The sequence below is a fragment of the Eptatretus burgeri genome, chromosome 16, assembly GCF_056783735.1.
Source record: "Eptatretus burgeri isolate ZD-2024b chromosome 16, Ebu_testis_v1, whole genome shotgun sequence".
In the NCBI taxonomy this organism is placed as follows: domain Eukaryota; kingdom Metazoa; phylum Chordata; class Myxini; order Myxiniformes; family Myxinidae; genus Eptatretus; species Eptatretus burgeri.
Genome location: NC_140976.1, coordinates 31133777 through 31203487, shown reverse-complemented (window position 1 = coordinate 31203487; position 69711 = coordinate 31133777). Strand labels below are relative to the sequence as shown.

General features: G+C 44.2%; 1 protein-coding gene across 1 annotated transcript; it reads right to left on the bottom strand.

The window, feature by feature from the left end:
- Nucleotides 1-9054: 9054 nt before the first annotated feature.
- Nucleotides 9055-51356, bottom strand: LOC147010812 (protein FAM200C-like). The gene is made up of 2 exons (XM_085859252.1): nucleotides 51257-51356; nucleotides 9055-11829 (listed from the first exon to the last, which is right to left on the bottom strand). Exons 1-2 carry the CDS (start codon nucleotides 51351-51353, stop codon nucleotides 10004-10006), a joined length of 1923 nt encoding a protein of 640 aa, XP_085715378.1. The 5' UTR covers nucleotides 51354-51356; the 3' UTR covers nucleotides 9055-10003.
- Between the last annotated feature and the right edge of the window lie 18355 nt (nucleotides 51357-69711).

Sequence of the window (69711 nt, the reverse complement as noted above, 5' to 3'; positions counted from 1 at the left end):
GTGCATACATATATTAATTCAGTGTCCCAACAGGGCTTGAACTCAGGACCTTTTGGGTCCTAAGCCACTGCCCTTAACACTGCGCCAACACCAGGGATCATGACAATAAGGTCCTGAGTTCAAGCCCTGTTGGGACATTGAATTAATATAAGTATATATATATATATATATATATATATATATATATATATATATATATATATATATATATATATATATATATATATATATATATATATATATATATATATATATATATACTGAACAAAAATATAAACGCACCAACCTAAATATCTAAGTCAAGATTGCCATTATGGGAAAATGGTCAAACCGATATGTTTGAGCAATGGTTCCTTTGTTTTGCTCAAGACAGATGTTCCCATTGAAATTGACCACTCTGAGTGTGTGGACTCACACGTTGAGTAATTCTTCCCATGAGCACCATGGGGCTTGACAGAGTGATGGTCAGTGAGCGTGACCAGGACACAAACACTCCCTATAGCTTGCCCTATAAAAGGCCTCCCCAAAATGTGGACTGGTGCCAAATGTCAACATGCCACAGATGTCACAAATCTTGAGGGAGCGCGCCATTGGCATGCTGAATGCTGGGACGTCAGTACGGGCCGTTGCAGCACACTTCAATGTCCACCACTCCACCATTAGCCGCCTGAGAACGCGCCTCAGAGAGACTGGAAGCACCGTGAACCGCCCACATGCCCGGCGACCACGTGTGACCACCGCCGGTCAGGATCGTCACATGAGGCTGCAACATCTCCGGGATCGACTCCGACCGGCCACGAGGACTGCCAATGAGACTGTCGGGCTGCATAACAGGCGCATTTCAGCCCAGATGGTGCGTAACCGCTTGAGGGAGGCCAACCTCCGAGCCCGCCGACCACACCGGGGACTCGACCTCACTGCAGTCCGGCGTCAGACCCGACTGAACTGGGCCAATGTTCACTTGCGCTGGACCCTCGCACGATGGAGGAGAGTGCTGTTCACCGATGAGTCGTGGTTCCAGCTGTATTGGGCTGATGGCGGACTCCGCGTCTGGCGTCGGGCTGGGGAGCGCTACACTGACGCCAATGTCCTTCGTCGGGTGTCACACGGTGGTGCCAGTGTTATGGTGTGGGCAGGCATATGCCATGGAGAGCGCACTCGGCTTCATTTCATTGAAGGCAACTTGAACGGGCAGCGGTACAGGGACGAGATAGTCAGACCCATCGTCGTGCCGTTTGTGTGCCTTCACCATGTGACGTTTCAGCACGACAATGCTCGCCCCCATGTTGCCAGGATCTGCATGGACTTCCTCGGCAAGGAGGACATTGATGTCCTCGACTGGCCTCCATATTCTCCCGACATGTCGCCCTTCGAGCACCTTTGGGACGTTCTTGATCGACGCGTACGACAACATTACACAGTCCCAGAGAACGTCCGCCAGCTCCGTGTGGCTCTCCAGGAGGAATGGGAAAACATCCCTCAGGCCACCATCGATAATCTGGTGATGTCCATGCGCCGGAGATGCACCGCTCTGCGCGACGCCAACGGTGGACACACCCGCTACTGACTGTGTGAACTCCGACATTGACACCTCGGTTGTGTCGGCTGTTGTAGCGCAAAGACTGTCGCCAGAATTCTCAAGGAACTCTTTGAAATTTAATGCTCAATTGTCATGGATTCTATAACCAAATTTTTGTGAAGATTTAGTATTAATGAGATCGAGGTAAAATAGTAACAATCGCTTGGTGCGTTTATATTTTTGTTCAGTATATATATATATATATATATATATATATATATATATATATATATATATATATATGTATATATGTATATATGTATATATAAACCAAGTCGAAAACACCAGGGGGTTGACTCAGCCTGCCATCCTTCCGAGGTCGGCGAAATGAGCACCAGTTGTACTGGGCCCGGTGTATGCCCCGGTTAGAATAGGTGTACCATATCCCTGTGTGTCGTAAGAGGCGACCAGGGTTGCGTCAGGAAGGGCATCCGGCGTAAAAACCTATGCCAAATCATTATGCGGACAACAAAACGAATTTCCATACCGGATCGGTCGAGGCCCGGGTTACCAATGACCGCCACCGGTACCGGTGGTCAGCAGGGTACCAGTGGAAATTGTGCTACTGCTGGGCAAAGGAGGAGAAGGAGACGGGGAAGGCGAGTCCGGAGGCAGTGGGATAGGGGGAAGGGTAGAAGTGTGGAGGTGAGAGTTGGAACTCTGAATGTTGGGACGATGACTGGCAAAGGTCGAGAGTTGGCTGATATGATGGAGAGAAGAAAGGTGGACATACTGTGTGTACAAGAGACCAAGTGGATGGGGAGTAAGGCGAGGAGCATTGGAGGTGGTTTCAAACTGTTCTACCATGGTGTGGATGGGAGGAGAAATGGTGTCGGGGTAATCCTGAAGGAAGATTATGTCAAGAGGGTATTGGAGGTCAGGAGAGTGTCTGACCGAGTGATGAGTGTGAAGTTGGAAATTGAAGGGGTAATGATGAATGTCATCAGTGCATATGCCCCACATATGGGATGTGAGATGGAGTATAAAGAAGATTTCTGGAGTGAGTTAGATGAAGTGGTGGAGAGTGTATCCAAGGATGAAAGAGTGGTGATTGGAGCAGATTTCAATGGACATGTTGGGGAAGGGAATAAAGAGGATGAGGAGGTGATGGGGAGGTACGGTCTCAACAAGAGAAATGTGGAAGGGCAAATGGTGGTAGAGTTTGCAAAAAGAATGGAAATGGCAGTGGTAAATACGTATTTCAAGAAGAAGGAGGAACACAGGGTGACATACAAGAGTGGAGGAAAGTGCACACAGGTGGATTACATCTTAAGTAGGAGATGCAACCTGAAAGAGATTAGTGACTGTAAGGTTGTGGCAGGGGAGAGTGTAGCTCGACAGCATCGATTGGTGGTCTGTAGGATGACTTTAGAGGTGAGGTTGAGGAAGAGAGTGAGGGCTGAACCAAGGACCAGATGGTGGAAGCTGAAGGAGGAAGGCTGTTGCGTGAAATTTAGGGAGGAGGTGAGACAGGCGTTGGATGGTGGTAAAGATGGGTGGGATGATTGGGCAACGACAGCAGAAGTTGTGAGGGAGATACCGAGGAAGGTACTTGGTGTGACATCTGGACAGAGGAAGGAAGATAAGGAGACTTGGTGGTGGAATGAGGAAGTACAGGAAAGTATAAGGAAGAAGGGGTTGGCGAAAAAGAAGTCAGAGAGATGAAGAAAGTAGGCAGGAGTACAAGGAGTGGCGTCGAAAGGCAAAAAGAGAGGTGGCAAAGGCCAAGGAAAAGGCATATGACGAGCTGTATGAGAAGTTGGATACAAAAGAAGGGGAAAAGGATTTATACCGATTGGCAAGACAGAGGGACCGAGCTGGGAAGGATGTGCTGCAGGTTCGGATGATAAAGGACGCAAATGGGAATGTGCTGACGAGCAAGGAGAGTGTATTGAGAAGGTGGATGGAGTACTTTGAGGAGCTGATGAATGAAGAAAATGAGAGAGAGAGAAGGTTGGAAGAGGTGGAGATAGTGAATCTGGAAGTGGGATGGATCAGTAAGGATGAAGTGAGGACTGCTATGAAGAGGATGAAAAGTGGAAAGGTGGTTGGCCCAGATGGTATACCAGTGGAGGCATGGAAGTGCTGAGGAGAGATGGCAGTGGGGTTGTTAACCAGATTGTTTAATAAAGTCTTGGAAAGTGAGAGGATGCCGGAGGAGTGGAGATTAAGTGTACTGGTTTCGATTTTCAAGAATAAGGGTGATGTGCAGAGCTGTGGAAATTACAGAGGGATAAAGTTGTTAAGCCACACCATGAAGTTGTGGGAAAGAGTAGTGGAAGCTCGGTTGAGAGGAGAGGTGACAAATTGTGAGCAGCAATATGGGTTTATGCCAGGAAAGAGCACCACTGATGCGATGTTTGCTTTGAGAATGTTGATGGAGAAGTATAGGGAAGGCCAGAAGGAGTTACATTGTGTGTTTGTGGATTTAGAGAAAGCTTATGATAGGGTGCCAAGAGAGGAGTTGTGGTGTTGTATGAGGAAGTCGGGAGTGGTGGAGAAGTATGTGAGGATCGTGCAGGATATGTATGAGGACAGTGTGACAGCGGTGAGGTATGCGGTAGGAATGACGGACCGGTTTAAGGTTAAAGTGGGATTGCACCAAGGATCGACTCTGAGCCCTTTCCTGTTTGCAATGGTGATGGACAGGTTGACGGATGAGATCAGACTGGAGTCTCCATGGACTATGATGTTCGTGGATGACATCATGATCTGTAGGGAGAGTAGGGAGCAGGCTGAAGCGAGCCTTGAGAGGTGGAGGTACGCACTGGAGAGAAGGGGAATGATAGTCAGTCGGAGTAAGACGGAGTACATGTGGTAAATGAGAGGGAGGGTGGTGGTATGGTGCGGTTGCAAGGAGTTGAGGTGGGGAAGGTGGATTAGTTTAAATACTTGGGATCAACTGTCCAAAGTAACGGAGAGTGTGGGAGAGAAGTGAAAAAGAGAGTGCAGGCAGGATGGAGTGGGTGGAGAAGAGTTGCAGGAGTGATTTGTGACAGAAGGGTAGCTGCAAGAGTGAAGGGGAAAGTATATAAGACGGTAGTGAGACCAGCTATGTTGTATGGTTTGGAGGCGGTGGCACTAACAAAAAGACAGGAAGCGGAGCTGGAGGTGGCAGAGTTAAAGATGCTGCGATTCTCGTTGGGAGTGACGAGGATGGATAGGATAAGAAATGAGTATATTAGAGGGACAGCGCAGGTAGGACGGTTTGGAGACAAAGTGAGAGAGGCGAGATTGAGATGGTTTGGACATGTGCACAGGAGGGAAACGGAGTATACCGGGAGAAGGATGTTGAAGATGGAGCCGCCAGGCAGGAGGAGAAAAGGAAGGCCAAAGAAGAGGTTCATGGATGCGGTGAGGGCGGACATGCGGGTGGTTGGAGTGTCAATGGAAGATGTGGAGGATAGAGCGAAATTGAGATGGTTGATCTGCTGTGGCGACCCCTAACGGGAGCAAGCCGAAAGAGGAAGAAGATATTGTCGTGATCCCGCTGTTTAATATCTTCCAGCACGGAATACTGACGTCAATGTCCGAGCTTCAAGCAGTCCACGTGTGGACAAAGAGAACAACAAAACACACCACTGTGTTTCAAATCAGCCTCTTGGGTAGGCACGATATTTTATTGGCTCGATCTCAAAAATGGCTGAAAACAGAATTGAATACACAGCACAAAAAAAAAACCTGCCAGAACTCTTGGCAACAATAGAGTTCCAAAAACAGGTTGTACAACTCACAGCTCCGTTCAACGATATCCGGGAATAACGATCACACTCGTCCCGATTTAACTCAATCCTTTAGACGGAGCTATCAACGATCAGCGCGACTGTGCTGTCGAGATTCTTGAAAAATCACTTGGAATTGCATTCAAACATGCGATTCGGAGCGCTCTATATTTTTCCACCCACCACGTGCCGACTCGCCAACCAATCCTTGGGAGCCTGAAAAAGGTCACGTGACGTTGTGGGCCGGACACTAAACTTGGTAAGAACATGGTTTTTCTCACAGTCCTCCCCACCTAAAGTAAAACCCGTCGGATAGACGGCGTTTTGAAACCTGTTATTGTACTAGTTGCAAATCACAGGGCAATATGATGACGGTGATCGTTAACATTCTTGTACAATAAACAATGTTCATCGACAACACAATATTAAACACACTACACCACATTAATATCTACCCCACCATATTTACCCATCGCCCGTACCACAATTGAGAGACAAAGGGAACCAAACTGAAGTTGGGGAAGCGTTTACAGGAGGAAAACGGACCGAGGAGCAAGGCTCCTTCGGGAGGAACAAAGGGGCCCCAAACCGGTATCCCCTCTCCGCCTGTGGGCTTAACTTAACTTTGGTGCTCCTTGTCTACTAGATGACGACTAAGGAGGTCAGCTTGTCTGTTCTCCACTCCTTTCACGTGTTTGACTGTGAGGTCGTATTCTGAGAGAAATGCCCAGTGCAGAATACGCTGGTTGGAGGTTTTGGCTTGGCTGAGCCAACCGAGCGGGTGGTGTTCGCGGTAGATGGTGATGGGTCCATGGCCAATATAGACAGCTAGCACAATAGCGCTTGATGTCTCGCGATATGGCGGGCCATATGAACTGATCCTTGACCTTGGCTCAGGTCTTGGCCGCTCCGACATGACCCGAGGAAATATTGTCATGGACCAATTGCATTACTGACTGACGATGCCTCCCCGGTACGACAACTCGGGGTCGTACCTTCCACGTCTGGGTGGAGGACATGTTCTTGGGGGAATATTTATGCATCAGCACACCTGCACCATTCACATAGTAGCCTGTTCGTCCAGGCTCGGAGTCTTCTCCCATTTCCCAGAGGGTGGCAAAGGTGTGATTGATGTGCTGATCCTCCACTAGACTGGTTACCGCAGACAATGCGGGAGTGACCTCAGGCACAGAACTGGGGTTGCTAACCGCCTCAGAGAACTGATCCTCCTCACCGGATTCGCCGACCAAGTAGCTGGGGTCCCCATGTCACAGAAGGGAACAGTCCCTGAGGAGCCCGGCTCCAGAGGTTGGCCTGACTGAAAGCTCGGGTGGACTTCAGTCGAAGCAACGTCACCGTCGGAGGCTGGAGTCGAGGTGCAAGGCTCCTCGGGCCAAAGGGAAGATATGTCTAACTCCGCCACTCTCTCCGCCTGTTTGCTCTGGGATCTTGTGACCACCCCACAGGTCAGAGTCAATAAATCCTCCCTGGCCATTGCATCATTGCCAATCAGCAAGGATACCCCCAGTACCGGGTAGTAGGGTACCACCGCACAGGTCATCGGACCCGTAAAAATGTCACTCCGGACCTCGATGAGAGCAAGGGGATACCAGCCAGGAACCTGGTTAATGCCCCGAAGGACGATATACTCGCCGGTATAATGCATAAGAGAGGCCGGAACTACCCCTGCCCAGAGAACACACAGCGTCGCCCAGTATCCCGAAGGTATTGGGCCTTAAACTTCACCACCAAATCAGGACCACCCACAAAGGCTGTCCCTGAATAATCCTGATGCAGAGGATGAATGGTATTAGCCTCGGTGGCTGTGACCTCTGTCACCAATGCCACCGTCATGCACGAGGGCCCAGTTGGTGACCTCCACTGACCTCCCTCTGATGTAACAACCGGGTTGCCTCGATAGGCCGGACGAGCTGGGTTGGAGAAACAGCGGTCTCCACCGTGCCCACGTGTTTGCAGAAATCGCACCAGAGCTGTGCCCTGGCCTGCAGCTCGCGACCACCACCAGTGGAGGGCATCGGAGAACACTTCCCTTCGATCCAGCTGCCGGGCAGATGGGGGGTGGTCTTGACCGCAGAATCCTCCATCTTACGATGCGACTGTGTGGCTTGCAACATTTTGCACGCCAAAACATGTTTATCAATAAGCTTGATGCAGTCTGACAAGGAAACAGTGTCTTTATCGACAAGAAACAACGCTAAGTCCGGAGGAAACTGTTGATCTATACGGTAACGCAGCAGGAGTTCCGCAACCGCTGGACTTAGACTGGAATCAACTGGACTCAACTGGACTGGACTCAACGCTGCTCCCTTCAAACCATCTCTGCAGCTGTTCCAACAAGACCCGCAAATGTTCCTCATAGGTTTGACTGCACTGACGGGTCCAACTGAAAAAAAATTACGCCTATAAATACACGGAGACACAGCATAGGCATTCAAAATCTCGGCCTTCAACTTCCGGTATTCGTTTACGTCCTCGGTTGCCATCCTCGCATATACCTCCCTCGCCTTTTCAGATAGATGGCTAACAAGATGGCCGACCCACAAGCTCTCATCAATGCCACCGGAAGTCAACAACTTCTCCACCATTTCCAGATACGTTTCTGGCTTTGTGTCTCCCGTCCAGTCCGGCAAACGAACATGAACAATTTCCGGGACTTGTGCAGCAGACACATCTGCCCGCTGTCGTTCAGTCAACATTCGCCACTCATGCTCTCTGACATGTTCAGCCTCCTTCCTGAGTCACTCAGCCTCTGCCACGTCATTCTCCCTGAGTCGCTCAGCCTCTGCCGCATCATGCTCCCTGAGTCGCTCAGCCTCTGCCGCGTCATGCTCCCTGAATCGTTCAACCTCTGCCCTGTCATGCTTCCTGAGTCGCTCAGCCTCTGCCCTGTCATCCTCCCTGAGTCGCTCAGCCTCTGCCCTGTCATCCTCCCTGAGTCGCTCAGCCTCTGCCCTGTCATTCTCCCTGAGTCGCTCAGCCTCTGCCCTGTCATTCTCCCTGAGTCGCTCAGCCTCTGCCCTGTCATTCTCCCTGAGTCGCTCAGCCTCTGCCACGTCATTCTCCCTGAGTCGCTCAGCCTCTGCCCTGTCATTCTCCCACTTATACATGTCGAGTTGTTGAACCGGGGTCAGCCTGGACCAGAAGGTCGAACGCATGCATTTAGTCATGATGGAATCGCTCCCTAACATTTCAGGTTCAGTAACCGGGTCAAGGCTGATTGCGTCGCTCACATCGACACCCACGTGACTGTCAACATGATCAGGTTGATCTCTCACTTCTCCAGCCGACATGGTTTGGTTACGAGTTATCATACGACAAGGGCACAAAACACTAAGTCTAAAAGGAGGCTGGGTCGAAATATTTCAGTAATATCTTTCACCACATGGGACGGGGCAATTCACACAGGGGAGGCAAACAATATTGGGGTGATGCACGTAATTCGCACACAACGCTCTGTTGGGAAAATATGACATGAAATACCCAATATCACCACCACACATCAAATTGCCAAGGAGAAAAAGCAACATACAAATAACACGTTTTTTTCTTGTTTTTTTGTTGGCCGATGACTGGCGTAAACACAAGATAGCGTCCTATGGTGAGAAAATCCCTCCAAGATGGCGTCTGCTGGTGAGAAGGTTCCTCCAAGATGGCGTCTGCTGGTGAGAAGGTTCCTCCAAGATGGCGTCTGCTGGTGAGGGAACGATTATCAGATGAAGGAAGATGGCGGCCAACTGTGGAATTTCTGTCTCAGTTCGAATGTCTCTTACTTGAAGGATCCCGGACGAGGCCTCATTTGTCGTGATCCCCGCTGTTTAATATCTTCCAGCACGGAACACTGACGTTAATGTCTGAGCTTCAAGCAGTCCACGTGTGGACAAAGAGAACAACAAAACACACCACTGTGTTTCAAATCGGCCTCCAGGGGTAGGCACAATATTTTATTGGCTCGATCTCAAAAATGGCTGAAAACAGAATTGAATACACAGCACAAAAAACCTGCCAGAACTCTCGGCAACAATAGAGTTCCAAAAACAGGTTGTACAACTCACAGCTCCGCTCGACGATATCCGGGAATAACGATCACACTCGTCCGGATTTAACTCATTCCTTTAGACCAGTGGTTCCCAACCTTTTTTCTGTCATTTCCCCCTGCACCCAATTCAACCATCCAGATTTCCCCCTTCATGTGTATGAGAGAAAGAACAGTTAAAACACACTGAGACTATTTACTAATTTATTTTTCAAATGCACTAACACAGCTAACATTAAATTGTATTGAATAAGAACACAGCATTTTAGTGTGACTTCTTTTTTTTTTTTTTTTTTTTTTGTTGTATACCTTGGTCGAGGCTCGTATGAGAGCGAACACACAACTCACAGCAAGGAGGCATGAGACAAGAGGGGCGGGAGTGGAAGGGACAAAACAGTGGGGAACAGACACATTAGGTGAACTGTGGAAGGGAGAGGGATGGGGATGGGGCGGGGAACATGGCGAAGAGAAGATGGACATTTCAGGGACTTTCAGGAAGGAAAGCAGGAGAAATGAAGGAAGTGGGCTTGGGTGGATTATCGGGGGTAGAAAAGATGGAGGATTTGGATGGGGGAAGATAAAAGGTGGTGGTGAACAGCTGTTTTGAAAGCCTGGAGGGAAGAATGGGAAAGAATAGAGTGAGGAAGTTTATTCCAAAGGCGGGAAAAAAGAGGAATGAAAGAGTGAAGATGACTTCTGGCATTGTTTGCCGTTCACGAGTCCTTCAATGTCTGGGGGAGTTATGGAGAGCGCACAGCGAAGATCCGCCTCCACCTCCAACGTGTTGCGTGCCTTTGTTTTGAGGTGTACCAGTGCCGAAAATCCTGTCTCACACAGGTAGGTGGAAGAAAACTGGACCAATATCCGCAGAGCATTGGTCGCAAGAAGCGGGTAGGTTCCTCGGACTTGGGTCCAAAACTCTTCCAGTTCCATATTCTGGAAGGCATCCTTTGCTGTAGAGTCGTTTTTCAAGTCCAGGAACTCTTCCTGCCACGCTTCTGGCACATCATCAACGTTCCTCTGAAATGGGTCTCTGATAAGCTTGTTCTCATTGCTCTCGTTTGTGATCCCCGGGAAGTAATACTTGAATTCTTCCTCCAAGCCTTCGAGGTGTTGTTTGATATCCTCGGCTATTGGATCAGGCAGACCATCCTCCATATCCTCCACACATTCGTTCAGAGCGAGGAATGAGGTAAAACTTCCACTCCCCACTCTTTTCTTCCACAGTTCCAGTTTAGCCACAAAAGCTCTGATCTTGTCCGACTGAAAAAGAATGTTGGTCCCTTTGCCCTGCAGTTTCCTGTTGAGCTCGTTCAATGCAGTGAAAATATCGGACAAGTAGGACAGCCGCACACGGAAAAACTCACCCTTCAACGCCTCCAGAAGCACAACATTCTCTTGGGCCCGAAGGAAGGCCACCTCATCAAACAATTCCAGGACTCGCTGCAACATGTTTCCCTTTGAGAGCCACCTCACCTGAGTATGAAACAGCAACGATTCGTGGTCGGCTTCCATGCCTTCACAGAGCCAACGGAACAGCCGAGTGTTCAGAGCGGAACCCTTGATAAAGTTGACGACTTTGATGACAGTCTCGTGATGCTGCTTGAAGTTCTTGGGGAGAGTTCTCGAAGCAAGCGCCTCTTTGTGGATCAGACAGTGTGTCGATTCCACTGCCAGATTCTTTTGCTTGACGGGCGTGACGAAGCCCGATCGAGAGCCGAGCATGGCTGGGGCACCATCCGTGCACACCCCAACCAGAGACTCCCAGCTGATGTTGCTGTCTTCGAAAAAGTCATTGATAAGGTCCATCACATCCTGAGCTTTGGTCGTGGTCTGGAGAGGTTTGCAGAAGAGGAATTCTTCTGCAATTCCTTTTTCGGTGGTATAACTAACAAAGACCAACAGCTGGGACAGATTCGCAACATCTGTCGATTCGTCGAGTTGAATGGAAAAAAACTGTGACCCTCGAAACTTCTGAACAACTTGGTTCTTGATGCTCTCAGCCATATCATTGATCCGTGACCGAATGGTGTTGTTTGAAAGGGAAATCTGGGTCATCTTGTTGTGGGCAGCCTCACCAAGGACCAACTTCACGCACTGCAGCATACAGGGCTTCACCAATGTTTCACCAATTGTGTGTGGTTTCTTCTCCCTCGCAATCTTGTACGAGACTTCGTATGACGCTTTCACAATAGCGTCCGTTTGCTGACGAAACGTTCCAGTTGAGTCCAGTCTCATCTTCTTCAGATAATTTTGTTTCAGCTTGAAGTATTCACGATCCTTGTTCTGTAGTTCGGGATGGCATCCTTGAAGGTGTTGCTTCATCTGGAATGGCTTCATGCTACCATTCCCCAAGGTCTTTGTGCAGATGACACATTGTGGCAGATGTTCCCCGTTATTCACAACGAACGGAAAACCGAAGTCTAGATATGCTTCTGAATATATCCGTTTTTTCGACATGATCACTTGCGGACCTGAAAAGAACAAGAGAGATCATATTAAGACATGTAATAGAAAAGAACAAACTAAAAAAGAAGAAAGAAAATAAAACATAAAAATGAAAGCGGGTAAAGTTCAGGAAACGGGTACTCCTGAGAAGAGAAGAACAGAAGGCTATTACTGGAAATTATTTTCTAATTATTTTCTGATAATTTCCAGAATTTTAATTCCAGACTAGAATTTCTCCCTGAAACACCCAAATTTCCCCCCTGGGGGAAATTTCCCCCCCCCCGGTTGGGAACCCATGCTTTAGACGGAGCTATCAACGATCAGCGCGACGGTGCTGTCGAGAGTCTTTACAAATCACTTGAAATCGTATTCAAACATGTGATTTTGAGCGCTCGATATATTTTTCCACTCGCGATCTTGGAGCCACGACTGTCGCCAACAATGGCGCGCCGGCTCTGACGCTGTCCACCCACCACGTGCCGACCAGCCCACCAATCCCTGGGAGCCTGAAAAAGGTCACGTGACGTTGTGGGCGGGACACTAAACTTGGTGAGAACATGGTTTTTCTCACAATATATATATATATATATATATATATATATATTTCCTTTTGTTCATATATATATATATATATATATATATATATATATATATATATATAAATACTGTATATGAATTTGCATGTCATACCTAGTTAAATGATGTTTCCATGGGATTTGATCATGAATTTTACTCTCTCAGCGTTTGAGATTCCACAGTTGTACGTCAGCAGATTGGTTGTCAAGGTAGTAGCTCAGTTCTAGTGCATTAAGTTCGACTGGTTCTCATTATTGACCTGGCTGTAAACAGTCATCCTGATGGTTTGCAGGTATGGAATTGGTTGATGGAGTGCTGTGATGAGCATCGGGGAGTACTATCTTGGGGAATAGGCAATATTGGCTTTCGGTAATGAACAAAGGAATGCTTAGTCGTTTTAAAGTGGTTTGTGCATTTTTATTTTTGGAGTATTGGTCCAGTCTTTATCTACCTTTCGTTTTTACCTCCACCACCAAAGGATGCAGGTGCAGGTTATGTTTTCACCCCTGTTGGGCTGTCTCTGAGCAGGATATCCCAAAAAGTTATGGATGGATTCGGACGAAATTTGGTGGACTGGTTTGTGACAGGGACGAATTGATTCGATTTTGGTGAAAATCTGGATCCGGATTCGAGAATGTTTTTCAGTGATTCTTCATCATTGAGAGATCGGGCCAAAAACGATATATAGCACGATATGTCAAAAAGTTGTTGATGGGTTATGAAAAATCTAGGTGGATGAGTTGGGTAGGTGACAAGAACAAATTGATTCGATTTTGGTGAAGATCCGGGTGCAGATCCGTCCAATGAGTCGTATACAAAACCTAAACTGTTCAGCCTGGTGGAGGTATGCACTCCACTAAGTGTTGTTCTAGTTTTTCCATGAGGCTTACAGAAGCATTGAGAGTGAGAAATCTGTTGACTCGTAGAGAGAGTAGACTGAAAATCTGTAGAGAGAGTAGACTCGGTTTGACCCGGAATGACATTGTTGTGGATGGAGGTGGCCCTGGCCCCAGGATGGGTCAAGGTGTGATGAGGTCTATCCCATTGGCTCTTGCTAATCAACCCCGCCTTCCCTTTTGGTGAGTTCAGAATAAAAAGCGGAGTGTCGGGGAGCGGAGGGTGTACAGGAGCTGGGAGGCGTTATGGAGAGATGCTGCTGACAGTATGAGGAGCCAGAAGGCAGAGCTTGGAAGCTAGTCAGGCGGATATCTCATCACTCCAAGGGATCCATGTAAGTTATGAGCTGTGGAGGAAAGAGCCTTGATGTCCGAGGTCATGTTATGCTAAATCTGTGTGCACAGACCATCAGCTGTGATTGAGTTCACTTTTTGCCCAAACCATTGTTCCAATCCTGCTCTCAGCGCCGTCACAATGAACCTTTGTTTGTTCCACTCCGTCTGCCATTGTCCTGCCCAGAACAAAAGGAAAAACTTTCACTCTGGAGGAGAACAATTGAGGCCTAAATCGGTTTCAACACCCTTTTGTGTTTTCAACACATTTATCAAATGTTCGAGTGGAAAGCTTGATAGTTTGTTTTTCAAATTGCCTGTACATATTAATTATTCATAGCCTGACTCCTGTGTTGGATCACTTTAATTGGTTGGTTTTAAAATTGTGTTTAATTATCTGTGTGTAATTGTTTTTTTTATTCCTTCATCAATTGTCCTGTACAAAGTGAATTAAAATTGTGGAACAAATTTCAAGCTTATCTTTTGCATAACCAAATTGTCCAGTTTGTGTTTTGTGTTTTTATCTTGCTCTGCTTTGGTTCATTGTATTCAGGGGTAATTACTTGGGTTCCTTTAAACTTTCTGTTCAGTCTGGATCTGGATTTGACAATGAGGCACCAAAGTTTTGGTTAAGGTTCAACGATTATGTCATTAAAACGAAATTTATTATGATCTTACTTATAGCAGGCTCTCCAGCCAACACCATAAGAAGGAAAAGCAGATTCCATTAATGGCTGTCTACATATTAGGTACACAGGTTTTGAGAGGTGGGTGAGAAAATAAAATACATTTTGAGAAAAGGGAAGCAGTAAGGAGGGCCAGTGATCAAAAAAATGTGGAGGACATAAGGAGGAAGGGGGGGGGGGTAAGTATTGGAGAGCATTCTTTTTATTTTACGATATATCGAGGCTCATGGAAAGGCGAGGTGAAAGAGTGGTGGGAGAAAGATAACAAACTGTGCACAGTGGGGCATTAGATAAATATAGTGAGCAAGAGAATGAAGGAACAGGAAAAGAAGAGAACAAGGAGGAGAGGAAACACCACAACCTGCAAGTAAGAGGGTGGGATGAGCAGGGTCAATGAGGGTAAATAGGAAGAGAGGAAACACAGCAACCTTCAAGTATGAGGGTGGGATGAGCAGGGTCAATGAGGGTAAATAGGAAGAGAGGAAACACCGCAACCTGCAAGTATGAGGGTTGGGATGAGCAGGGTCATTGAGGGTAAATAGGAAGAGAGGAAACACTGCAACCTGCAAGTATGAGGGTTGGGATGAGCAGGGTCAATGAAGGTAAATAGGAAGAGAGTAAACACCGCAACCTACAAGTATGAGGGTGGGATGAGCAGGGTCAATGAGGGTAAATAGGAAGAGAGGAAACACTGCAACCTGCAAGTATGAGGGTTGGGATGAGCAGGGTCAATGAGGGTAAATAGGAAGAGAGGAAACACTGCAACCTGCAAGTATGAGGGTTGGGATGAGCAGGGTCAATGAGGGTAAATAGGAAGAGAGTAAACACCGCAACCTACAAGTATGAGGGTGGGATGAGCAGGGTCAATGAGGGTAAATAGGAAGAGAGGAAACACTGCAACCTGCAAGTATGAGGGTGGGATGAGCTGGGTCAATGAGGGTAAATAGGAAGAGAGGAAACACTGCAACCTGCAAGTATGAGGGTGGGATGAGCTGGGTCAATGAGGGTAAATAGGAAGAGAGGAAACACTGCAACCTGCAAGTATGAGGGTTGGGATGAGCAGGGTCAATGAGGGTAAATAGGAAGAGAGGAAACACCGCAACCTGCAAGTATGAGGGTTGGGATGAGCAGGGTAAATGAAGGTAAATAGGAAGAGAGGAAACACCGCAACCTACAAGTATGAGGGTTGGGATGAGCAGGGTCAATGAGGGTAAATGCAAAATTATAGGTAAAGATGGGGGAATGACATGAGATGGTGATGCACCACCTGCTTGAAAGCCTGGAGGGAATGGAGGGATAGAACAGTCTTATCAAGGTGGTGTCACAAAAGGCAAAAAAAGAGGAACATTCTGATCAACAAATCCACAATTTTATGGCTGCAATATACAAATGGGCCTTTATACCTCATTAAAAACAAAGGAATCATCATTTATTTAAAGAGAGATAGTTTTCCTCTTGGGTATTCTTGAATGTGAGTTTTCGGCCTCTCCTTTGATTGAAGGAACCCTGAGGCCGGTAAAATACATTTTCTGCGACTCCCCAACATTTGGGTCCATTTGTCTGTCTGTCTGTCTCTCTGCACAGAATGTGCTATCGTCGGCCACAAACGCCACCTGGTGGTAGCCAGTATTACACGTCTTTCTTCCAACCGAGTTACATCTATAAAGTATGTACAATTAGAATGTAAGTGAGTCTGTGCATAAAGTATGTACAATTAGAGTGCGAGTACATCCATAAAGTACATACTCTGACAATATGAGCACGTTAGTCCACGGTATGAACATCAACCTACGTCATCAATGCATTGTCTTACACAACCACCACACAAAAGTCCTGGCGAGGGTCCCAGTCTTCAATCTCTGATTTCTATTTCTAGTTTTTTAAAATTGCAATGACATTTCTTGTGCTAATTGAGCACGTTTGTGATTACATCTGTGCCAGCCTCAAATCTCCCGTTATTCCCATGAAAAGTTTCAGGCATTCTGGGATTCGATTTGAAAATCCCAGTTTGCTTTCCATACGCAAGGTTCTGCTTTATGACAAATAAAGTCACGATTAGTGAGCCCTCTACGGATCATCTCCTTTACGATCCAGGACAGGGTGGTCACACCATGTTGATGATGGCCAGTAGACAGAAACACGTTCACAGATTGCCCATTCTACTCCTCTCTTGCTTTGGCACTCATGTGACACTGACAAGGAGCCATTAAGACCCTTTCTTTGACGGCATGGGGAACTGGCCACAAGCGACCACAGTGATTACCTACTGGGTGACGGTCTGCACAAGCCTGACCACTGAATTGCATGATCTTCTTACCCAACTACATTCATCAAAACCCTTTGGTTGTTCTTGTGAACATGAACATGGTGTTTGCGTGCCAAGGCGACACTTGCTGATTTGGATTTGCGTGACAATGGTTGTGATGGGGCACAAATTTGGGGTCGGACTTTCATTTTCAAAAAAGCTTGCCCAAACATTTGCTTCCTTTCATGTGAACGTGTTAACGTGTTAACCCTTAAAGTTGCATTCATTCATACACTTGAGATTTTACATAAATTAATTTTATCATATCCAATATTGTTTGCCGAGTATTTGCAAGCGTGACAATGAGTGAAGTTGGACTCAAACTTAAACATAAACTTTGGGGGGCTTCAAAACCTTTTCAGTGTGTGTGTGTGTGTGTGTGTGTGTGTGTGTGTGTGTCCAGATCAGACCCCATTACTGGAGTGGGTACCAGGAAGCAAGTGCCACCCCAGCTATTGCTGCATGCATCCTGACCAAGAGGAAATAGCTGCCTCACAATAACCTGACTGTGGTACACAACAGAGTTCTGGCCAGCCTCAAATCCCAGCCAGGAGCAATTTAAATTTTAAAAGACTCTTCTGGATACAGAGTTGCACATGTTCTGTACTGGCATCAGTTAATGTGTAGCGTTCACTGAACACGTCATGTTAATCCCACCAGCAAGTTTCGTTTGATTGTCACGAACATGCAAAGGCACAGGAGGTTCTTGACTGCTCTCTTTAATACAACGGTAACTGCAGACACAAATACACGAACAGCTCATTTTGTGCTTGCAAAGTCACAAAGGCAATGGAACGTAAATAGATCAAAGGCTGAACAGTACAAATCATCATGGAACGAAATGGTTAAATCATGTGTTTTATAACCGTCACAAAAAAAGGCAATCATCAGCCATGAGAACATAATCAGACTCAGAGACAATAACTATTCACTTTACGATGAGTCCGTGGGGGGTGAAAGCAAGAAACAGTTGTTATATGTATTAGTATAACTCAGGAAAGATCAAAAGAGTGTCGAAGTTTGGCTGTATTCAATAGCTTCTCCAAAATGTCTCGTTTCTTGCTCACCTGAGTCAGGCAATTTCCACCTCAACCTCCTCCTCCGATGAAACTCCACCCACCTGGGTGGGATTGTACATCTTGTGTAGTTGTTGTTCCATCGTCATAGCTCTGTCTATATGTACACTTCAAACCACGAAGGCAATATGCACGAAACAACTTGACTCACAAAGTAAGGTTTAGATACGAGTCAGTGAAATCATTGTAATGATCATGACAGGCTCCACATATTAGGCATGAGCTTTGCAGAGGCATGAGCTTCGATCCTCCATGTATGGGGACAAAACATCTGATGTCAAATAGATGTTCGGATATTCCCTCTCGGCGGTGGACTTATCGATAAAATTGAGAATTAAAGTCTCTTCCTGGTACTGGCTAGAGTGCAATCCCACGGGAAAGTAGTGCTCTGCGGATCTAAGGTAAGCTCAAGCCTAATAGGTAAAGCCTATGTAAACTGTTGAGCCAGAAAGCCTTAAAATATATATATATATATATATATATATATATATATATATATATATATATATATATATATATATATATATATATATATATATATATATATAAATATATATATATATATATATATATATATATATATATATATATATATATATATATATATATATATAAATATAAATAAATATATATATATATATAAATAAATAAATATATATATATATATATATATATATAAATAAATATATATATATATATATATATATATATATATATATAAAATATAGATATATATATATATATATAAAATATAGATATATATATATATAAAATATAGATATATATATATATATATATATATATATATATATATATATATATATATATAAATAAATATAGATATTTATTTATATCTTCTTCTTTCGGCTGGTCCCGTTCGGGGTCGCCACAGCGGATCATCCGTATTATCCGCATAGTGATTTGGCTTAGTTTTTACGCCGGATGCCCTTCCTGACGCAACCCTGGTCGCCTCTTACGACACAGGGATATGGTACACCTATTTTAACCGGGGTATACACCAGCCCAGAACACTGGTACTCATTTCGCCAACCTCGGAAGGATGACAGGCTGAGTGAACCCCCTGGTGGATTAATTCAGTGGCTCAACGGGGATTGAACTCAGGACCTTTTGGATCCCAAGCCGCTGCCCTAACCACTGCGCCAACACCACGCTATAAATATATACTGTATTTATAGCTATATATACTGTATATATACAGGATATATATATATACAGGATATATATATATATATATATATATACTATAAATATATAAATATATATAAATATATACTGTATATAAACAGGCTATACATATATAAATATATAAATATATACTTAAATATATACATATATATATATATATATATATATATATATATATATATATATATATATATATATATATATATATATATTGTTGTGAATCTCCACCACGCCGGTGTGCGAGCGACCGCTTTTAGATAATCGCGGCCGTGCACCCACTGGACAGGCAATCCCAGTCGCAGCTTTCGGATCAACGCCAAAATCCAGCTCCGGGTGTGTTTTTAACCACACCGTAAATCAGCCAACTCTGTCCACGCGCGACAGGGTCCGATCGCCGAATTGTCGATTTACCTAAGTATGCGCGCAGACAGAAATGCCGGGGATTTACACCTCGACGGGACCTGTACGGATACGAGCCACGTAAAGCGGCTCTCGCCGTTTGCGATTGCCGAGTGGTTTATTTTCGCCAAGCCCCGTCGGACTTGATTATCTTATCAGCTATTAAAAGCCAGCTATGATTCCGAACGCAAGTATGGCAACTCAATGGAGGAAGGGGACACAACGAGCAGGTGAACATTCAAACGAGGACATTTATTTGTCACGTATACAGTCAATGAAGCAATGCAGATATACAAGCACATATGCAATGCAATGAATGCAACGAATGGGGGTAGGGACAAGACTCGAGCAAACAAAGGACCTCCAGCCGTATCTATTTGTTATGAACACAATCACTTAGCTACAATTCTACTTAGCGGACACGGCGCCACAACTTTCATACAAAGAAAATCCCAGGAAAGGAAAGGGGTGGAACAGGACCCGTAGGCCTTTAATCGTTGCTCGGAGCCGGGATGACCGCAAGGCTCTGAGAGGCCGTGCAGGTTACCTGCCACCCCCGTGGTGACTCGTGGGCGACCCTCGATGTTTCGTCACCACCCGACTGGACTCCACCAGCTCCTGACTCCACTCTCGACTCCACCGGCGCCTCCATCGACCAAGGAGAGAGAGAAAGAGAGAGTGAGAGAGAGAGGAGAGAGAGAGAGAGAGAGAGAGAGAGAGAGAGAGAGAGAGAGAGAAAGAGAGAGTGAGAGAGAGAGAGAGAGAGACTCTCTCACTCACTCGCTAACAGCCAGCTGCCAACTCCCTCCTCACTGCTTTCTCCGACTCCAGACTCAAGACTCCAGGACTCCAGACTCACCTGCTGGCGACTCCTCTCCTCCACTGCTGGTCGGCGTCTCCTCTGTCCAACTCAACCGCTCGTCGGCGTCTCAACGCTCCCTTTTTATCGCCACGGAGCTTCGCCCCTCCCTTCCTGGCGCGCAGGGGAAAATGCCAGCAGAGCTCGGCTTGGCTCTGTGGTTGTTGGTTCAACCGTCACTTCTGTTTACCAGTTCTGAGGGAAAATTCCAAAAAGTGTTGTTTTTCTTCGGTGAATCGGGTTCTTTTTTACCGTTGCTTTCGTTTTCTTTATTTGTTGAGAATTCATCACGTTGGTTGGTGGAGATGTTATTCGTTGGGGAGGCCGTTGTCTGTGTGGATGTTTGCGGTTGTGGAGAAGGTGGTTGTGGTTGTTGAAGTAGTGGTGTGGTTGGCGTTTTGGAGAAGGTGGTGAGGAGATGCTGTTGTGGAGAAGGTGGTTGTTCCAAAATAAAGATAGCAAAAGAATAATACCACCTCAAAGATCACAGCCCGGTTACACGAACAAATCCCTTTAGACATCGGTGTGGAAATCTAATCTGAACACACACACTTATCGACATAACTGATCTCTGGGAAACCTGAATAGTGTTCTGTGAATTTTCCACAACCGTAACAACCGTAACAACCGTAACAATTTTCCACAACCGTAACACTACCCCCTCCCCTTTTTACAGACTCGTCCTGAGTCAAATTTTTGTTTGCCTTCATGTGTAAGTTTCCCCTAGTACGATTTACTTTCGGATCCCTGAGTGCGACATTTGGTGTATCCGTGTCCCAAAAGTAAATAACCTACAGGCTGAGTAACTAAATAAACAAACTCACTTATACAGACGACTTAACTCAATTTGCCGGCGCTACGACAAACATGCAGGGGGAGCAACTCATCTACAATTTACCCTTAACTTAACCTTAACCTTATAAACTTACACTAACCATGGCCCAGGACTGATGGACTCTGTGGGAAAAAGGCACATAGCAATGTCAACGGTTTTTCAGGTGGGTGAGTGCTCAGCAGCTTGAAGGCAAGACGTCTTCAGGGCCGTGTTCAAAACGGCCCCCTTCTGGTACGTTCTTCCTTCTTTTTGTTTGTTTCTCCAGCTGCTGAAGGCAACTCACCCCAACCCGGCGGCTTTGCGCCATCCCACAGGCCATTTTTGAAGCAGGGAGCCAGGCTGCCCAAATGCAGTCTCTGGCTCATGAAACAAATGCAGGTATGAACAGGGAATGTGGCTGGCCTCCCCCTTGAAATGAGCACAGTGAACACAAAATGGTGCACGGGCTGCAACAATGCAGTCCCCGTGTGCGGCTGCCTGCAGGGCAGTCACTGCAGAACACTGGATGGGCACTGACGCAAGCACACACAAAAAAATGAATGGTGCACGGGCTGCATCAATGCAATCCCCATGTGCAGATGGATGGATGGATGCAAACACGGTGCTCGGGCTGCTCATTGCAGTCTCCGTGTGTGGATGGATGGATGGATGCAAACACGGTGCACGGGCTGCTCAATGCAGTCTCTGTGTGCTGCTGCCAACAGGGCAGTCCCTGCAGAACAGTGGATGGTACTGGCACACATGGTAATGGATGAAATGGGGCAAATGCAAATAAGGGCTAGCAGGCATGGGGTCAAGGCAGAGGCAGGCAGACAAGGCATGGTAAGGCATGGCAAGGCAAGGCCGGACCAGGCCGCTGTAGCAAAAACAGGCCGGCAGGTGAAGCTGGCTGGCCTCTGGCCTCGTTCTGGAGGGAGTGCAGTGGTGCTGGCCGGTCTGAAGGCAGGCTCGGACCTACCCTACTGTCTCCCTCCCAACCTATCGCCTTTGCCTGTCTCTGTCCATACCCACTTCCTTAATTCGCAAAAAATCAAATTTAGCCCCATCTTATTTATTTATCTTCCCTTTATAATTCGTCACCCTAACCCCCTTCATTGTGTCTGTCCAGCTAACCTATTCTGTCACCTAGCCTACTCCCAACCCCTACGTTGCCTTCCTGGAGGGGAATAAGGGAGAGCTCGCGTCCTGTCTTGAGGCCCAATCAAGCCTCAGAATGGCCTTCGCAGATCTCAGCGATCTAACCCAAAGTGGGTCCAGCGGCCTACAACGAGAGAAGGGATGGATGGTGCGGAGGGGTACACTTCCCTATCTACCCTAACATTCCTTCACTTTTAACTACCCCGGGGCTTTCCAAAAGCGCCTGTCGGAGAAACTATTGGTTCTACCAACCAAGATTCCTGTTGCCTGTGTTGGTGTCCTTTCTAATTTGGGCCTTGCCCTCCAATTTTCCTCCATGCCCTCGCACGGTTTCATGGCTGGGACGCGTGGCTCCCTTGGCAGGAACTAGCCTCTGCCGATTCTCCAACTACGGCACCCCCGGGCCCTGCGACTGTCTCCGAGCCTACCAGCTCCCTAAAATTTTGAAGAGTGCCCTCCCTGGCTACTCCCCCTCGACACTCACATGGCAGGCTGGCGCCACGGGCCCCTTTCCCCGGGTGCCCGTGCCCACGACACTGCCCACGTGGATATTGGCGCCACAGGCACCGCATCATGCGGGCCCACTCGAGTCCACTACGCTATCCCGGCCCCTCTTGGGCCCTTGGCCTACCGCGGCTGACTAGCCAGGTGCCCGGGGTACTCACGAAGTGATACTCACCATTTGCAACCACGCTCCCAGCCCATCAACAGTACTCCTGCACCCCTCCAAACGGGTTTCGAGCCTACATTCGCACCAAAAGCAAAACGACCTCCATTTTGTCAATTTGACTAACCCACTAACTAACATTACTCTGACCCTGGGGTCCCTTGGGTGGGAATCACTCCTCCCCCCAATCACTCATCGCACCATGCATACCACATTCACTCCATCACTCAGGCCCGCTGGCCCTCACTCACTCAGCATGTTTCCTTACAATTCCATCGCTCACATCGCTGAACACTGCCATTCTTCTCACTGGAATCCCTCATCTAACTCGTGCTCCCTCGTCATCCCGTAGCACGTTCCATTTAACAGTACGTAGCTAAGCTACGTCCCACTACACATTCATGGTCTGTCCTTGTCCTCAAATCCAAAAATCCCTTTTTCCACACTAAATCTATCCTAAAATCCCTCCAACTAATCCATTCCATGGGCCCCATGAGGAGCAACTCACGTCCCCATGAAGCCGGTCTAACGAACTAACCCTTCCCCCTAACTAGTGGTGTTCCTGTGCCCAAACAAGGGGGTCTTCCACCCCCTGCCAAGGGAATCCTGTTTCCCCGAAACGGCGAGGCTTGCTTTGCTCTCTTTTTTTTTTCTTGTGCACCAGCGCGGCAACTCGCAACCTGCGCTCCTTTCCCGTCACGTCATGGCAGCTGTTCGCACTTCGCGCACCTCGTCCCTTCTCGGATGGTAACATCCGGCAGGGATTTCCCTTCTGCCGGATTCCAACCATGCAGCTACGACGTCACCCTGCGCATCCCAAGCAAGCCTCGCGTTTCGAGGGGTTCCCCACGAGAGCACATGTGCTCTGCTCATGGAGCATTACATGCACGCTCACCTGGAGAACCCATCTGTTCCAAATTCACAATCCCAGCCTACCTTTTGTCCGTCCGCGGGATCGGCGGCTCATCCACCGCGTGCGTTTCCGGACCGGATTTCACTTGCGCAAGCGCGCACGCGGTGGCCTCGTGCGAAGCGTAGCACGGACCCCCCGCGCGCGCTGCCATGCAAATCCGGCACGGTCCTCAAAATAGCCACGGCCGCTACTCGGCCTTCATCCCTCGTCTGTCGCCATCTTTGTCGCCATTCAACACATGCACTTTCGCGTGCCATGACGCTCACACACCTTACCATGACACCCGGACATGCGGTTGCATGTTCTCGCATACCAACCGCCATCTCCCTTTCATACCGCGACCTCACACACGTGGTTCCTCTTACACACGGCCTTTCACTCACTCACGCCATTCCACTTACGCATTTTTCCACACTCACACCTGTAACCACACATGTAAGCACACACACCAGTACAACCACACTGGGAATTCGCACCACCACAAGGGGTCCCAGGGCCTCCATACCCCCCAAGCTCCGCGTGTACCCATCCACAGCACTCGCCCCCTCTAACTCGCAAAGCTCGACCGGACCCACCTGGTCGTGATCTGCTTCAAGGGGGCACATTCCCTCCCCTCGTTCCTGAAGAAGGCTATCCTGCTGCTCGCACCGGGTCACGGGACATTCCCCAAGCTCCCCTCATTGTCCCTCGCTGACTCCATGTGTGTGAGTTCGTCTTTAGTTTCTTTTAATTTAACCCCTGTCTCCTCTATCTCCCGTATCTCTGTTATTTCTTTTAATTCCTTCGTCTCCCTTTGTGTCTCTGCCAACTCCGTCACCTCATTCATCACCTCCGTATCTTCCCTTGTCATCCGTGTTTCTGTCACCATTAATTTTTCCGTCATTGTCACCTCCACGTGTCTCGTCCTACACGTCTCCCGAATTATTGTGACAGTGTCTCTCGTCATGACCTTCCCCGTCTCCATTGCGGGGCCGACACAATTCACACTCCCCCCCAGCTCATTCGCTCCAACACATGGCGCCGCCATTTTGTGCTCCGTTGTCCACGTTTCGTTGCACGCAATCGCCCTTATGCCCGCCTGCAGGCCTCGCCCCACTCACTGCGTTTCACCCCGCAGTGTTCGCATATCGCTCTTGAATGCCTGTATGTTCGCATCCATTTTGTCCATCATTTCGTGCGTGTTTGCATCCATTTTGTTTCCCATTTCTTCTTTTATTTCCTTTGCATTTTCTTATAAATTCACCTTCATTTTGTTGCTCGCTTCGCATGCATTTTCTTTCATATCGTTTTTCATCTCGTTTTTCATTTGCTGTGCATTTCCATTCATTTCCGCCAGTATTGCCAATATCTGGGCCATTCCACTTGAACTCAACGCAACCGGTCCACCCTCATCGGTCGCAGTTTCGCTGGGGACCGGGGAAGGATTTTGACGGGGGGGGGGTGTCAAAAGCCGCGGCCCCCGCCGCTGCGCCCATTTCGGACTCTGGGTTCGGTTGTGGGGGGTATTCAACCTGCATGGGAATGTCCTGCACGGTGATCTCGTCCTGAGCCATAGATTCTAACATTTCCAAATCTATATCTAATCCCTCCTGCCCCCGCTCGCCTTGAGCTGCCATTTGCATACCAGTTATAAAAAATTTCCACGCTCGGAATTTGATGGAACCGGAGGGTCGCCTCGCACACCCTTGATCCGGTTCCGTTAATTTGGTTTGGAGGAGGGAGAGTTTGTATCCCACTCCGTGACAAGTGTTGTGGATCTCCACCATGCCAGCGTGCGAGCAACCTCTTTTAGCTAATCGCGGCTGTGCGCCCACCGGATGGGCAATCCTAGTCGCAGCTTTCGGATCAACGCCAAAATACAGCTACGGGTGTGTTTTTAACCACACCGTAAATCAGCCAACTCTTCTGTCCACGCGAGACAGGGTCCGATCGCCGAATTGTCGATTTACCCAAGTATGAGCGCAGATAGAAATGCCGGGGATTTACACCTCGACGGGACCCGTACGGATACGAGCCGCTTTACATGGCTCGTGCCGTTTGCGATTGCCGAGCGGTTTATTACCGCCAAGCCCTGTCGGACTTGATTATCTTATCGTCTTTTAAAAGCCAGCTATTATTCCGAACGCAAGTATGGCAACTCAATGGAGGAAGGGGACGCAACGAGCAGGTGAACATTCAAACAAGGACATTTATTTGTCACGTATGCAGTCAATGAAGCAATGCAGATATACAAGCACGTTTGCAATGCCATGAATGCAACGAATGGGAGTTGGGACAAGACACGAGCAAACAAAGGACCTCCAGCGTATCTATTTATTATGTACACAATTACTTAGCCACAATTATACTTAGCGGACACGGCGCCACAACTTTCATACAAAGAAAACCCCAGGAAAGGAAAGGGCTGGAACAGGACCCGTCGGCCTTTAATGGTGCTCGGAGCCGGGATGACCGCAAGGCTCTGAGAGGCCGTGGTGCAGGTTACCTGCCACCCTCGTGGTGACTCACTGGGTGACCCTCGATGTGTAGTCACCACCGACTGGACTCCACCAGCTCCTGACTCAACTCTTCACTCCACCGGCGCCTCCGTCGACCAAGGAGAGAGAGAGCAAGGAGAGAGACTCTCTCACTCACTCGCTAACCGCCTGCTGCCAACTCCCTCCTCACTGCTTTCTCCAACTCCAGACTCCAGACTTAACTGCTGGCGACTCCTCTCCTCCACTGCTGGTCGGTGTCAACTCTCCCCAACTCAACCGCTCGTCGGCATCTCAACGCGCCCTTTTTATCGCCACGGAGCTTCGCCCTTCCCTTCCCCGCGCACGGGGGAAAATTCCAGCAGAGCTCGGCTTGGCTCTGTGGTTGTTGGTTCAACCGTCACTTCTGTTTACCAGTTCTGAGGGAAAATTCCAAGAAGTGTTGTTTTTCTTCGGTGAATCGGGTTCTTTATTTTACCATTGCTTTCGTTTTCTTTATTTGTTGAGAATTCATCGCGTTGGTTTGCGGAGATGTTATTCGTTAGGGAGGCCATTGTCTGTCGGGATGTTGGCGGTTGTGGAGAAGGTGGTTGTGGTTGTTGAGATGCGGGTGTGGTTGGCATTTTGGAGAAAGTGGTGAGGAGATGCGGTTGTGGTTGTTGAAGTAGTGGTGTGGTTGGCGTTTTGGAGAAGGTGGTGAGGAGATGCTGTTGTGGAGAAGGTGGTTGTTCCAAAATAAAGATAGCAAAAGAATAATACCACCTCAAAGATCATAGCCCGGTTACACGAATAATTTCCCTTTAGACATCGGTGGGGAAATCTAATCTGAACACACACTTATCGACATAACTGATCTCTGGGAAACCTGAATGGTGTTCTGTGAATTTCCACAACCGTAACAATATCTATGTCGGCACACAAAATTACCATGCTTCCCAATTGTCTTGGGTCACTCACCTGCATTTTTTTCATTTGTTTCTATTTTCATTTATGAATGTTGTCTGACGATTCTGTGAATTTTTTCTGGTATACCTGCTTCAATGTCTATCTTTAATATCAGTCAGCGAGTCACTGAGTGAGTGAGTGAGTGGTTCGAAAGATATATGTATATATTGTTACGAATTTCGGTCCGCCGGAGTGCGATCGGCCACGTAACTCGAATCGCGACCGCGTCGCCCACCGGAACGGACAATTCAGTCGTGACCCTCCGTGGAAATCTAATCTGAACACACACTTATCGACATAACTGATCTCTGGGAAACCTGAATGGTGTTCTGTGAATTTCCACAACCGTAACAATATCTATGTCGGCACACAAAATTACCATGCTTCCCAATTGTCTTGGGTCACTCACCTGCATTTTTTTCATTTGTTTCTATTTTCATTTATGAATGTTGTCTGACGATTCTGTGAATTTTTTCTGGTATACCTGCTTCAATGTCTATCTTTAATATCAGTCAGCGAGTCACTGAGTGAGTGAGTGAGTGGTTCGAAAGATATATGTATATATTGTTACGAATTTCGGTCCGCCGGAGTGCGATCGGCCACGTAACTCGAATCGCGACCGCGTCGCCCACCGGAACGGACAATTTAGTCGTGACCCTCCGTGGAACTACCGCCAGGAGCTAGTCACGGGTGGGGCTTTCGACCACACCACAATCGTGCCAATCGGCCACCCATGCAGGATAGGGTTTTCGCCAAACTCGACCTACCTAAGTACCTGCACGGGTAGTTAACTGGGCGGTCGTACCTCGCTGCTGACCGGCCTAGGACACGAACCGCTTAAGCGGTCCATTCCATGCTTCAGTGATAACCGAGCGGTGTTATCGCCGGCCCCGACGGACGTGATTATTTACCAGTTGCTTACACCCTTCTACCAATTCCTTCCGTGATGCAAGATGGAACTTTCAAACAAAGGAAAGGATGCAATGAAATGGGGAACAGTTCGACAAGCACATTAATTGCACACTCAGACAAGGCAAGCACGTATTCATAGCCATACAGTAAGAATGCAATTTACAAGCAAGAGTTACAACCGAATAAAGCAATGTTTATTTACATGCACTTAAACAGTTTCTACTTTACAAGACAAGGCGCCACAACACGTATTCAAAGAAAAAGCAAGAAAAGACTCCCTCAAAGACAAGGGAGTCAGACTGGGCCTGTGGGCCTAATGCGCGTGGAACCTGGAGGAGCGGCCAGGTCCACGAGACCGAAGGGTCTTACCCGCACCCTCGTGGCGTGATGGCGGGCAAGCCGCGATGTCAGCATAGCTGCGCATGGCTTCGTGCCCCTGGCGTGGCCGGCAAGCTCTCTCCGGCGCTCCCCGTCTGCCTTTCCCGTCGGCTTCGAGCTCCGTCTCCCGACTCGACTGCCTCGCCGACAATGCAAACTTGACTGCCTCGCCGACACTGCTGCTGCCACTCCACTGCTCCCACTTTTCCACGCTCTCCAGACCCTCCAGACTGCCACTCTTCTGCGCTCTCCAGACCCTCCAGACTTGACTTTTCTGCTGACACTCCACCGCTCCCATTTGACTGCTCTGCCGTGAGCTGCGCCGTGCTCACGCTTATATAGCCTGTGGGTGAAGCGATGTTTGCGGGATGGAGTTGTGGAGGTAAAGAGGCGAAGGTGGTGGTGTTTGAGTTGTAGTTGTTTGGGAATGATGTTGGTGGTGGCGATTTGGTTGTTGGGGTATGATTGGTCCAAAATAATGACAGAAAAAAGAAAAACGGCGAACTCAAAGGATCACAGCCCTGTGAAGATGGAAATTCCCTTTAAACAACGGTGGGGAACTCGAACTACACAATTACTTATCGTCATAACAGATCTGAGGACCCTTTTATGGTGTATTGCGAATTTCCACAGCCGTAACAATATATATATATATATATATATATATATATATATATATATATATATATATATATATATATATATATATATATATATATATATATATATAGATAGAAGACACTCTGTGCAGAGCGTTGTTGTTGCTTCAGAAGTCTCTTTGGCTATTGGGCACAATCCTGGACGGGTCGCCACTCCAACACAGGATACCAGCATGCTGGCACTCATTTTGCCGACCTCAGAAGGATGCCAGGCCGAGTTAACCCCACCTGCTATTAATTCAAAGGCTGAGCGGGATTTGAACTCAGGATCCTCGGATCCCAAGCCCACCACCCTAACCATAAAGCGAACACCATACATACATAATCACATACATATATATATATATATATATATATATATATATATATATATATATATATATATATATATATATATATATTATATACATATATATACATATATATATACATACATATACATACATATACAATATATATATATATATATATACATATATATATATATATATATATATATGTATATAATATATATATACATATGCTATAAGAATGCATACCTGTCAACTCCCATGCTTTTGCTGTGAGACTCATGACATTCTATTGAAATTCACGTTCTTGCTGTAAATTCTCACACGTTTTTTTTTTAATTTCTCGGCACCAAAAAATATTTCTAATATTATTGCATTGCCAGTGGTTTAACTGATGTTTTAGCCTTGAATACCGACTTAAATACGATTGCTTCGTGTAGTTCCGCGCTTCCTATATGAGAGACGGAGTATTTTTGGTCAATTCTCGACGACCATCCTGATCAAATGAAATATCTTGTTCCTGTGGGGTTCATTTTTCGGCGAAATCGCCACGAAATACTGGGAAATACTCTCAATATGCTGAAATAATACATCTTTATTACAAGGATGATGAGTGTTCTAATTCCTGTACAGCATTTGATCTGTTGATGAAAATAAAATATATATCTTGTTTGTTCATGTTGTTCAATCATTTCTTTTAGTCCATGCAGTGGACTAAACAGTAACAACTTGATATAAAAACCGATCTTCTGACAAAAAAAATTGGATGAATTTGGCACGAGCATGCAGGAAATTGCATCCAAGACACACCAGAAAGCAAACATTTTCTGGGGTGGAGGGGCATGCCCCCAGACCTCCCTAGATTTTTCAGGCGCGATGCAGCCTCAATTCTCGGTCACTTTGCAACCTCGCTGGACACATTTTACATTCTCACACTTTTTCATAATTTGGGGTTGCCAGGTCTGAGAATCCTGGTGTTGGTTCACGATTAAGGTGGCTGGCTTACCATCTTAGGGTCTTGAGTTTGAGCCCCTGTTGTGCTGTTGAAATAACACCAGGTGGATTGACTCAGCCAGTTATCCTTCTGAGGTCAGCAAAATGAGTACCAGCTTACTCGGGGTAATAAGCCATTTGAGCATCCTGTGTCAGAGTGGTAACCGATCCAGGATTGTACTCTTTATCCAAAAAGAAACTGCCTTGGCAGCCTTATGCACTCTGCTGTGCAAAAGAGTGGTTATTATTTCATATCTACTATAATGGTGGAATGGAGATCGAGGCAAGGTGCATGCAGAAAACCTCCAGTATGTACATTATAATTAAATTGTCATCTGCATGCTGCACATGATCATGCAGATCCAAATTCATAACACTTGAAAAATACAACAATTATCGACACATAATCCGTCACACTTACTCACCCTCACAATGTATGAATACACCTCTTGGTACCTATTCAGTTTTCTCCTTCCTCATCCGATTTGTTTAATTATATAACACTTCCTGGCAAACTACCTCCCTATACCAATTCGTCTATGAACAATTTTTTGGGGGGGGATTCTTACTCTCTTTTTCCCCTATACTTCCTCCAACTTTGCTCCATCTCAACAATCCCACTTGCTTATTGTCCTACTCTGTTCATTATTATCAATCTTCAGAGTGAAAGGCCTTAATGAAGATTGCTAAATCAATTTTCAGTCTCACAGTAAGTCCAAACCAACATTGTTCTACCTGATTCAGAGATGGAGGTTTAAACTTAGACAATCTAAACTTTCCATATACATTTAGGTCACCAAATTGGAATCCATGTGAATGTAAATGTGGTTCAATATCCATATTGTAGTGAAGCACATCCATGGGAATACATTTTTCACTGGAAAAGATCCATTGGTATCTCGAGAAAGCACAGGCATTGAGGATGCATTTTCAAGATACATGCCTCCAAGGGTCAGCTTTGGGGTATCAGGACAACCCTCTCCCCACGAGATCCCAATGGTTGACCATTCAGTGGATTCACCTGTTGGGCAAACTGGAATTCGACTGGAGGTGAAATCCTGAGAAATTTGATTCAGGATTAACAAAATCGAAGCACGTACAGGCGAACTGTAACCCACAGCCTGTAGGTAATTTCCAAGTGATTTAAGCATGGTATATGGACGCCAACCTTTCCTTCGTTCTTGCATACAGTGAGCTGGAAATGGGAAGCAAAGCCTCCACTCACTCGCTCGTATTTTATCCTTCAAAGCCTCGAAGCGAATTTAGAACAGTATTATGTCCACATATTCAAGGAAAAGGTCATAAAACCCAACCTTGCTGTGTCGAATCCTCATAAAATCTCCCTTCAGACATGAGACATCCATCCTCAGTGTGATAAATCTCGTGGAGACGATAAATACCCGTTTCATTGGGATGTAAGGGGCCAAAATAATTTCCCAACATCACTATTTTGTTGCGAGATAATGGGGGTCGGAATGAAAAATAGCAGTTATTTGTTCCACGTCGGATTTGTTGTTATTCCAAGTGTGGTCTCTGTAGAGCCATGAAAAGAAGACAGATCTTGTTGCGCAGCCATGAGTCACCTGCACTGGATGGAAATGCATAAAAGATATAAAAAAAATAATGAACCCGCAGTAAGTCTATGCTACACGAGGCAAAAACACAAGAGGTGGATGAACCACCTGCTGCGAGGAACATGAATGGTAAGCACAAGGATGGTCACTTTGCTGTGAATAAGCCGTTTGCATATTTTTAGAACCTGGCAGTATAGTCCCAGTTGAGCTGATCATCATCATGGATCATTGTGTGGGGGTCGTTGAAACTTTTTTTTTTTTTTTTTTTAGCAAAGACTCAAAATCGACACAAAGGATAATGATTCAATTTGGTGTGACGCCCTGGCTCTGAGCCGAGCGAATGTCAAATCACGTGTTCAGCCTGTGTTTCAATAATGCAGACTTATTGAGTAAACTATTAATTTGATGCTTTTCTTTTAAAAGGTTAAGCTTCGGACCACTAAAAAGCTCTGTCCATAAGTATAATCAAATTTGACGAGCATGGCATCCTGGACAAAACATCAGTGTTTATAGAATATAATGATTGGAAGAAAAGCCGAGTGGAATATAGTTGTAGGCGACCGACGTGACAGCTCAGGATGCAAAACCGACGATGGCAATTAATAAGCTTCAATATGCAAAACCGAATTTTTTAATCCACAAAAACAATCAACTTTATGGACAAAACTCCAGAAAATTTTGATTTTAGTTGTGCAATTAATGCAAATAAGTTCAAGTACCTAGATTACTCTTTATTTCAACATCCCTCAACTCGGTCTACAGCAATAGCTTTCTGTCTTTTCAGAAGGTTATTGGTGGCAGTTGGTGAAGTCGGTCTCATGGTATAAGCTTCTCATTTGTTCCTTGGCTCTCATCAGGGTCACGGAGGACATTGCTCATCCATCCATTCAATCCATTGGGACCATACTCTGTACAGAGCATCGGTACTGCTGAAGCAGTCTCCTGGGCTATTGGGCATAATCCTGGACGGGTCGCCACTCTGACACAGGACACTCGAATGGCTCAATCACCCCAGCAAGCTGGTACTCATTTTGTCGACCTCGGAAGGATGACAGACTGAGCCAATCCCACCCGGTATTAATTCAATGGCTGAGCATAATTTAAACTCAGTACTCCAGGATCCCAAGCACGCCTCACACTGCTCATGCTAAATCTGATTGTCTTAATTCTGTCTGCAGAAAAAGCCATGGTCTCTAATCCCTCTCTTCCTGTACCCACCTGCTCCCTCCCATACCCCCCGCAATGAAAACCTGCAACAGCATCTTACAATTCTCTCTTGCCAAGGCGTAGATATTCCTAGCCTCTCTCGACTCCTCCACTGCCACTCAGCCCGAAGGCACCGATACCCTCGTACTCAAAAAGTGGTTTGTTTGCCTTGTCTACTCCTCTGTTCTTTTCCAGGTCGTTTTCCAAGGGCCACCTGTTAGCATCATGGATAATCACCAATGTCTCTCTGTTAATAAGAGTGGTGCCAAGATGGACCCTCTTAACTGCAGCCTTCTCTTCATCCCAAGCAAAGAACGGAATCGATAAATTTATCACACCTAAGACTCGTCTTTTCTCTAACTCTCTGATCTCTGACCATTGGTTTGGCTTCCACCAGGTCACACCACGTTGACTGTACCGCTTCTGATGTGAGCAATGGATAGATGCTCTCGATCTCAAACAACAGGACAGGGCTATCTCACTTGACATTTAACGTGCATTTGACTGGCACCCCATCCTCATTTCCAAATTTGAATGGAATTCGATCCCATGCTGTACATCGACAGGCTGTGTCCTTAACATAGTGCTCTGGGACCAATTACATTCTATATATACATCAATGGCATGTCTTAGTCATTGGAAAATCCATTCTATCGTTTCCCAGATGACTCCACTCGGTTCAAGGTAGTGCCGCACCCCTCTTTCAGACATCCTCGATGATGAGAGGAAAAAATTCTGGAGAAAATAAATATCTGGTCACCTACCAGGAACATGTCATTTAATGCAAAAAAGAGCAAACTTCTCACGGTGTTACCCCGTCTAGATATTTATTTATGTGATCATCCTCTGGGAGAGGGGCAGTCTCAGGAGATCCTTGGCCATTCCATCAGTTTCACCTATCTTCTGTGGATGATGTCTCCAAGTTGACTTTCAATCTGGTCACCTCCTTGGAATTCTCCACAGAGCCCAGGCCTGACATCCTTCACTTGTAAAGGTGTGCAAAGCCCTCATCCGTAAGATAATGAGATATGGCTCCCCGTTGTACACTCGTGCCAGTGCTTCTCATTCTCCCTCCAGGTTGATTCCCTGGTATATAAGGCCCTCCATGTCATTCAAAGCTCACACCAGGAAGCTGAGTTGCAAGGTCTGCTTCTTGATAAATAGAGGCAGTTTGGTGACCTTCAATGTTTTTAACAACTCCATTCTGTTCTTGCTCTGAACCTCCCTGTCTCAGCTCTGCTCCTCCAGGTCAAATATGTTCTGCCAGAAACCCTTTCCTTGTTACCCTCCCCAAGTCTCAACTCAATTCTCACCTTCATTCTTTCATACCATCTTCCTGAACCCATTGTCTTGACCTCTTGCTTACAGGATTTCAAATCTGCTTCTCACCGCCATCTCATCATCTCTCCCATTTCCAGTACTAAGCTTCACTACAACTCACTACAACCACCTATTCCTACCCTTCTCCTACAGTTCCTCTGCTTTGCCATCATACATCTGTTCATAGTTGTCTCACTTTTCCCTTTGCCCAATTTTGACTTGATTCAATTTCCCCCGTCATTCGATTCTTTTATGAGCCTTGGTCGATCCAAAAGTATGAAAGTGAATGAAGTCTTCATGAGAAGAGCAGGTGAAAGTACCTGAGGACAATCTTCCTCCTTGTCAAAGTTGAGTGGAGGTTGTGAACAGTTCATCATCGTCGGTAGACAGTCGAGGAAAACTTCCTGTTAATCCCCTGATCTTCTTGGGGAAGAGTATGAGTTCGTAAGTTGAAGATGAAAGTGTTATTGTTGAATATTTTAATAATTATTTTGTGGATATTGGACATTATTTAGCCAGGAGTGTTCCCGTTTCAGATAAACGTTTTAACGATTTTTAGCGTTAGTCATTAGCCCCCCCCCCATGCAAAACACATTAATGACCCAGTGGGGCCCGCTAACCTGTCATCACACCAACTAGTGCTTGCCCGTACGTGTGTGGCCATGTGTGCGTGGCCGTACGTGCAAAAAAACAAACAAAAAAAACTTTCAAACCGCGTGCCAGAAACAACCACACAGGCCGTTCCTTCACTCTCACGTGCCCGTACGTGCATGGCCGTGCGTGCATGGCCGTACGTGCATGGCCGTACGTGCAAAAAAATAAACAAAAAACTTTCAAACTGCATGCCAGAAACAACCACACAGGCCGTTCCTTCACTCTCACGTGCCCGTACGTGCATGGACGTACGTGCGTGGCCATACGTGCAAACCAAAAAAAAAAAACTTTCAAACAACCACACAGGCTGTTCCTTCGCTCTCGTAAATGACGACTGGATTGGGGCATTGTGTTTATCTATAAATGCGCATAAGAAATCGAGAAATTATTAGAATACAGTTAGTCATCACTATCCGGAAGTGGTGCATGCCCGTACGGAATGTTCACATGCATTCCAGGAATTATCGCTTTCATTGAAGTAACAACTGCTGTGATACTTACACACACAGAGTTCATTAAAATCAAGTTTACCTCCCTGTCTTTGCTTGCCATGACATTCGCTGCCATTGACCATTGCCACTCCTACGCCACGGGAACTAAGGTGCACTTTCGCCATTGGCCACATCTACGCAGCAACTGTCCTGTCATTGGTTGGTAAATAAATGGCCATAACTTGGGAACTACTTGTCCGATTAATATCAAACCTTGAAAAGGCACACACTCAGGTCCCCAGAAATATACCTGGCAAGTTTCAAATACATCGGACCAATGGTTTTCGAGAAACAGCAGTCACTGACACACACACACACACACACACACACACACACACACACACACACACACACACACACACACACACACACACACACACACACACACACACACATACACACACACATACACACACACACACAAATAGTTTGCTGGAATTATAGATAGATAACTATTTTGAGGTCCCTCTCTCTCTGATGTCGATGTATTCGGTCGTTACTTATGCAATCCAAACCAATTAAACTTGACAAGAGGACAATGGGTCATAAAGCCAAAGTTGTAGCGACTTCATTTGTCCTCCTCACAAAGGTGGGGCGATGCAAATTATCTTCGTAAATGTGTACCATGTCGCGCCACTCCTGGTGGTGGTGGGAGAGGGTGTTACGAGTTACACTTCAGAACCCTCAATTATATCACGAGTAAGAGAACTTTGTGTTATTTTCAACACTCGCTTAGCCGATGTTGCTTTCGCCTCAATTGCAAAAAGAATCTGGATGAATTCCCTTTTTATTACCTTTGCTGCAATCGAAAGGTGTACATACAGCAGCTTGAGCATCATTCCACCTTATCATGCCATTTTTCCAAGGATATCTCAGAATAATGATAATAGCATATCAATAATAATATTAACACGATAGTTTTGTAAAATAATAATATTAATAATATTTACAATAATAATAGGATAATAATTCGCAATAGTAAAAGTCATAATGTGCCCCCCCCCCTGTGGATACATTCTAAATTATTTTACATGATTACAATAACGGTAACTTTCTTATCTCACTGCCAGCCACAAACACAAACTCACGCAAAAAGCTGATTCATGGGGTGTCCTCCATTATCCAATCAGCTTACTGTCACTCCAGCCGTTACATATTAAACGTTTCATTGGACAGTTCACTTGAGTGCTTAAGCCGCTTGGTGAGTGATCTACAAACTGATTGGTACAGGAACATACCCCAGCACATGTGCTCGGTCTCGAGCCCTTTTCTGGTTCTGCCGTTTGTGTGATGAGAAAAGTTAATTTCGGGTGATTTTCACCTTTTTCCACTGCTGTTTAGCTTTTTGCTCTTTTCAGCACCGCTGGGATGGTTTTGTTTCACCGTCGGGACAGGTGTTCTGATTTTACAAACCGAAACGTTCTGCTGTGCGCATGCGTTAGTTCATTTCCTAATAAGGAGGTGTTTTGTTAACGTACAATAAATTGTAGTGTTGATTTGTTAAACAACAAGCCGGGAGGCGACGATGGTTCACGAGCGGTATTTGACGATGTCGATTGTTTCAGAAGTCAAGGATGAGACAATGTGATAATTTTTGACCAAGTTATATAAATGATCAACATGATGTGGTACGAGTGACAGATTATTAGCTGCAAAATGTCGAAAACCTGGTTTTGTTCAACAACTCTCAAAATTTGACCATTGCATAACCTTTAAAGGTCACACAACAATGTTGTGGACATTAAAACAAGGAAACAGGATACGTGCTATAGCTTATTGTAGTTAGTTCGTCAAAAAAGGTCAAAAACCCGGTTCGATTCCCACAACTTTGAAAATTTGACCTTTGTGGCCTCAAAGGTCAAAGGTCAAGGATTATGACCTTTGGTGCAAAACTTCCTCTGGAACATTCCAGGAACAATACAACGTCAAATAGGCTATATGGCATTTCGCACTCCTCGGATTATCCATACTTTGATGAAATCAGCGTAAAAACAAACTTGAAGGGGGCGCCACGGGCAAGGTGTTCGAGATGGAGCAAAATGGTTTCAAGACGTTAGGTGGGGAATGACCTCAAGATTATGCATAAAAAATATTGTCATCCTAGCTCTCAAATTTGGGCAGTCGTGTGATTTTATGTCAAAATTCGCAATTTTCTAAGTTTTTGACTTTGTGACCTTGACCTTGGGACGAAAAAAAAAAATCGGACGATGACAAGTTTTAGATAATTCACTTTGCTATTCAAATACCGAAGAACCCATTGCATTCAGTCAATTCCCTCGGAGAAGATAGATTTTTAATCCGACTACCCCCTAAAAATGGCTATTTTTTGGGCGTGGCTCCACCCACAATGGGCGTAGCACGTCTTCATCCAGGAAAACACAACTAGACATTGATATCGAACACATAACCAAGTTTCATCAAGATCAAATCAAAGTGCACGGAGTTATGCTCTGGACAGACAGACACACAGCAAAGCCGGTAGGTGGACATGGGTAGTCGGCCGTTGCTAAGCAACAGAGGGGTCCATCGCAACGGTTCTCATTTGCACACAACTCGGTCATGGTATGAACCTACCTACCAAGTTTCATCAAAATCGCCATTGTATTAACGGAGCACTGGACAGAACAGAGGGACAGACAGACAGACAAACATAGACGGAAATACTGATAATAAGGGGAGAAGAAAAAAAAATCTCAAAAATATTTTTCGAAAATTTTTTTTTCGACTAGATAAACTAACCAAAGAAAATTTTTTTTGGACGAGATCGACTACCCAACAGACATAACGAATATAGTGGTCACTCTGGCTGGCGCTCGTGAACCAATATTAATGTTTTAACATGAGGAATTATACAAATTTTATTGTGATTATTGTTATGTTTGTAAACATTAAACATCGTTATTATTGCACTTGCTTTGTCTACTAACATAACGTCACCTCCTAATTTTGTAATAGTTTTGTCTCATTAAACATCAGGGGAAAATGTGTTGTTTAATCGATTCATGACGTCACAGTGCTTTCTTTCCTTGAAATGGAGCATTCCCTTTGTGATGTATTTATCACCACTCACAAGTTGATGTTTTGTCAGCAAAGTGAGACACACCCTCGGGGGGGCCCCCTTGTCATCTCGGGACCCCGTGCAATTGCACACCCCTAATGCCGCCTCTGCTAATTCTAATTAATTAATTATTTCCCCAACTCATGTGCAGCAGAAATTATGGATATTTTAAATCATTTCAAAGATTAAACGACTGAAGGTCATGATCGAATGAATAATATAATGGTTTACAATATATTTCCTGAAATTATAGTTCCTTTGACACATTATTCAATTTATCACTTGCCTCTGGAGTCGTACCTGAAAAAAATGGAAATCCCTAAAATTGTTCCTGTTTTTTAAAAAGACTCTTGAGAGGTTTGCAATTACTGCCCAATTTGCTTATATGAGCAACCTAGGTCTATAAAATTATTGCCAAAACATACAATATTTATACTGCATATTTGTGTGATTAATTTTCTGGATGAATCTAATACCCTGTGTAATTTACATTTTGGTTTGAGGGAGAAACATAGCACCACTCATGCTTTATTAACATTCGTTGATAATGTCGTAAATGCCATTGTTTATCATTCCCACACAGTCAGTATTTTCCTTGACTTCTCCAAGGCATTTGATACCATCAACCATTACATTCTCTTACATAAGTTATCATACAATGGAATTAGTGGAAAGGCCTTGGGCGTAGCCCACTTGGAGTGGTTTGAGAATTACCTTACAAATGGAAAAGTTTGTCATTTTAAATAATTATGAATCAAGCTTGAAATCAGTCACACGTGGTGTCCACAGGACTCTTTATTAGGGCCTCTGTTATTCGTAATTTATACAAGTCAAAAATACAAACACAAAAACCCCCAAAAAATGAAAAATAAATGTATGGATGGAATTCCCCCTAAAACAACCAAACAACATCGGAAGGAATGACAAGGTAGGAATAACACAACAATCCTTTTACAGATTGCCATCACTACATCTTTTGACATTTTTGTTATAGGTAGCAATAGTCACCATCGGATGAAGATGTGTATGGTAGAGGTAGTTGTGGATGTGTAGTGTGGGTTGGTGTAATTGTGTATTTTATTTGTTTTGGGATTGAGATGGTAAAATGCCAAAAGATGTGATGGCAATCTGAAAAAGGATTGTAGTGTTGTATTGTGGTGCCATTCCTACCTTGCCATACCTTTCTTGTCATACCTTCCTACCTCGGTTGATTGTTTATTGGGGATTCCATTCCGACATGTTTTTCCATTTTTATTAAATGCTTTTTTTGACTTGTTTAAATCTATTTTTCCCGATTTGGATGCCAATAGCGTCATCATGTAGAAACTTCATTTGAGGGGCGTCGACATGGGGAACTCTCCGACCCCCACCCCTTCGGCGATATATCTCATAGTTCTCTTAATCTCTTTCATAGTTCTCTCTTTCATAGTTCTCTTAATGTCCCGTCCAATATTCCCATCCCTTCTTTGTCCACTCAGACACTGCTTCCATGTTGTCCTGCACTTTTGGAATCATCTATTTATTTTGTATCCCAACATGGCAGAATTTTTCTTTACCCTCTCTTCTTTCTCTGCTCCTTCCCTTCTATTCTATCCCCATAATCCTATATCCTCCCAATCTTCCTCTCTTTCTCTCCCGAACTCTGCTCAGCTCCTTTGCTTCTCTTTTCTTCACCATATAATTCTCTGCTTTTCCTCAATTTACTCCCTCCCTGTAGGTACACAATGAAGAGATACCTCCATTCCTATTTTCTTCCCTTCTGTTCCTTTACTCAATGTTGGCATTTCCAATTTCTTCCCTCACCAATTCTTCCTCCCCTGTGTATATGTAATAAGTAGACAGCTTATAAAAAGGGGTCACATGATCACATCTATTTACATAAGGATTTTTTTTTTGTATACCTTGTCGAGGCTCGTGTGAGAGCTCATATAACACACAACGCACATCAAGGGGGCATGAGACAAGAGGGGCGGGAGTGGGAGGGACAAAAGAGTGGGGAACAGACACATTAGGGGATCTGTGGAAGGGAGAGAGATGGGACGGGGAACATGGGGAATAGAAGATGGACATTACAGGGACTTTCAGGAAGGAAAGCAGGGAATTTGAAGGAAGTGGGCTTCGGTGGATTAGCAGGGGTAGAAAATATCGAGGATTTGGATGGGGGGATGATAATAAGTGGTGGTGAACAGCTGTTTTGAAAGCCTGGAGGGAAGAATGGGAATGAATAGAGTGAGGGAGTTTATTCAAAGGCGGGGGAAAAAAGAGGAATGAAAGAGTGAAGGTGAGCAGTGATTCATGATTTTGGTAGTTTTACCAGGAGGGGGTTGTTGGCGGACCTTGAGCGCCCTGTGGAAATGTGGTGGGGACAAATCGCAGAGAGAGCAGGGGGGGCAAGGCTAGAGAGGAGATGGTAGAAGACAGAATGACCACGACCAACCTGTGGTGATTGAGTGAGAGGCCCAAAGACTCAGCCTCATCGTGGGAGATGCCAATGATCCTAAATGCCCTGGTTTCTACTGAGTGAAGCCGAGAAAGGTGGGAGGCAGGAGTACCAGCCCAGAGGGGAGAGCAGTACTCCATCAGGCTAAGGACAAAAGCTTTGTAAGTGGTCAGGAGCTCAGGAGGGCTGAGGAAAGACTTTGCACGACGGAGGATTCCCAGTAGACGACTGGCTTTGGAGGCGAGGTTTGAAATGTGGCTTTCCCAGGAAAGGTCATGGCAGATAGTGAGACCCAGAAGCTTGAAAGAAAGAACTTCTTCCAGAGGATCGTTGAGAAATTGGATGGGTGGGTTTTCTAAAAGGTCCTTTCGAAGAGACATAGTGAGAGTGTGAGATTTGTCCTGATTGAAAGATATGTTCCACGTGTTGGACCAGTTTGTGATTTTATCCAGATCTGCAGTGAACAAAGAAGCTGCTGCTTGCTGGGCTGAGGGATGACCGATGGTACAGCAGAGGGTGGAGTCATCAGCAAAGAGATATAAAGGATTTTCCAGAGAATTGGAGAGATCATTGATGAAAACCAGAACAGGAACAGGGCCCAGAACGCGACCTTGAGGAACTCCAGCCTGGACAGGAAGAGGGGATGAAAGAACTCCATTTAGGGCCACACGTTGACTGCGACAGGAGAGAAAGTTGCGAGCCATGAGTGGAGATGGCCATGGATACCATAGGAAAAGAGTTTGGTGAGCAGGGCAGGGTGCCAGACTGTGTCAAAAGCACGTGATATGTCTAGGGATATGGCTCGGATTTCCTGTCTGGCATTGAGGACCTCCATCCATTGTTGGGAGAGCAGAAGCAGCATATCCAGGGTAGAGTGACCTGGTCTGAAACCAAATTGATGATCGGAAATCAAGCCATTGGAGAAGAGGAAGGATTTCATGTCTGAAGCGATGATCGATTCCAAAACCTTGCTGATGATTGGGAGAAGGCTGATTGGTCTGTAGTTACAGGGATCTGTTTTTGCACCTTTTTTATGCAGGGCACAGTGATGTTTGCAGATTTCCGAGCAGATGGCAGATGACCTTGAGCAAATTATAGGGTGAATGGAACAGAGAGAGGGTGAGCAAGAGCAGAAGAGCAGGCTTTGAGGACACGTGGACTGATGCCGTCTGGACCGGTTGCAGAATCTGAGTCGAGGTTTGACAGCAAGCTCTCCACCTTGTCAGGAGAAAAGGACACAGAGTCCAGGGACAGGTGGGTGCGACTGGGTAAGGTGGGAAGAGAAAGTGATGGGTTTTTGACACAAGATTTAGCTGCAAACACTGAGTTTAGGCGTTCAGCTTTTTCACGTGCGGTATCAGCAGTGCGGCCATTTGAGGTAAGGGAGGGATGGAGGGGGAACATCCACCAGAAACAGATTTGATTAGACGCCACCAGGATTTTGAGGAGGGAGAGAGGTTTGAGAGTTCAGAATTGAGATGAGAAAGATGTTGTTTTCTGGCTCTCCTGAGGGTAGATACACATTTGTTCCGAGCTTTATGGAAGGAACTGAGATTACCCTCAGTTGGGTTTGCTTTCCATGAGGCAAAGGCAAGTTGTTTCAGGACAACTGCCTCGCCACAAGCTTCAGTAAACCAAGGGCGGGAGGAAGGGTAGGACAACTGAAGACGAGAGGAGGTAAATCTGTGCATGAGGGAGAGCAAGTTTCTTTGAAAGAATTCCCAGGATGAGTTGATGTTGGAGAAAGTAGCGATAGGAGACCAGTCTATAAGTTTGATGGCTGCTTGGCGACCCTGCCAGTCGGCTTGAGGGAAATGCCAGACTCGACGGCGGTTCTCTGATAACAGGCAGAGAGATGTCCACTTTGACAAGGACGTGGTCAGAAGAACCGATTGGAGCGAAGGAAGAGCAGCAGATATTGTCAGGGAAATTTGTCAAAATCAGATCCAGAAGAGATGGAGTATGATTGGATGAGATTCGGGTCAGGAAGTTGACCGATTGAGTCAGTCCCAATGAGTCACATAAAGCTTTTGCTGAGGTGCCATGACAGGAGAGAGAGGTCCCCACACCTAGCCAACTGGCATGATGACAATTGAAGTCGCCACATAAGAGTAAGAGAGAGTTTGTATGAGAAGATAGAAGTTGGTCCATGTTTTCGGATAGTGAAGTGTAGATGGAGTCATCACTGTTCGGTGGATGGTACAGTACACATATAAACATGAGGTGGGAGTGGAGGGGGAGCCATAGCCAGAGGTAGTCCTGGGGGTGTGGGGGAGTGAGAGCAGTGTACGGAGAGTGAGGAATAGAGTCTTTGATCAAGAGAGCAACTCCTCCACCAGGACGAGGCTCAGGTCTGTCATACCGGAGGAGGGAGTAATCAGGGAGAGATGCTTGGGAGTCAGACACATCTTGGGGTAGGAAAGTTTCTGTTTGGCAGATTATGTCTGGTTTGTTCGTGGCAGCCTGTATGGAAAGATCTGAAAGGTTTGAGCGAAGGCCCCGGATATTTGAGGTCCACACTTTTAATGAAGAAGTAGAGGAGGAGGCTTTGGGTGCAGGGGGTAGGGGGGAGGGGGAGGGTAGGACAAGGGACGAGGTGGGGAGATAAGGAGGGTTATTGAAAGAGTGTGGGTGATTGCAGAATAGCTAGGGGAGGTGGCCGAATGAGGAGGAGAAAAGGCTCTGGTGCTGGGGGAGAGGGGGGACAAGAGAGGGGGAAGAAGGCAGTGAGGATTTGAGGAGGTGGAGTGAAGATATGGAGGTGAGAGGGCAGTGGAATGAGGCAGCTTTGTGGATGAGAGGGGGGGCAACTTTGAGAAGGATGAGTGAGGGGGATGAATGGTGGGAGAAAGGTGAGGGAGGAGTTTTTGAGAGAGGTGAGAGGGAGGCTTGGAGGGAGAAGTGTGATGGTTGCTCTGAGAGTGAGGGGTGAGTTGGCAAAAAAGAATGGTTGATGGAAAGCGAACATTCATAGCAAACTGGGGTTTTTTAAAGTTTGAGGTCAGAGATGCGATTAAACACATTTCTTGTGGATGCAATTAAGGCGAATTCAGAGAATAGAGAGAAGAAACGCTGTAACAGTTGGATTTTTTAGGCAAGGTATGAAGGAAAGGTCGAATTGAGAGCAGTCTGTTTAAATTGTAGAAGAGTCGTGCATTATGAAACAGTAAAGAGTACCACACGTGTGAAAGAGGAAGATGAAGCATTATAAGATCGTTTTCGTTATTATTATGAATGTTTGAGAGAGTTTTCAACAGATTAGGTCATGGAAGTGTTGTAGAAAAAATCGAGGAGGAGGAGGAAGAATAAGAGGAAGAAGACACAATGAAGAAGAAGAAGAAGAAGAAGCTGAATCAGGTGAAAGGTGGCGTTTTTTATTTTTAAATTTAAGATAATATAAGAAATGGAGAGATTAGTTGGGAGAAATGGAGGACGTTAGGAATGTGGGGAGATAGAAATTGAAGGTAATGGGGAGAAAAAACAAATAAAACGATCGTACACTGAGGGGAACTGGTCGGCCTCAGCCTCAAGCCTCGGCCTCAAACACCCGGTAAGACAACGTCGCCAAAAACTCACAAAATAGCACGATTTTTGAAACAAAACCGAACTCGGAACACACAGTACACATGTAGGTGAGAAAAATCAACAGTTAAAACGGGACAAGTACGACCGGAAACTTATCTTTGAGATCGTCAGCAGAGAGTCCCTAAGGAGATCGCTGGACGCTCCAAACCCGGAACCGGAAGTCGAAGGATGAGGGACTGCACAATTTGCTTGAACAATCATACACATACGGTATATGGAAAGGTGAATTCAGAATGCTCTTTTTAATAACCGGTATGACCCCCCGTGAACCTCAATGAAAGCATCAGTGGACCATTCTGGGCCCTTTTCCTTTGTAAATTACGCATGTTGTCGTACCTACAATCCACGTGGCCTTGTAATCCACGACAGAGACTTTACGGCAGACAGTGAGTTTTACTAGAAAGTGTGAGTTTTATGGCAGAGTTTCTCACTCTGTACATGCGTAAATGGCATTCATCAGGTTGCGAGGTATAGAACACCTAAGTGCGACATCACATTGCCATAACAACGCTCGACTGGTTCCAAACAAACTAACCCGGGGGCAAGCTCACTTCGATCAAACGTGCTTTGCTTGTTGAAGAATCACTAAATATGGCTGTCGTGTGGATTACCTCATTAGTGATTTACCTTTGCGATGAACCAAAGTTGTTGCAAAGAGGAGAGAATCATTCAATATTGTATGATGCGGAAAAACTTTCATATTTTCCAGAAAAACCTCAGGGAGTTTTTGCAAGCTCCCATGAAACAGAAATGTGAAACAGTGTAGTAGTAATGGTTCATTATCATCTCGCTCTGTACAAGCGGATGCGCATAACATTGTCCCATCTATTCACTATTATGTCTGCTTTGGAAAGTCGTGGTGGGAAAAGAGGAGAGTTTAGCATTCATTATACAGATTAACAAGTAAAAAATACATAAAATGTCATAGCACCCATTGTTTTAGGCCGAGGTCACATTTGCCACGGCGGCCGTGGGGTCTCCAAAATCTACGGCCATTAGCAATTATACGGCGGCCGTAGTATTTCCACGGTCACACAATGTAGCAGTCACATATGTTTTTATTTTTCGGGGAGCTGCACGGCGTATTTATAAATTGTGGAGACTGAAAACGTGGGGTTGCCGTACGGTCTTTGATTTGATGTTGCACGGTGACCTTAGGGCATTCCTGCGGTGGCCATCGAATTTTCAAGGCAGACGCAAGGTTGCCTCAAGGTGCCCGCAGCGGGACCGCAGGGGGGCGCTAAGGCGAACGTGCGGCCAGACGGACGGTAACGAATAGGTGAATTTTTTTTACTTTTTTGGCCAGTTTTTTTTTTTCGGCTTGTCGAATTGCTATGGCGAAGGTAGAAATGAAAAAAGTTATAACTCCGCGTTATAATTCCACGGCGACCTTACGACCTGTAAAAGATAGCCAAACGGCGTTGGGCCACCCTGAGGCCACCTCAGAAACTCTGTGGCCACCGCACGTTTCTGTCAATTGAGAGGGCATATGGACGCCGTATCCTCGCCGTAGAGCAAACGTGACTTAGGCCTTTCGGTCTTCGAAATTGTGGAACCGAAAACATGGGGTTGCCGTACGGTCTTTAATTTGATGTCGCACAGTGACCTTAAGGGGGCCCTGCGGCCGCCAGAGAATTTTCAAGGCAGATGCAAGGTAACCTCAAGGTGCCCGCAAGGTGACTGCAGGGGGCCCTAAGGCGAACGTGCGGCCAGACAGACGGTAACGAATGGGTTAATTTTTTTTTTACCAGTTTTTTTTCAGCTTGTCGAATTGCTACGGCAAACGTAGAAATGAAAAAAGTTATAACTCCGCGTTATAATTCCACGGCGACCTTACGGCCTGTAAAATATAGCCATACAGCGTAGGGCCACCCTGAGGCCACCTCAGAAACTCTGCGGCCGCCGCACGTTTCTGTCAATTCAGAGGGCGTACAGCCGCCGTATCCTCGCGTAGAGCAAATGTGACTTAGGCCTTAGTAATGTGGCTGCATGGAGTTAAAGGGCTAGCCCATGTGGAGAAATGGCCCATTTACAGCTAAAATGGCTGCCAGTCAGCCATCTTGGATCTGATGTCGAAAAAAAATGACGTGCTTAAGTAGAACATCACGTGTTGTCTTTATGCCAAGTGCAAATAAAATCAGTCTATTCGTGTCCGAGAAGTGGTTGTGCAGATGCACACACAAATACACGCAAACGAAAATCGAGACTAAATCCATAAGCCCCTGTTTCGAACAAAGTCCAGTGGGGGCAAAAAAGGGGCAATACCCCTGGGTGATCACCTGGTAGAATAATGTTGTTGAGGAGGAAGTCAACTTGGGACATAATTAGCAAAATATACCAACAAACCATTGTTATAGCTCATACCTATTATGGGGGTATTTATACCACCTCCACCACTGTAAATCATCACCCTTGATCTCCACCCACATAAATACCGATGCCACCTCCACCCCCGTAAATCCTCTTCGACCCCAATATTTGTAATGTTGTGAAGAAACTTTGGTAGATCACAGGTGATGAAGGTTGTAGTCAAGTTTCATCAAAATTGTGTTGTTTTTGAGAAGAAAGCAAATACATATTTAGGGAGTTGGGGGGGGCACCTCATTTTACACCCCTTAAACTGCAATTTTTAAAAATATCATGAACAAACTTTGGTATATCATGGGTGATGAAAGTTGTGGTCAAGTGTCATCAAAATTGTGTGTGTGGTTTTGGAGAACAAAGCAAATACCTATTTTGGGGGTGTCGGTGCAATTTCTCCAAAATTAGCATAATGGGTTTATCGGGAACAGGTCACAATTCCAATCAGATCACCATGAAACCTTCCCAAGTTGCAGAGGTAGTCTCCACTGAGACGCCTATTGATTTTGAGGTCAAATGTCAAAGGTTATCTTGAGTTGAAATTTCAAAAATCATCAATTTACATCCTATTAACATGAAAGTTTAACAGGATTCGCATAGTCCATCAATGATTGGGAAAGCAACTATTTTTGAGATAAAAGATCAAAGGTCAACTCAAGGTTAAACTTCTAAAATCATCAATTTTCAACTGAAAAATCATCAATTTACATCCTATTAACATGAAAGTTTAACAGGATTCGCATAGTCCATCACTGATTGGGAAAGCAACTATTTTTGAGGTCAAAGGTCAACTCAAGGTCAAATTTCTTAATTCATCAATTTCATTCTGAAAAAATAATCAATTTTCATCCGATTGACCCGAGCTTTGTTAAATATTCTTAATTTTAATCTTAATGAAATGGACAATTCGATGCATCCATGGTAACCTTTGGAGAGAGGGGCAGACTTTGCAAGTATTGTGATCTGCATGACATCTTTTTCTTGTTTGTTACTTGCAAAATCAAAGATTTTTGAAGTACATTGGTTGGTCGATTTTGTTATTGGGTCACCGAAATAGGTGACCCTTCTTGTCAGTAATTCTGTCTGTTTGTTTGGATGTTTGTTTGGATGTTTGTTCGTTTGTCATCAGCATAATTGGTAGTAAACTTGGGCCGATTTTGACCAAACTCGGGTGGGAGGTACACCTTATGACCGAGTGCTTTGGAAATTGTGATGATTGCTAGGGACGCTTTGGTTTCCAAGCAACAACCGAAAAACCTTCAAAATCGGTACCGTTCACGCAAAATCAATTCCGAAAGCTATTATCCCATCTAGGGTTATGAAATTTGGCACGAATGATCTACAGGTGATGCTCTATCAAATATATTCTGGTTTTTGTGATATATCGAATACTTTACCCGCAGCGCCTCCTACAATTTGGGTATGCGTGAAAATTGACGAAAATTGAAGGCCCCCAAGCGAAAAGCTGAGTGCATCAATACTAATGAAACTTTGCAGGTTCATGGTACTCAATGAGTACTACAACTTTGCCTCAGGACATATTGACCGATTTCGCTTAGGTCAGGGGTCAAAGGTCAATTAGTGCAAAAATCGATAATATGCGAGAGCTGGAGGTGCCTTCGCGCCAAATGTTACTCCTCCTAGGGTTATGGTCGGATGGTCATGAAAATTCACACTAATCGTCTGGAATACATTGTGCACAATCGATCGAGCCGGATTTTCGATTTAGATCTTTGTTCACCCACAGCACCCCCTCGAACTTTGGGGATTTCCGATTTCAAACCGCATTTTCGGTACTTTTCATTCAAATGGACACCGAGTAGTTATCAGTAGATGGAACTGGGTGAGATTTGATATGCATAATCTTAAGGTGATTCTCTATCCACTATATGACATCCATTTTGCTCAATATCTTATAGTTTCCATGCTCGGCGACCCATCGCTGCCTACCAGCTTGTTTCACTATTTTTATGTACGTTCTTGTTTTACACCAAAGTGGTTGCACTTTTTTCACTATTTTTCTGTACTTTGGTGTAAAACAAAGAAAGGCATTCCAGGCATGATGGGCTGAATGGCCTCCACCTGTGTTGGATTTCCTTGTTAAAGTACAGAAAAATAGTGAAAAAATAGCAGCAAATCTGGTGTAAAAAAAACAGTGGTTGCAATTTTTTCACTATTTTCCTGGACTTTTCTCTTTTACACCAAATTTGCTGCTATTTTTTCACTTTTTCTATACTTCGTTGTATTTTTACACCAAAGTGGTTGCTATTTTACCTTATTTGTTTTGTTCAAAAACTGCCCATTTAAATTATATTTTTATCCTATTTATTTCCTCCTTTTGTTTGAAACTGGCTATTTAAAATCTATTTTTCACCTTTTTAAAAATTATATCCTGGTGTTGGCTTAGTGGTTGGAGTGGTTGGCTTGGAATCTTTGGAATCTTTGGGTACTGAGTTCAAGTCCTGTTGGCAGCTAAATGGCAGCTGAATGGGAGCTGGATTAACACCAGGGTGGGGTTAACTCAGCCTGTTATCCTTCCAAGGTTGGCAAAATGAGTACCAGTGCACTGGTGGAGGGGCACAGCATCAGTGGCACAGCTGTACTTCCAAAAATGATTGTGACTGCATGGATATTTAGATTGCATTCCAAGTTGCAACAATCTGAGGCACTTCAAGATGATAGCATTTTGTCTAATTTGCATGTGAGAAGTTTGTGGTTGGCAATCTGATACATATCACACTCCACAAACTTTATGGATGAAACCATATACATAACGTGACTCATCGAATTACCAGCCAATTAAGCAAAATATTTCCACTTCAATTCCACAACGTTGTCATGTGACACCTGCATACACTGTTGTAATAATAAGTCAGGTGGGAATTTCGAATCTAAAGGACTTGGTGCTTTTTGTAGTGGAAAACTTTGTCATACATGAATAGACACGTATAGCCATGATCGTTATCACTGGAAAGAATATAAGACCCCCACATGCTCTCGGCTCCTCCTTCCCCTCCTTTCCCTTCTTCTCCACTCGGAAACTCACACTCCATCTCGGAGAAGCTTTTCCACCCCAGTGCGCAATGCCAGTAAAAATGTCAGCATTCAATTTGGCGAAAAGAAAGAAGGCACTTTTTAATGTGGCGTTGGCAATTCCCATCAATGGAGGGGTCAGAGGGAAATGGTGATCGACTAATCTCTGAAACAGCAGCACCGACTGGAGGCAGCTGTTTAGCACAGTGATCACGTCCACAGGTATGAATCCGCATTCATTGTCTAAAAATTGTTTCTGTCTGTTCCCTTACCGAAACAGCTTTAGATATTTCTCACGAGACGAGAACCTTTCGATTTCATGAGAGTTGTTTTTTTTGTAAAGGCTGAACACTTGATGCTAGCTTTCGTTTGCAGCTTGGGGCTGCTGGTGGCATCATTTTCTGGGGATGCGGCTGTGCCGCTGATGCAGTGGCCTCTATCCCAGGACACTGGTACTCATTTTGCCAACCTCAGAAGGATGACAGGCTGAGTCAACCCCACCTGGTATTAATTCAAAGGTAAAAGACAAGGGCTCAAACTCAAGACCCTAAGATCTTAAGCCAGCCACCTTAACTTTTAAGCCAACACCAGGCTTCACAGTTGATGCTGAAATGACAGAACGATGCTCCAGTTCTGCTTGCGAGTTATACGATAATGATTATGCACTTACTGTAGCACAGAAGGAAGTACAGCTCAGTATAATGTAGATGGCCCATAGGGCGATTGCAAGGCTAAGATCTCCATTAAGGCAGAGTGAAATCACACCCCCAAGGCAGGTGTCACAGTCCCATCACAGAGTTATTGGATAGTCGAACAAATTAGATATCCCAAAATAGGAGCTAAATGGACACAAGGACATCAGATTACAATACAACACCTGATTACAAAAATATGTCTCTGCTATCATTATAAAATCCCAGAAAAAACCCCAAAACGGTCACAATAAAACTGTTCAAACCCAACTTCAACCTCCTGTACCTTATTTAAACATATTAATGAATTCTACTGCTTTAGTGGCAGACTTACAAATGGTGGTAGGCTGACAAATGTCTTTTGTTATAGTGTGTGTGCCATGTGGTGAACTGTCAGTTCGTCGTGATGAGCGACCTTGTATAGATATTTCATTTCTTTGATGTTCGTCCTTGTGTGATATGTGTGAATAATGACCAAGTGTGGATTTCATTTGTCCCACCTCGTCTCACGTTGGTGTGCTGCGCCGCATTCCGAGCCGTGATTGAACCCCGACTCCACCTGACCTGTGTGGAGAGAAACCATGTGGGGTTTTCCATTACATCATCTCACCCCACACCATCAGTTCTATGCTGTGTGCTGAGCCATGATTGGATCGCAATTCCACCTGACAAAAAAGGAGGTGGGGTGGGGCTCCAGAAAGAATACACAACCATTTTATTTCAAGAGATATATATTGTGATAAATCACTTAATCTCACCAAGCCATTCACATCTGTAGGGCTTGGAAATTTATTAATTTATAAGCATTTTTCATTGAAAATTTTTTTGTTATACAATATTTCTGTCTTTCAACCAGCGCTTTTGCGTAATATTTTGGCAAATCACAATACGCCTCTTGGGATACACCAAAGGTAGAAACATATTTTCCAACATAACTCATTTATATGAGATTAAAAAATGATATCATAAAAAAAAAATCCTGATTATTGTTGCGAAGAAATGAAACATAATTGACCGCAACATTTGGAATTGAAGCACTGGACTTGAAATGTTTGATAAACACCGTTCTGTAAGATTTTCAGAACTCCAACAGGTGGTGGAAGGCCAGAACTATCCAAATAATATTTGTCTTGACTACAGGGGCGACTGAGCACTCGGGAAATTTGGGTACTGCCCAAGGACCTGGACCATCAAGGGGCCTGTGCTCCAAAAACAAACACGACACAGGGATATGGTACACCTATTTTAACCGGGGTATACACCGGCCCAGTACACTGGTACTCATTTCGCTGACCTCGGAAGGATGACAGGCTGAGTGAACCCCCTGGTGTATTAATTCAGTGGCCCAACAGGGCTTGAACTCAGGACCTTTTGGATCCCAAGCCGCTGCCCAAACCACTGCGCCAACACCAGGCTTCCATTGTGAAACAACCATCAATGTATTAACTTTATCTGTTTTATTTTTGAAAATTCATTAATTTCCACCCTCTTTCATATATATATATATATACACACATTGTTTACGATTCCAGAAATAGCAGAAAAATGCGATTTTAGAACGTTTATTTAAACAGTATGTTCCTTGTTGAGTGATTAAAGTCGATCTCAATTGATTCAAGAAAAAAGAAAATGCAGTAAAATTATTATTACAAACATAACCTGTGCAGATTACATCCAGACTTGCTACAGAGGATAAACATGATCCCAATTAATAGAAATGGGTATTTTTATATTTGACGGTGGACTTGGTTGAATAAAGGTGGGGGGGGGGGACGCAAAGTCTCTGTGTAAATGTGTATCATGTAGCGCCACTCCAGGTGGAGGAGCACAAAATCTCTATGTAAATGTGTATCATGTAGCGCCACTCCAGGTGGGGGGGGGAACACAAAGTCTCTATGTAAATGTGTATCATGTAGCGCCACTCCAGGTGGGGGGGGGGAGACACAAAGTCTCTATGTAAATGTGTATCATGTAGCGCCACTCCAGGTGGGGGGGGGACACAAAGTCTCTATGTAAATGTGTATCATGTAGCGCCACTCCAGGTGGGGGGGGGGACACAATGTCTATGTGTAAATGTGTATCATGTAGCGCCACTCCAGGTGGGGGGGGGGTATTACATGTTTCCACCATTTACAGTATCGTATTCCTGTGCCCACGTTTTCCAGTGCTGGGAGATGTTTTGAATTGAAAGCAGTAGGAATATTTTTTCTTCATGCACGTAAGCTGAGTTGTTATTATTATTATTATTATTATTATTATTATTATTATTATTATTATTTGGTGTATACAGAGCTGTCAGTTGCCTCTACACTGCCCAAATAAAGGAATGGGCCAGAAGGATGTTTTGTATGCTTGGAAGAAGATTGCCTGTTCGGGGGGGGGGGGTGGGGGGCTACTTTGCTAGGATGCATTATGCACAAATGTGTGTTTTAGTAAACTTTTATTTCGCAATAAGTGTCATTCAAAATTTTATCTCGATGGCCCAAACACCCTTTTTGCCAGAGGGTCTAGAATATTGTCAGTCTGTCCCTATTTGATGTTGTATTTTTTCCAAATTCTTCAAACCATTTATGAATAGGCACTTGCACTTTGTCGCTGAATGTCCTCGCTTATTTAGAGGAAAGATATCATCCATTTCCTCTTTTAGTTAGTTCAACACCTGCCTGAGCGATAGAAGAAAGCATATCTCCAACGAAAAATCTTGCTTTACCAGGTAGGCTTTCAAATTTTTGAGCAAAAACTACAATTACACCACTTCCACTAATTTTTTTCGCTATCTCGTTGTTATGTTTTTCCATCGCTGTTTGAGTTTGTAGTTAAGCCTTCCTTTCATTAACAGTTTTTACCGCTCATTAAATACCACCCATTAAAACTCCTGCTGCACCAATACCTGCCAATAAAAAGGGGGAGGGGGGATATAATACATCCTCTACTTGTTTCATGTCTCAGTTATCGAATATTTCTTCAACATAAGTTTTGTCAATTTTAGGTCATCTCGAAAGAGATGACCTAATAAAACCAGTCTCGATGTCCGTATGTACGTACTGTTACGAATTCTGGCCCGCCCGGCGTGCGATCTGCCACGTAACTCGAATCGCGACCGCGTCGCCCACCGGATGGACAATTCAGTCGTCACCCTCCTGGAACTACCGCCAGGAGCCAGTCACGGGTGGGGGTTTAACCTCACCATGATCGTGCCAATTGCCCACCCGCGCAGGATAGGGTTGCTCGCCAAATTCGACCTACCTAAGTACCTGCGCGAGTAGTCGACCGGGACGGCTTAAGCGGTCCGTTCCGTGCTACAGTGATAACCGAGCGGTGTTATCGCCGACCCCAATGGATCAGATTCTCTTCTTTACCCTGGGTGTTCAAAACTCACTACTAATTTATTCCGCGATTCAAGATGGCACTTTCAAAAGGGAAAGAGATGACGAACGGGATACATTTCACACAGGGACATTTATTACAAAGCACATATTGCACACACACAACACAAGCAAGGAATCATGCAATATACAAGCGACAAAGAAAGTACTACTACCGACTACGATGATGTACAGTCACTTACACAGGTCTAACTTATAGGGACACGGCTCTCGTGTCTCTCTCGCAGCCTCTCCCGTCAGCCCCGGCGCCGCAAAAAAAGGCGGGAAAACTTACGCGCCGTTGTAGGCCTTTCACGGGGCCTTCGTTTGAAGTCTTTGGACAGTCCAAAATAACGATAGAACAGAAAAACGGCTATCTCAAAGAGTCGCAGCCCGATGAATCACACAAATTCCCTTTAAACAATGGTGGGGAACTATCTGCACATAAACTTAGCATCATAACTGATCGAAGGACCCTTTATGGTGTATTGTGAATTTCCACAGCCGTAACAGTACGTACGTCCCCATTTTTTTCTTCTGATTTTCTTGATATTTGGTATGTGGGTAGATGTCTATGAGGGATGCACGATGGTATGACCTTTGACCCGATTGAAGGTCAAGGTCAAGGTCACTCCAAAGTTGTGAAATCGTCCATTTTCAAAATCTATCTCCTCTGCCGTTTGTGATCCGATCTTCGAAAAATTTCTTCGGATTCTGATAATATGGAACAATATCTAAATTTGGTCAGGCCGGTTTTTAAAAATTCGTCTTGGTTATTGAGTCACGTGTCTTCAAAGTTGGAAAAATCGTCAATGTGATACGGTCAAAAAAATTTAGCCCGATCTTGATGAAACTTGGTATGTCGGTAGGCGTCGATGAGTGATGCACGACGGTATGACTTTTGACATGATTTAAGGTCAAGGTCACCGATGCTGTAAACTTGTGAAATCATCCATTGTCAAAATATCATCCGCCATTTATGACTCAGAAATGCGGTTTGATTTCTGAGGTCCGGTTTCTATTCTTTTGAAGACACATTGATCATAAATGTTCCAAATCAACCATTTTCAAAATCTATCTCCAGATAACTCAGAAATGTGGTTTCATTTCTGAGATTTTCTATCCTTTTTACTCCTGGGCTTTCGTCTGTACGTTGAACCAAAAGACAAGACGACATCGAAGCCATTCTAAGCCGATCAGAGATCCACATCTACCGAGCTTCAGAGATGACCGTCACCCCCAACCAGGGGTAATTTTTATTCTCATCAAACTAGTATCATTTAGGATTTTAACTTGGTCTCTCGTGAGCAAAACATCATTTATTACAGCATCTTTTCTTTGAATTCTATAAGGGTTCATTACACAAAGCTTTTGATTTTGAATACATAGTTTTAGTTTGTTAAGATTGCTTTGATTAACACAGACTCCCCGTTGGCACTTTACAACTCATATTATTTATTTATCAAAAAAATTCAGTCTATGGATGATGAACCAAAACACCATTTTCAAAATTAATTGACATTTCACTGATATCAAAGGCACAGTGGCTTTCTTTTTCTTTTGAATACGGCAAAATAGTTGTATTATATCTTCAATGTTAAAATAATTTGCTTATTTTTTTAAGTTTAAATAAACCGACAATAGCTTCTTTTTGAATACCTGCATTAAAACCTTGTGAGAGCAGTTGATATTCAGGTTCAAAGCCACACTTTGTGAAAACAAGCTCGAATGAACTAATATCCTCATACTCTTAATGATGACGTCATAAAAACGAATATGACGTCATTGTGATGTATCAGGTTTGTGATAAATTGTCTGTGCTCATGCCCAGCTTGATTCCCGCAAACAATATTCAAGCAGCTTGCCGAGTTTCGGAGATAATGGTATAGGCGATTTCCATTAGCGGCGATATTATGACGTCAACTTTTTTCCTAGGAAAAATTTCCAAAATCGGAGATGGTTACTGCCTGCACGTGGGCTTTCTGCATATACATGGCAAGTTTCACAAAGATCCGATGAAAACTCTGGGTTGTGAAACAAAAAATGTCAAAAAATAGGAATGACGTCATAAAAATTGACATGACGTCATAGTGATGTATCATATATGCGGTACTTCATCTCTGCTAATGCCCTGTTCGATTCCTGCAAACAGAATTCAAAAAGCTTGCCTAGTTTCATAGATAATTTTTTAGGCGATTTCAATTATAGTGAAGATATTTTGACGTCATAACTTTTTTTCTAGGAGGAATTTTCAAAATCGGAGATTGTTACTGTCTGTGCAGGGTATTTTTACATATATATGCCAAGTTTCAGGAAGTTTCGATGAAAACTGTTGGCTGTGAAACAAAAAAGTCCACAAGAACAACAACGTGAGTAAGACTTAGAGATCCTCCATGAGGATCTATTGATTAAATTCTCAAAATCTAAAAATTCAGGGGTAAGGAGCCTCTTTAAAAGCAAACAAGTCTTTCCACATCCACTTAAGCTGACGATTAGACATCAAAGCAAATTTGGGATATTTTTATGGTTGTTAAATTTTTATCTTGCTTTCCCAGATGGGTAAAAAGTCATACTTCAATGACATCATTGAGACGATGGGAAAAACTAAGGTTTTGAGTTGTCTGCTATGTAGACAGAAAATAAAGTCCATTTTTATTCACAAGCATTTTCAAAAACTATATATATATATATATATATATATATATATATATATATATATATATATATATAAAACTATATATATATATATAAAACTATATATATATATATATATATATATATATATATATATATATATATATATATATATATAAAACTATATATATATATATAAAACTATATATATATATATATATATATATATATATATATATATATATATATATATATATATATATATATATATATATATATATATATATATATATATATATATATATATATATATATATATATATATATATATATAGTCAATCTGAATTCAGATGTAATTTCAAGATAATCCAATATTTTATTTATATAATACTTAGTGTGGATGTTTCCTTTCTAATCACATTCGTGAATGATGTATAACATTAATCCATGAAACATCTTTCTAGTTTTATCAATCTCTTCCATTGTAAGGAAAGGAGCATCCTCAACATCATAAACATCAATAACGGTGTGCAAGTCTTTTTAAATAAATGTTGGACTTCCTCAGAAAAACAAATATTTATGTCTGATTAATCTTCCAAAGGGGTTCATTTTTGAAATAATTATGTTCCCCTCTATATTCCCTCTCTCTATCGAGTGCAGCCTGTGGCTGCTGGTTGCATCATTGGTTGGGATGCAGCTATGCTGCTGATGCAGTGTTGCCCTTACCAGTACACTGGTGCTCATTTTGCTGATCTCAGAAGGATGACAGGCAGAGTCAACCTCCTGGTGTATTAATTCAGCAGCCAACGGGGCTTGAACTCAGGACCCTCGGATCCCAAGCTGCCACCCTAACCACGAAGCCAACACCAGGCTTCCCTTCTATATTTATTTGAATTGATAACTATATTATCTTTGCAGAATATACAGTACTTATAACCTTTTGACTCTGCTTAATCTCTCTCCATCACATGCTGGACAAGTTGTAAAATTATCAAACATATGATGATGATGAAATGGAGTATCACCTGCGAGGATATCATTTAACATCATGATTTTGAGTATTTATACTTCAAACTTCACTTAAAATGAAATTCATTTTGCCAGAGCTGACTGATTCATCGAACATTTTTGTGGGGAAGATGCAATGCAAAGATCCCACTGATACACTGCCAAGACACCCTCCAGGGCATAAGTACAGACTATAAATTAATTTTAAGTACAGACATACTATTAAATAGGTGGTTATAGTTATACTGCCATACTGCTTACTCTAATTTTTTATCCCATAAATGACCTTGAAACATCATCTTCTGAAGGAGGAACATTGCGATGTTTGTTCACGACATTACAAACACATCAACACACATTAAAATCACACAAACACATTGAAAATTTAGCTTGGAAAGGATTGATGGGGAAAGAAGCCCCTCCGTTGACTGTATACTGTGAGGTGTGTGATAAGACTGTCAAAAAGATAAACTTTGGGAGATATCTACTTTCGGCTCGCCAAAACTTGAAAACTTTTCAATTGATTCATCCGCAGAACCTGAAATATCCAACTGTCCTATCTGTGATAAACACATTTAAAAGAGATACTTTCAAAAGCATTTAGACTCTTCCAAACATATATTCAACATCTTTCACTCATTTGAAGCTTTTCAGAAACATTTAAGTGTAACACGGAAGAAAAGAGGTGCTCACCCATCAAAAGAGACCTCTCGGTCTTTTGAAGGAAAAATCCTCAAACCAATTTTCAATTTCCCCCCTTATAATAATCTAAAGTCAAAAGTTGAAAAAATCTTATAAGTTAGAAAGGAAATTGAAACTCGGAGCATTAAATATTACCTGAGGACAAAGTGTGAAATGGAGAACAAAAATGGATTGCAGTCTTAATACATGAGAACTAAATATCCAAGGTTCATATTTCTCCTGAAGACTTTGTCGAGTGTAAAGAGAGGGCAGATGATGAGCTTTATCTTGTTAGATATGAGCAGGATAAAAGTGTTGAAGGAAGTGGATTCAGTATTAACAAAGTCTTCTTCTGAGATGTGCGCATCATGAAATCTGATCTTCTTAGAGCTTCTTCTTATATCGACTAACATGGAAGTATCAAACTGAAAAAGGCTGTCATCATTGTCCAAAATGTGCTTCATCTGGGCTGTACGAGCTCATTTGTTTCCAGCAACTCATAAGCCGGAGAGAGTTAATCGTTATTAAAAAGTTTGAAAAAAATACTGTCGTGTCCATGCCAATTAACACCGATGTTGTATGGACAGACTGAAACTGGATTTATATGCGCTGCGTTCAATATTACTTTACTTTACCATTCCCCAAGGTTGCCCAAATTAGCTGGAACGACGACAAAGACACACGAAAAGCAAATGGCTGAAACACACTTTCTTTCCTTTTCAAGGATGTATTTTTATATTGTAAAGCACAAGGAAGAGGGTCAACAAGACGCTATAATAAACAGAACAAACCAAGCGAGTCAAAAGACACAAAGAGGAGAATGGGAATACGCATACTTATATCCAATGAATGAGAAATAAAAACTCAAATCCTAACCCACTAAGTACCACAGATCACATGGTTACAACACGACAATAAGACAGGTGTGACTTCCCTTTTCTCGAATGCACAGGGTGGACGCAGTTCAACCCAATGCAGTCAGTTTTAGAGATGAGATGCATGATGACAGCCAGTTATGATGGTGCCCAGCCAAAGTAAAACAGCCACGAGCAGGGCCATTGGTGAGTAGGCCTTAAATCAGGCCACATGGTCCCCTTTGTCCTTTTTAAAAGCGAGGCCCCCTGGTCTGCCCTCCGTATTCTTCCTCCAAACCTTCCAAAAACACAGGGTGATCCCAGTTTGGGTCGATTCCACACAAGGTTTCTCCTCTAAGCAATGTCTCAGTCCTTTCTACACGAGCCTCTCTTTTCTCTCTTGGTTGACTCAGTTCTTTCTTACAGGAGCATCTCTTGTTCCTCTTGTCATGGACTCCCATTCTCTTCTCCTTCTTCAGTGGAGTCTCTCTCTTGGGTGCCCCCTACAAAAAATAAAATGTATATCTCTTCCTCCAGGCTCCACTGCACCACGATGGCTGGCACACATTGGCCAGAGATATCATAATTGGCCTTTTTGCACACGTGATGTGTGCCTCTGTGCTGGGAAGTTCTCACCTAGGTCTCACCAACAAGAGGTTTTGCATATATGAGTGGTTGAGTGAATATATTAGTGATATATATCAGAAATCTTTGAAGGATGATCTGATAGCAAAAAAGGGGGTGACAGACAATCTGATGGCAGAAAATAAAAAACAGGAAAGAGAAAAAGGGGTGACAGAAAATCTGATTAACGACCCTTCATGATAAAGACAAATATATGCTCCATCCGAGAATCCTAAAACAATTTCTAGCATCTGGATTGATGAGAAAGAAGGTTCACAGGATTCTGAGGTTTAAGCAAAGCTGTTGGTTGAAGGAATACATCGATTTCAACACTTTAAAAATAACGAAAGTGACGAACGATTTTGAGAAGAACTTTTGCAAACTGGTGAACAACTCTGTATTTGGAAAAAAAACATGGAAAACGTGAGGAAGAGGAAAAACGTGAGGTTGGCCACCAGTTTGGATAAGGCTTCTGAGTTGATCAACAAACTTCAAATGATAACAGATACAGCTTCAAATGAGTTGAAATGTTTACTTAAAACTTTTGGCCATCCACATGGAAAGGGAAAACATCATAATGGATCGGCCACTATATGTTGGTGGAACTTCAGTCCTCAACTTGTCAAAGCTCTTAATGTTTGATTATTTCTGTCAAGACTTGAAGGTTCAATATGATTAACAAGCTCAACTGTTGTACATGGATACTGACAGTTTCATATTTGAGATCAAAACCGATGATGTTTATGAGGATGTGCTTGCAAACTCTGAAAGGTATGACACGAGTGATTACCATGACAAAAGCCATCCACTATACACCACAATTAAGTACATTTTGGGAAAGATGAAAGATGAGTTGAATGGAAACCCAATGATCGAGTTTGTAGGATTGAGGGCAAAGGCTTATGCTCACAAATACTTGAAGGATGGAAAGAATGAAGTGGTTGAAAAGAAGTTGAAGGGGATTAACAAATGTGTCATCGAATCATCGATAAACTTTAAGCACTATTATGAGTGTTTCAATAAGAGGAAGGAAGAGTATAGAAGGAATGAACAACATCAGAAGCTATGCACATCAACTGTACTCTGAGCAAGTGAACAAAAAGGCTTTTGATGCTGATGATGACAAAAGATACATCCTGGAAGATGGAATCAGCACTCTTCCTTCTGGTTATAAGATTTAAGTGCTAATAGACGTTGAAGCCAAATTGCAAAAGGCAAAAAAACATACATAGAAGTGCTAAGATAAGTGATATAAGTGATGTGATGCAAGTGCTAAGATTTTCTTTCAAATACAGTCTCCTCTTGGGCCTCATCCCCCCCCCCCCATTATCCTCTGTCTGCTATCTGCCACCCCTCCCTCTCATATATCCGCAGGGTGCTCAAGGTCTGCCAGCATCTCCTTTCTGGTAAAATTACCAAAATCACGAATCACTGCTCACCTTCACTCGTTCATTCCTCTTTTTCCCGCCTCTGGAACAAACTCCCAACACTCTCTTCAATCCCACTTCCCTCCAGGTCTTCAAAACAGCTGTTCACCACCATCTCTTATCTTCCCCCATCCAAAACAACTATCTTTTTTTTAATCGCCGCGAATCTGCCTCAAACCCACATCCTTCAAATTCCCTGCTTTCATTCCTAAAAGTCCCTGTCGTGTCCACCTTGTTTAGTCCGTGTACCGCGCCCCATCCCTCTCCCTTCCACAGATCTCACATCTCTGTTCCCCACTGTTTTGTGCTTCCCTCTCTTGCCCCTCTTGTTTCCTGCTCACCTTGTTGTACGTTCTGTGCGTTAGCTCTCATACGAGCCTCGACATTGTATACAAAAAATAAAAAATAAAATAAAATAAAAGATAAGTTATGTGTTAAGATTGGTGCATGAATCCATATATAATGTTATTTGTTGGGTCATCTTAATGTCTCTATTGTGTAGAATATTTCAGTCCACAAACGCCTTTTTTTATTTTTACAATGCAAATGGGAAAAAAATGAGGATACACATCGAGTAAAGGATAAGATAACCTTTTGAAATATCATGCGATATATCATCTCTCAATTATTAATAATCACTTTAAAAATTAAAAAGTTTTTTTTTATAGTATCCGGATCTTCCAAAGATCGAATCATTAGATATCCGGCTCACAGACAGACAGACAGACAGACAGACAGACAGACAGACAGACAAACAAACAGGGGTGAAAACATAACCTCCATCCACCTTCTTTGGCAGAGGTAACGAAACAAAATTCACAGATATTCCAAACCTCATCTATACAAAGGCACCACATTATCAGGAGGAACACATCAGACAGAGCACAAATATCACAACCTCAATATAAACATGCAAATCGGAATTTTCATAACAATACAAGTTATTGTAGTACGTATGTCCTGTTGTAAAATAACTTATTGGGTAAAAGGCAATGAGATAGGAATAATAAATTACATGGAAATGTTGAGTCCTTCCCCTCAATGATTTCCACAAGGAATCACGCTTTTATGCTCTGGCAAAGAGCTAACACTTAGTCAGCCACACGTTGTCTCCCAAGGTAGAAACCATACTCTAATCAACTTTTAAAGTTGATAAATCCATTGTCTATCTTGTCTGCCGATGTGCTAGACCAACACCTAGCCTCACATAGACTAGTAAGTAGAGTAGTGTGTTGCATCTCCACAGCAAGGCCATAAGTTACGCCGCCAAAATGCCATTTCCCTTCCCCAGGGAGTCTGAGAGGGTGAAATACACAGTCAGTATTGAGTAAACTAACCCCTTCATCTATGTTGAGTTCCCAAGTTGCAAAGTTCCTTTTATTTCATTAAGCAAAAGGCAATATCTGCAGGAAACCAAATGGTTGCTCAGAAGTGGCAGGCTGAGCTGCAGAAATTATCTGTAAGGCCAGAAGAAATCTCATGGGGATAGAGATAACAGATACAGCAAAACAGTAGCCTTGAGCACAAAGCGGTAGCAGGATAAAAAGTGTGTCATGACTTCAATATTGCCCTCAGCCGCTTGTGAATCTGACCGGGCGTTTACGTACACTGCTTTCGACCAAGCTGGGCATTCTCTCTGGCATTGAAAGAGTACTTCAAATTAGTTTAGGTGAGGAATCATTTCCACTCTGCTTCCCATACCAAAAGTTGATGGCTTCGTAAAGAGAGATATCTATTGGTACTTGTACTCAAAGCGACCCAGTGATGTTCGCAGGGAAGAATCTGCACACCATTCTATGAGGTGTGTGGCCTACTCGCCTTCAACTCCATCCTACTATTAATTTGCAATTGTTCATCGGCTTTGACACCAATACAAATTTTGATAAAGCAACCTCGGCATCAAAAAGCTACATATATGGAAGAAACAGTTTCAAATGGAGCATCTCGCCGCCATTAAAGTATTGAAATTCCTTCATATGTGGCAATAATATTGTTAATTGTTGCTCCCGGCTTGCTGGCTCGATGACAGAAGACGCCATTTGCATTTTTGCTCCCCCACCCATCCCCCATTTAGAATCCCGTGTGGGCACGGGCAACTTGCTCGTCACAATAACGCAACACATCTGTGATTTCAGAAAGTGATTGAAGAGATTGCAAGTTGTATGCTATTTCTTGCATGCCACAAACAAAAACACAAAACTTTCTTTGCTGTACTATCATGTGTCTGAACTCCACAGTATCACATGCATTGTCAAACTGCATTGTCTAACTTCCACTGTACAAATCCCAAGGACATTATTGGGTGCCACCTCCCAGTAGGAAAAGACCAACGTGCCTTTTCTGCCATCTCATTAATAATTTGTTGTATGGAGCATGTTATATTTATGCCCATGTTACCAGGATTGTACTTTATTTGTTTTTCCCTTTGTCAATTACCCCCACCTTTCCTTCAACCCCACATCCCTCAACCCACACACCCCATCCACTCTCCTTCCTCTCTTTCTCTCCTTCCCCCTGGGTGGTTTGCCCAAAGACAGATTCTTTACTGCTGAAGCAGACTCGTGGCAAGAATTACAAAAAAAACAACTTATTCTTGCACCAGCACTTTCTGCACTCTGTAATACACCTTGCATTGTCAAACTCCATTGTCTAATGTATCCTGTCCACATCCCAAGGGCATTCTGAAGCTCCACCTCATTGCAGTGAAAGGCCAACATGCCTTTTCTGCCAATTCATTAATGATTGGTCACATTGAGCATCTTATATCGATGCTTGTGCAAACTGTGGTTTGTGGTTTCTTTTGTTTTCCCCTCTATCCTCTCCTCTTCTCCCTCTGTACCTCCCCAGTACTTTTTCCGAAAGGTAAGTTATGTCGTGCTGACGCAATCTTTTGACAATTACACCTCAGTGGTTTGCCGTTGCCTTCCCAGTAGTCAAAGCAGAGATTTGGCCAAAGTTCTGGCAAAACAATCAGCTACTCCTTACTTTGTATTCGCTAATGTCTGTGGAACTTTGTTCAGTACAACGTAGAACTTTTAGCATTTGCACATGCTTTTACCCGAATTCCAGTTTGCATTTTAAGTCGAAGCCATTGAAACTGTGCATTTACTTTTTGTGTAGTGGCTTACTTTCAATCACCTATTATTCTCATCCCATTACCCAGTGTTCCTCATGGTAGTAGGGTGATATTATGATGCAATCATGACTACATTCAAACCAAGGCAAAACCTTTGATCACATATTATGTATTTGTGGAGTGAACTTAGGAATAACTGGAGATAAAACATTATTAGACACCAACTACGAAGACAACCAATACTTTAGGAAGCACTGAGAGGGGCATTGTGTTCAAATCACAACATTTGGTGCTAGGATTATGTAAACTGTCCAAGTTTGCTTCGGCCTTATCGAGAGTATGACATCCAATTTTAGTCACCATTTTACCGAAAGGATATTAGTGCATCAGAAATTCAGTGGAGAATAATTAGAATGGTTCCAGGATGGACAAAGATGATAAAGAAACACGAGAACAGCACTTGGTTGAGCACATACCTCGGCCAGGCTGAACAGTTTACGTTTTGTTTCTCACTGATAGGCCAGATCTGCTGACCTGAAAATCTATTTGGCTTGTTCTTGTCATCTAACCAACTCATCTACCAAGTTTTGTCATACTCCATCCACATCTCTGAGATATCTTGCAATATATCGTTTTTGGCCTCATCTCTGAATGATGAAGAATCACTAATAAAAATTGAAAAATTCTCATATCTGGATCCAGATTCGGATCATCACCAAAAAAAATCGAATCAATTAGTCCTTCTGAAAAACCAAAACTGCCCACCAAGTTTCGTCCAAATCCATCTACAACTTTTGGGATATCATTCTATCTTGTGTATAGGTTTTAGCCCTGTCATTCAATGGTAAAGAATCACATAAATTTTTTTTTATCTGATCCTGATCTTCACTCAAATCGAAAAAAATATTTCTTGTCATACACCAAACCTGTCCACCAAGTTTTGCCTGAATCCATCCACAACTTTTTGAGATAAGTTGTTCCCAAATGGACAGATAAACAAAACAAGAAAGACGTCGTCCAGAGCACGATACTTGGGAAATCCCTCAAATAAATTTGACCTTAACATTAATTGGTGGTTGAATTCAATGACTAAATATGCAAATCCTCTTCAAATTTCAAGTCAATCGGATGAAAATTGACAATTTTAGAAATTTTGCCTGTGTTGACCTTTTGACCTTAAGACCTCAAAAATAATTGGTGTTTGAATTCAGTGACCTGCCATGCAAATCCTGTTCAAATTTCAAGTCAATTGGAGGAAAATTGACGATTTTAGAAATCTGGTAAATGTTGACCTTTTTTGACCTCAAAAATAATTGGTGGTTGAATTCAGTGACCTGATATGCAAATCCTGTTTAAATTTCAAGTCAATCGGAGGAAAATTGAGGATTTTATAAACACCACTTTAGTTGTTGAACTTGGGCCAATGTTGACCTTTTGACCTCAAAATCAATGGTGTTCTTGCTTTTGAACAACTGTAATGTTTGGTGAAGTTTCGTGAAGGTCGGTGAAAAATTTTGACGTGTAGGTGATCGACATACAGACGAACAAGCAGACAGACAGACTAATGCATGCGACCAACCAATATACCTGAAAAATCTTCGATTTTTGCAAGTACCAAACAAACAGACAATCAGACAAAGGTGAAAACATAACCTCCGTCCAAAAAACAACCTGCGTCAAAGGTAATAAAGGAAATATTCAACACATTATGGAGAATCAACAGAGTAGATCAAAGTAAGTTATTTTCAGATAGAGGTGGGAGATAGGAGGAGGTCGGCGCAGGTTCAAGATAAAGAACAACGTAGCTGGAGGTGAGATGAGCTTTATTTGTTGTATTTTCCTCAGAGAGTCATTGGCATGTGGAAGACTTTGTCAAGAAATGCAGTGGAAAGTCAGGTCAGATCAAGTATGGGAGAACAAAGAGCAGCAGTATGAGAACAACAAAGAGCAGTGCGTCGCTGTGTCCACTTTCTGCTGGTACTCCAGGGGCCTCCATCTGGCTATCCCCCAGGCAGATGCCGAGACCATCTCCATCTCCTTGAGATGCTGATCAACTTGCTGCAACCACGAGGCATGTGGTCAGCCCATTGGCCTCCTCCACTCACGAGGCTCCTTCGCTGAGAGAATCTGGTGAGGAGGATCAGCATCAGGAAAATGAGCCACATGTCCATACAGCCGCAGCTGACACTCACGGACCATGCAGGTAACAAATCTCATTTGAGTCTCTCTCAGCAACCGCTCATTGGAGACAAAGTCGAACCAGCGATAGCCAAGGATTCTCCGAAGAGACCTGGTACCAAAGGAATTAAGTCTCCGTCTCGAATCCCTGGTCCAAGTCTCACATCTGGAGAGCAAGACGATAAGCACCAAGGACCTGAAGATTCAGACTTTCGTCAACCACAGCACCACACCCCATGATCCAGTGAATCCATGACTCCCCAGGCCCGACCCAGAGGTCTGATGATCTCTGGCTCACAGCCAGCAGAGACGTGAATATCACTGCCAAGGTAAGTGAATCTCTCCGTGACCTCAACATCCTTGCCACAAACAGGTACAGACAGGAGAGCAGCATCTAAGATGTCATTGAAAGCCTGGATCTTCATTTTGACCCAGGAACCCTGTAATCCCAGTGGCTTAGACTCCTCATTCAGCACCTTGAGGGCTCCCAAAAGGATATCTAAAGTCTCCGCAAACATGACTGCATCATCTGCGAAATCAAGGTCCGAGATCTTGATATTCCCAAACGATGCACCGCAGCTTGATCTCTCTGCCATCCTCCCCCAGAATCCAGTCCATAAAAGTGCTGAAAAGTATGGAGGTCAGTACACACCTGTGACAAAGTCCAGTAACTACAAAAAATAAATCAGAGATTATATCAACACAGCTCACAGCACTCTCAGAAACAGAGTATAGTCCAGACATCAGATCGATCAGTTTTGGTGGCACCCCACAAAGACCAAGAATCCTCCAGAGGGCATCCCGATTCACTGAATCACACTTTTCAGAGGTCAACATAGGCTGCAAGCAGCTCCTGCCGAAACTATCATCTGTGTTCTGTGAGGACCTGAAGAGAAAGGATACGGTCAGTCGTTGACCTATTTGGTGTAAAGCCTGACTGCTCTGGACGCTGGTGCTCAAGCAGATGGTGGCGAAACCTATCAATAATTATCCAAGCAAAGACCTTGCCCGGCACTGAGAGCAGCGTCACCCCTCTGTAGTTGTTGCAGTCTTGGCGATCACCCTTCTCTTTCCAGAGAGGGACAACAAGGCCCCTCTTCCATTCAGTTGGGATGATGCCTGTGTTGCAGGCAGAGCACAGAACTGCATGCAATGACATGAGTGCAGCATTTCCACCAGCCTTGAGAAGTTCAGCATGGATGCCACAGATCCCAGGAGCTTTACCTCATTTCAACCAGTTCACCACGGCCTGTGATTCCACAGACGAAGGTGGACCACAGTTGATTGGAGGCTCAGCAATAGGGATTGAAACACCCTGGACATCCAACTCGACAGTTGGTGGATCAGCCTGGTGAGGCCGCTCAAAGTAACTGGCCCAGCGGGCCTTCATTTCAGACTCCTTTGTCAAGAGCCCACCACCATCTGCTCCAACTGCAGTACACCGATGGATGGGCTTGGAGGAACGCAATGCGCGAATTCCCCTGAAAGCTGGATGAGAATCACTTGATCACAGGTGATTCTCTACCCCCCTCACAGATTCCTCGCACATAGGCCTCTTTCTCCACCCTCAGTGCATGAGCAGTTTCACACCTCAGCTCCCTGAACAGCTCAGCTCTGCCATTCAGCCTGGCCCTGCGACTCTGATCTTCAGTATCCAGTGTCCTTTGAGAGTCAAAATTCTTCTTCGCCCTGCGGTGAGCTCCAAGACATCAACCGGCAACATCAAGGATGGTGGTCTTGAAGGCACTCCACAACTCTTCAGGATTCCCCAAAGCACCCAGACCCCCCCAAATCCCCACTCAGCCTGTTCGAAAACTCCTCAGCTTCCCTCTCATCCTTGAGCTTGTCAACATCCGTCCTAGGCTAGGATGGTACCATTCTCCTGGATTTAAATTGCAACTTCAGAGTTGCTACAACAAGGCTGTGGTCAGTATTGAGGAACTGAGCAGTCCGGTAGACCCTGCAGTTCTGGATCATCCTCCAGTGACCATCAACGAGCACATGGTCAATCTCCTTTGCCACACCGCCAGTGTTGGAATACCAAGTCCAGCAATGAGCCTGTGGGCACTGAAACCATGAACCAGCCACCCTAATTCCATGACTTCTTGCAAAGTCAAGGAACTTAATACTATTCTGGTTCACAGTCCCAGACCCATGGGGATCAACACATGTCTCATAACCATCAATATCAGTTCCAGTCAATGCATTGAAATCCCCCAAGAGTAGAAGTGTATCTCACCTGGGGCACTGATCAACCACAGACTTGAGCGTGGCATAGAATGCATCCTTCATGATGAGATCACTCGCCTCAGTCAGAGCATTTTCAGAGACCAGGAAAATGACACCCAAGGATTGACGAATCCTTCATCTCATAATATGCTCATTGACTGGTGTTACCTCAATTATCATTGGAGTGAGCTTATTGGAAACAGCCACAGCAACTTCTTGGGTATGGTAACCATCAGAGCGACCAGACCAATAGTAGGTGATACTACCTGCCATGATTTCGCCACTATCCAGTCTCCGAACGTCAGAAAGTGCTGCAATACCAATATCTGAATGCTTCAGATCAGATAATAACAGAGACAGGTGATCATCCTCTGTTCAGGATTGGGAATTCCAGGCACCCACCCGAAGGGACCGCCTCAGGTTAACCCAAGGAGACCGTCGTCTGGTGGACGACACCTCAGCACCACCCCTATACATAGCACCACAATCTGACCCGGGAAGGTTACGCAGTGGTTTCCTTCCTATCGTCATAGATTGGGGGTCCCAAAGGCTTTTCCCCAATCCCGTCATCTGGTGAGCTGCCCTGCAAAGGGCAACTGCACAGGAGGTCCTCCCACGGAGTGGGTTTTCAGATTTTTTTTCTGCTTTTCGAATATTTTGTGGAACGAAGGGTTTTTCGGTGGCCAGAGTGCAAATCCTGCCACCAGCCTCCGAATAAAAAGTAACCCAACTGCAGGAGGACGTCCGCAGACACAGTTGGGCACTCGAAGCAAGGATGCGAAACCAGCTTTGAAGAGATGTAGATAAATAATTTTCAGGGCAAAGGGATGAGAAGGATAAATGTTTTGGGGAGAGTAAGTAGGCAGGTAGGATGCAATA

What these genes read in the sequence shown, in the direction of transcription:
- LOC147010812 (XM_085859252.1), bottom strand. Translation starts at nt 51,353, where the DNA reads ATGGAAAACCCCACATGGTTTCTCTCCACACAGGTCAGGTGGAGTCGG. An exon ending in GCACACCAACGTGAGACGAG is followed by an intron (nt 11,830 to 51,256) that starts GTGGGACAAATG and finishes TGTTCTTTTCAG; the next exon opens with GTCCGCAAGTGATCATGTCG.